The following is a 66,044-nucleotide window of genomic DNA, read 5'->3' on the forward strand; positions in this document are numbered from 1 at the left end:
TTGGCTTAATTAGTAGCTAAACAGACAAAAGTCGTCTCAAATGCAAGCACACGTTCAGTCTTTAACATACTGTAGTTTTATCTAAAATGTGTTGAATAGAACAGGAATGATGACAAGCATGATATGAAACATAGATCTATTTTTTTTGATTGACACACATTAATCCAGAGAAGAGAAACTCATCATGGAAATCACTCGACCTTGTGACTGATTATAATGAAAACTTGCAGACATTCAGCACCTCGTGGCATGTGTGTCTCCCTGTTACATAAAGACTGTACGAAGTGGCGTCTACTGTAGTACGTGCTGTTGCTCTATAACAGTCATGAACGATCTGGCTGGTCATCAAAATGATACTAAATTAAATCATCATTTTTGTCCCCATTTCCACTTTTATGAGATCATTCAACACTACAGTAAATAAGGCTTGATGACATTTTATTTGGATAATCAAATGTTTCTGAACTGAATTATGAAATGACAGAACATCTCTATGAATAGACCTCTGGTCACCCAAACACTGACTCATCACCTTTAAAACCTAAATCCAAACCCACATTGATCAGCATAGAACTGTCTGAAAGAAGAGTGTCCAAATGTCCACTCTGTTTCTTCACCCAAACAAGGAGAAGAGAGGGTTTCTAGAGATTAAACTCAAAAACTAAGAATGCTTGAAGGCAGAATGCTACTGAATGGTATCGAGCTATCCTAATAATAATGTTTCTTATTAAGAATTATATTTTAGGTTCATTGAATCCTTGATAAAATGTCCTTTCAATACATTCATTTAAATTGCATTGTCACAAATCCACAACTAAAAGTCATACAGATGGTTGAACTTGGATTACATTTTTGCAGGATACTGATTAATGATACTGATCCATAGATACACAAATTAATGAGGGAAGTAATGAGGTACCTTCACTCAAACCCAATAAATGCAGACAATTTTGAGGCACTGCTACTTTGAGTTTTTTCCATTTTGGGAGATTTTTCCATTTTAGAAGAAAATGCTGAACTTTTTAGTCAATTATAGACTGTTATCTGATTGTTGCAGCACTTTGTAGAATTGGATTTTTATACTTAGACTGTACCTTGACTGGCTGTTACTTTGGACAAAAAATACATTTGAAGATGTCAATTTGGGCTGTGGGAGATATTCAGTCATTTTATAGACAAAATGATTCATTTATTAACTGAGAAAATAATCAGCAGATTAACTGATAATGAAATTAATCGTTACTTGCAACCCTACCTGGTTCTGGTTCCTACTGAATATGAATGCACTTATTTTACTTAGTATCTGCCACATTAATTTAATGAATGTAATGAAATAACATGAGTGAGCAACAGGATGTTTAAACTAACCAAAACCATATAAATTAGACTGACTAAAAATATTTGATTACTTTAAGTTAAATAAAATTTGACTGCAGGTCTTTTACTTTTAAATTAGTGCATTACATGGCCAAAAGAATGTGGACAAACGGTCACCTGTTAACTACTTTTGTACTTTTGTTGGTCAGAGGCTGTTTTTCCTGGTTTGGTCTACAGGTACGTTACTTCCAGTAAAGAGAGATCTTAATGCTACAGCATAGAGGTAAATTTTAGACAATGTTGTGCTTCCAACTTTGTGTCACAGTTTGGTCCCTGTGCACAAAGTCAGCTCCATTAAGAAATGGTTTTCCCAGTCTGGTGTGGAAGACTGGCCTGCACAAAGCTCTGACCTCAACCCCTTCTGCAGCTTTGGGATGTACAACATCAGTGTTTGGACCTGACTACAACAGGCTCAGGAGGCACAGCGGGTCGTCCTCTAATTGGAAGATTGGTGGTTTGATTCCTGTCTCTTCCAGTCCGCCTGTTGAAGTGTCCTTGGGCAAGATATTGAACCCCAAAATTGCTCCCGAAAGGCTGCGCCATCGTTGTGTGAATGATTAGAACTCCTCCTGATGAGCAGGTTGGCGCCTTGCATGGCAGCTTCTAGTGCACACATGTGGCTTGTAGTGCACTTTGAGTGGTCGGAAGACTAAAAAGGTGCTATATAAGTGCATTTACTATTTACTAATGCTTCTGTGGCTGTATGAGAGCAAATCCCTGCAGCCAGGTTCCAAAATCTGGTGAAAAGCCTGAAACCAGGAGAGCTCCAGCTGTTACAGCAGCAGATTAATGCCCCTGATTTTGGAATGAGATGCTCAACAATCACATGAGTGTAATTTGGGTGTCCACATACATTTGGCCATGTGTTTTTTCTATATTGGTGTTGCTGCCTTTATTCAAGACTTAGTTTGGTATCTTTAAATTACAGTGAGAGTTCCTGTGTATGAGTGTGTGGTGCTGAACGGACAGCTCCAAAAACCTCACTTTATTATAATGGATCCTAAAAAGACTGACTGTGTTTGTTTTAGTATGTCAGTAACTGATGAGACTTTTCAGCCCCCTCCTCCCCACCCCCCACCAACCGTGTCTGTCTTTATTACCTGCTCTGGTCCCAGTTGGCTGCGAACAGGACCAGAATTTTCCTGCCGTATCTGTCCAGATTGGAGAGCACGCCGGGGAAGCCGTCCTTCAGGGCCTGCTTGATGCCCGGGTCCGTGGCTTTCAGGTTCTTGAACATGTCCAGGTTCTGCTGTCGGTACTCAAAATACTGTGCCAGCAGCCGGAACGCCTCGAAGTGGTTGAATTTCCTCGCCCGGAGGAATCTGAGGATAAACGCGTCGTCTGTCCTGAGGAAACCGATGTCCGGCCGAGTGATGATCATGTCCCGGACCTCCTGGATGTCCTGGTGTAAAGTCTCCGGGTTTTCTTTCAGCTCAACCTTGGCCTTCTCCAGGGTCTCTGGAGACAGGCCAGCCTGTAGGTGAGTCATCTTTTGCAACAGCTGTCCCTCCACGGGGGGCCACACCAAACCAGCTTACGATGAAACAACACAATAAAGTAAAATGTTACCTCCAGCAACAGGGTGAAGTATATTAAGTTATTATTTTGTGGTTTCCTGATCAGAAGCTGACTTCAAATGAAGGCCTGCTGCTCTGTAGACGGTAATCCACCCTGAACTGGCACAGACGCTGCTGCTATGATGCTCCTATGATGCGTTATCAACATATGGGCCATTCACTTTTACGCACAGAAACATTTAAATTCCAGCTTCGAGAATTCAACTTTATTATAATTTTTTTCCACCATGTATCTCATGAATGAGGTCCTCCAGGCTTCAGGCGGTACATCCAACCTGCTGATCCGGGCGGCCTGAGCTCAGAGCCGACAGACAGCCGCTTCCCTCCATGTCAAAGCCTCTCCTCTCCTCTCTTTCTCTCTCTCTCTGTGGCACAATGACGACGACAGCATCACCGTCTCCCCGGCGTCGCTCGCGGTGGCCAGGCAATGCGGCACGACCCTGCAGCACCTGCTATATCATCATCATCATCATCATCCCTCCGCCTTCACAACGCATCTCCAACCGCCGACCGACTGATGTTGCTGCTGCTGCTGCTGGTGGTGCTGCTGCTGGTGCCGCCTCCGACCGCTCCGTCAGTTGAGGCAGATTTGGACGCTCGTTTTCGCGTCTACATCCCCCGTCTTAATCATCACCGCTTCATCATCATCACCACAATTTGGGTGTGATTGAAATCTTAAATCATGTTTCACAAAGCCCCCAAAAAAGGAGGTATCCAGCAGCACAGGTGTCCCGCGAGGTTTTGTTCCCCTCCTGCCTCCGGTTTCTGGGTTTTGGAGAGGGGTGGGGTGGACGGGGGGGGGATTACCGTCTCCGCTCCTCCTGCTGCCACTGCTGCTGCTGCTGCTGCTGCTGCCGTCTGTTCGCTGGGAAAGTGACTGACATCAATAGAGTCTGTGCTCCGGTCGGTGTATGGACGCCACCGGCGGGGGGGAAGGGAGGGAGGGAGGGAGGGAGGGAAGAGAGGGTGGGAGGGAGGGAGAAGTGGGTGGAGTGTTAAGATGAAAAGGCAACAGATATAAAAAGCGATGCAGGGAGAGAGGGCAAGGTGGCAGAGAGATGGAGAGATGGAGGATGGCTGTAAAGGCCAAAAATGAAAGAGGAGGAGGGAAGAATGGGTGGATGAAGGAAGGATGCTGAAGGGAGGAGAGAGAACAGAGATGAAAGGAGGATGGGGTGAGAAGGGCTATTAGCTGTAGGCAATAAAAAGGTTGAAGGGATGAAGATGGGGGCAGACTTTGTGTGTTTTAGGAGCCTGAGGCAAAATGAGTGGCCTCTATGTCACCAGTTCCTATCCTTACTTTTCTTAAAGGACCAGATGTTAGCAGGTTTTTATCTCCTTATGGCCACATATAATGTGTAGCTACATTTTTGTGGTCTTTTTTTAAATGTGTTATGTGCAGTTTTGTGTATATTTTGGTTATTTGCTCCTTCTGTTCCAGGCAGCCATTGTTTTCCATTAACTTACTGAGTCTTAAAACTTGTGTAATTCATCTTATTGAACATTAAAACTGTGTTCATTGTTACTTGATAGTTGCGTGCACTGCGAGTGAAAAATGTGCACCTCAATAGTTCAAAAATTTTGACAAAACTTCGTATGCAAACTTGATGTTTTAATGAGTTACGCAACTCAAGTAAGTTTTAAGAGTCTCATAATTAATCGTCAATCACAAATGAATGGACGTCAATCAGCCTGGAACAATATAACAAACACATTCAAACGTTTAAAATACAACAACATATGGTTTGCAAGATGGTTAATGATGCAAAGGATTTATCATTTATAGCAAATGGACTCAAACATGCAAACCCACCAATATGTTCCTTTAACAATCACACTCCTCCATGTTCAACATCATATGTATCACCAAGGAGCTGCTGCAAAGGTTTCTGCAGTTTGTTTTTCAACTGCAAGAAATATGAACTCAATTAAGGAAACATAATGAAGAAATTGTTCACTCTAAACCCTTAAAGCCATAAACTTTAAAGTTTATCTGTCTCATACTATGCATGCAAACATTTCCCCTCCCTGCAAGCATTGCTTTAGTGATTTGCGGGTCAAAAGACATCTAGATATGTAGATTAAAACCTTTTTTTTTTACATGTATGTTACTCATAACCATTTCAGCAGTACAGACTTTATTTCAACCTGCTTCATGTTACAGTAAGACAGGGCTGTAGATTTTTAATAGTAAGGTTATAAGACTAATTATCACATCACAAATCTATAACCTAATATATCTTTGTCTCACCATCAAATAAATTATATATTAATTTAAATTTGCTGTATGTTCAGTCGTATTTTCTGTCATTTTTATCTTCATACATGAGAGTCCAAATGCTGCTTCAAACCCTCATACTTCACTCTGCCAGAATATAAATATGATGGTAAAATACAATATTGCTTTATTATATTTCAATTTAATTTCAAATGTTTGGCCTTAAAACAAGAAAACTTAAATATATTTTGTCTAATAAATATAAGAATCAGAATTCAAACTCTGCAACTACAATTTATGTTTAACTTAATTCCTCCTTTGTCGTTAAAATCCACAAAGTCTCAGACACAATACGAAGGAAATAACCTACTTTTTAAAATTTAAATAATGTTGAAACAATATAAACATACATGTAACCTAAAAGTCTAAAAAACTTTTAAAAATTTGTTAACATAGACATCAAGATATCGTTTGACCTGCAAATGACCAAATCATTGCCTACTGGGTGAAAAGAATGATGTTGGATTAAGTTTAAAATCACTCTGCTGCTATCACACATCATCATCATCATCATCATCATCATCATAAATGCTAAAACATATTAAACAGTTAAGTAGCAACATGAGTGCAAACAACAAACAGCAGAATCAACTAGAGAAAAAAGATGCTGTTGTATATTTATGAGTTTAGCAGTTTGCTTCCTCTTTTTTTTTCTCTGCTCGACTCCCACAGTAAATGTTTATAATTTCTGTTCACTTTTATAAGAACGTCTACTATCAGCTGCCTCGTCCTTGAACTGTCTATTGCAATAAGATTCACGATCATCATGTCTGTTGAGGGCCTCAGATGGCAGATTTGCCTGAGAGTAAAGCCTGCATTTAGATGGAGACGGATGGATAAAGTGACCGAGGAGAACAGAGCTGGAGGAGGGAAACGGTTGCACCTACACAGTAACCTGTTCACAGCTTCACTCGGGATCTCTGCTTCTCTCTTTCTTTCCGTATGAAAGAAAGACATTACTGCTTTTGTTAGCAAGACAGCTGTTACAGATTAATTAGAAGTCCAGAAAATCCACCCTCTCATTCTTGTTGGATTATAGACATTCTTTTTTTTCCCTTAAATTGGAAAAAATAGACTCACATTAAAGAGCTCATCCAGTATGTTTTGGAAGGTTTTACTCCCTTTTTTTCCAACTTGTCAGAGAGGATAACTTTCCATATAACTCAGATTAAGAGATTCACGAGCTGCTCTTTTCTCTAGTCGCTAAAATGTGATTTGAGTGATTGTACAATTGTGCACGAACCGTGTGCTGCAGATATTTCCCACTCTTCTTTCTTTTTTTTCATGATTTTTTGTCATTATTATTATTTTTTTTATCATTTCTATTGCTTCTCTTTACTTTTTAAGTGTCTTCAGTGTTTGTTCTGTTTTGTAACTAGATCATAACTGCATATTGATAGTTACAACTGCTTTATCATTGTAATTGTTTGTTGTAAAACCGTTAAACAAAGAGGTAAATGTGCTGGTTGTCACATATGATGGTAAGGTGGATGGATAGCCAATCAGGTAAGTGCATTTCTCCCCTCAGTTAGATCATAATTCATAGAGTAAAATAGGACATCCTTTATATGAGGTTTTGTTGCTGAGATGCTGACGGCTGGGCTTCAGATGAAATGGAGGGGTGTATGGATGAATGGGTGTAGAGTGGGGGAAGGGGGAGGAGGTGGCACCTGCTCAGTGGTGACCAGACAGCTGCACTCTACTAACATGCTGAATTAATTCCTATTGTATCCGCCTACTTCTCTCTCTTCTGGTTTTACCGTGTCTTTACACATGGTTAAGCTTTGCATGTGTCGTTCAGCTCACTTAATGTTCACTTTGGCCACCAAATCAATGTGCTCACATGACAAAGTAGCACAAGCAAGAGAAATAGGAAGAATACTGAGAGTTAGACAGAAGAAGAAGAAAATAACCTGTAAGCAGACAGACTTCTTCTTTTCCTGCATTGTTGCTACTCATGATTTTCTTTCATTGTCATATTTGTCATAATTGTTTGTTGATGACTGCAGGATTCAGAAAGATGTTTCATTATTGTAATACATTACATTTACATTGTATTACATTTGTGTATTTTAATGGTATTTATGAATATAATTAGAAAAAGAAGAGGAGCAAGAACAGTCTTTTTCATTTTTAATCATCATGTTTCCTTTTTTAAAATAGCTGTTATGTATATGATGAGATACAGTATGTTCTTAACCATTCGTAATATGACTACTTTTCCTTGTAAAGTTATTTGTCTCAATAAAGAAAGTCAAAATACAGAAGAAGAAGAAGAAGAAGAAGAAGAAGAAGAAGAAGAAGAAGAAGAGGAAATAGAAACTGTGAGGCTAAACCTATTGCCAGACAAGAGCCAATATTAACATAACTCTAGGCTGGAAAAGCACTTTTTAAAAACAAAAGTTAACGTACTGTGCAGTTAGTAAAAACTTTAAAAATGGACATAATAAAGGTCAGATAAATTAATTTCTGACTTTAAGAGCCACAGCTGCAAAAGCACAATCTTCTTAAGGGTGTGGTTAGAGCAACAGCTAAAACACCTTGATCAGATGATCACACACACACACACACACACACACACACACACACACACACACACACACACACACCGTGAAGTGACCCTAATGATGTTGAAGCTAACTTGTCCAGCACTCCTCTAATCACAGTAGGTAGTATTCACCGGTGGGAGGCCAGTGAGGGATCACCAGTCTGTCTCTGGACTTGAAATTCTTTGTGGTTTCTCTGATTTGGTTTAATTCAGCTGGTTTAGAGCCTAATATACGTTCATGTTGGTTTGGTTTTTTTTAGTTTTTTTTTTTTTACACCATTTTAAGGTTCAAACAAAATACAAATTATTACATTATAGTCCTACAGAGAATTCCTAATGGTTCTTTAAAATACCATAATGTCTGATCTACAGTACAAACTCAAAGAGCTATTTGTTGTTACCATATAAAACTCTACATGTTACAGGGGAGCTCTGCCAATTTTCCACATCAATGTGTGTTTAGAGGTCAAAAAAAAAAGTTCCAGTGGGAGCTGTGTGAAATTGGAAAAATTGTCTCAAGTGATGTTATTTGAGTCAGTGTCGGCTGGTTCTGAAGACTACAAGAGTAAGAAAAGTAATAAAATCTGTTGGTGTGAGTTGGAAAGGAATTTAGCTCCTCGTCTCTGCTGGAGGCTAGCAGCTCCAGGCTACATTAGCTGCTACTGGCATAACACACCTGAATCTGTACAGTTGAGTTGAGTTGCATTGTGGGTAATGTAGGCACCGGGTTTTGACGAGAAAGAAGAATGCATGGAATAAAAAAAGACAATATCTGTCTTATCTTTGGTTCTGCTGTATCATAATTTATATCCTTTTTCTTTTAAAACGTCCATCGTGAATCCGACAACATTATGAGTGCAATATTAGATTGGTTGAGTTTCCTACCAGTTTCTCCCTTAAGTTAACAAGCAACACCACCAGCTAGAAATGTATTCTTTAATGTGACAGGAAGTGCCTTGTCACGTTGTTAAAGTTGGCATTTTATGTTCTGATCCACCTCCTTTTATTTAAGAGAACCAATTCAAAGATCTGCCACCACGAGAAGAAAGGCATCTTAAAAACCTTATTTCATTTAGGGATGCAAATGTTTTAAAGCCTTTAAATGAGGAATTCATTTTTCAGTAAGCACATTAAACACAAAACAAATGACCTCCCACTCACAGCAGAATAGATCCAAACATGTTATGATGCTCTGGTGCTATTTTGGTGACTTTTTTTCAGAGGAACACCAGCCCTCCATACCCTAACCCTCAAAATATACAGTATCTATGCAGGTTATGCTGCTTTGGTGCTGCAAGACATTTCTAAATCACATGCCTCTTTTTTCTTAACAAATGATTGCTCATGACGTGTTCTGTCATGCTGCCCATACGCCTTAAGTCTCGAGCATGCACTGGGCAGTGGATAAAGACCGGGGGTTGGAGAATATCCTGGCAGTGGGGGGTGGTAAAAGGGGCAAAGTCTGAATGGAGGGGGGTACTAGAGCGTCCCAGGGGAGGCAGGGGGTCGCCATAATTGTCCTCAGCTCTGATGAGCCTGTGTTGGAGTGAATTAAATAAATTGTGGACATGCATTAGAAATTACCTCTGGTTTTTCAATGGCACAGCTGTCATTTTCTGAAGTGCTTCTGTCATTTGCCTTCTTGTCTCTGAAGAATGAATGGAAGATTAACAAATGACAACTAGACTTAAAAAACTTAAAGTGAGGGCGTCAAGAACAGCTGAACATATTCAATATTGTTATTTTCTCTAAAATGTGTCATAATGTTTCATTTTATCAGTAATTTATTGTCAGCTGCTCGTTGCAAATACAGTAAAAATGCATTCTTATATATAAGAAAAGGTCTGTGCCACCATGCAAGGGGTACTTATTTCAGCAAGTCATAAGTAATATAAATTCCAGTCAAATTTGTTTCAATTTAGACTAGAACCAGAATCAGGTTTATTGCCAAGTAGGTTTGCACATACAAGGAATCTGCCCTGATGTTGTGGTGCATTACAGTCAAAAATATACACACTGAAGAGAATAAAATGAAATATACAAAATATCGACCAGGAATGTGCAAATGTTCGTAGTGTAAACAGTATAAGCAGTGTGAAATTATTAATAATAATAATAATGATAATACAAATTGCGTTAATGAAACATGCCACGTTAGATCAAAGTCACAGATGAGCAAATATGAGATTATGGGGGTTTTATGTTAATATTATGCGTTATGTTCATGGGGGAGGTAGAGTCTGTGTCAGTGGGAGTCTTGGGCCTTGTTGATGAGGTGGCTGCAGACGGAAAGAAACTGTTCTTGCGGTGTGAGGTTTTGGTCTTGACAGACCTCAGCCTCTTGCCGGAGGGGAGCACCAGAGATGAGCCCAGTGAGGGTGGTGTCATCCACCAACCCCAAGAGCTTTACGGACTGATAACTGGAGGTGCGGCTGTTGGTGTACAGGGAGAAGGAGACTGGAGAAAGGATGCAGCCTTGAGGGGAACCGGCTCTGATGGTCTGGGAGTCAGAGATGTGCTTCCCCGGCTTCACATGCTGCTTCCTGTCAGACAGAAAGTCTGTGATCCACCTGCAGGTGGAGTCGGGTACATTCAGCGGGGAGAGCTGGTCCTGCAGGAAAACCAGGAGGATGAATGTTTTAATGGTGAAGCTGAAGTCCACAAACAGGATCCTGGCGTAGGTTTCTGAAGAGTCCAGGTGCTGGAGGATGAAGTGGAGGGCCATGTTGACTGTGTCTTCTACCCACTCGTTGGCTCTGGATGTGAGGTGGGACAGCGCAAGAACTTCATGACCACAGAGGTCAGGGCGATGGGTCTGTAGTCATTGGTCATTTCTGGTATACAGACAGTAAGCACTGGTGCTCCCCATGGATGTGCCCTCTCTGCACTGCTCTTCTCCCTCTACACCAACAACTGCACCTCCAACGACCCAGCTGTTAAACTCCTGAAGTTTGCAGACGACACTACGGTCATCGGACTCATCCAAGATGGTGATGAGTCTGCATATCGGCGGGAGGTTGAACGGCTGGTGCTCTGGTACAGTCAGAACAACTTGGAGATGGAGATGACAGTGGACGTTAGGAGATACCTCTCAGCACTGCTCCCCCTCACAATAACCAACAGCCCTATGTCAACCGTGGAGACCTTCAAGTTTCTGGGAACTACCATTTCTCAGGACCTGAAGTGGGAGACAAACATCAATTCCATCCTCAAAAACTCCCAGCAGAGGATGTACTTTCTGCAGCAACTGAGGAAGTATGGCCAGTTCAAAACCATAGTCAGTGAATATGTCCTGTGCACATTCATCATGGTCTGGTTCGGAGCAGCCTCAAAACAGGATAGGAACAAGCTGCAGTGAACAGAAAGGATAAAATAATTGGTACTCCCTTGCCCACTCTCCAGGACGTGTATTCTTCAAGAACCAGGAAATTGGCAGGGAAAAGCATTACAGATCCTCACACCCTGGACACAACCTTTTTCAACTCCTCCCCTCCAGCAGGCCCTACAGAACCCTGTATACCAAAACTACCAGACATAAGAGCAGTTTCTCTCCTTGTGCCGTCACCCTCATTACTAGCTGACCAGTATCATCTGCTGTACCATAGATATTCTCAGTTCTTCAGATAGTTATTACACCCTGCTTCACATCTATAAATACTGTATTGTGCAAATACTCATACATCACAATTTAATTCCCATAGGTGATGCACATTATTGTTGTTTGCAATACCACACACACTTGCATGTATGTATATTATACTGTTTGTCTTTTACATAATCTGTGTATTTCTTGTATATTGTGAATTGTCTGTAAATAATATGTACATTGTCTGTACTGTATATTGTCTGTATTGCTTGAGAGACACCAACGGCCATAACCAAATTCCTTGTGTGTGTTAACATGGCCAGTAAACCTGATTCTGATTAAGTCCTGTGGTCCTTGGTTTTTTGGAGAACGGCAAGCAGGCTGGCGCGTGGCATGTAAATACATCATGTTAAAGTTAATATAATTGATAATTGATTCTTAAAACATGATTGATCCTAATTGCTCCACAGAATTCTTATATAAGGAGTCATATAATAAAACTGTTAATTGTTTGATTACACTTTATACATCAATCAACTCTTTCATATATTGGGATGCCCCAGTGGTCTGATAAGGGAGTTTTGTTGCAAAGGAAAGGAAAGGAAAATTAGATTCAATTCCACTTAACTGTGAATGAGACAAAGAGAGCAGAACATGAACATGCCTCATAGAAGAAACCAGGAGATGAACCTGTAACCTTGTGTTTGTCTGAGGTACAATGACACCATCTGCTGGTGAAAATGAAGAAATGCTGTAGAAGCACTGGCATGGAAATGTAATTTTGTATTGATGTAAATACTGAGAAAAAGAAGAGAGGAGTCACAGCCAGGTCTGCTCAGGTAACAAGTGCATTAATAAAATGTTCAAACTTTTGTCCAGCTCTACATTTCTTTCAAAGATTGTGACAGACTGGACATGAACAGTAGAGCTCATGGGGGAATTGTTGGGTCTTAATTAAATAGGACAGTCTTGACTTGCTCTGTGTGAAAAGTGTCCTGAGATCACTTTTGTCTTGTTGTTCAGAAAAAGTGTGTGTGTGTGTGTGTGTGTGTGTGTGTGTGTGTGTGTGTGTGTGTAGCGGTAGATAGACCAGAGACTCACTAAATTTTTGCAGAATAACTATAGCTTGCTTTCACCACAGGGTGGCAGTATAATTCCAAACACAAAGCGGCTAACTAACGCTTGTGGGATTAGATACAAGCTTGTTTGTTCAATTACCTGAAACTACGAGTTTACAGGACAGCAACACGACAGCAGCTGAGTAACAGCAAGCAGTCAAGAGGAATGTTAAAGTTGTCCTGGTGTTGTAAGCAGCTATGCCCCAAGTCCATATTTAACAATCTGGCCTGTGTGAGAAGATTAAACATTTTGCATAGTGTTTAATGTATCTGTAGTCTTCTTCAACTTCTGTGCCTTTACACAGCCTCTGACTAGTGACCACTCAATAAATCAACTGACCACTTAAATGTTCTTTTTGAATATGATCAGAGTGCAGCAAATAAACAGAACACAGACAGGAAGCTCTCTGCTGCAAACTAAATGATATGCAGCATTAGGTTTATACATTGGGACAGACACTTCCTCCCAAGTCTAAAATTGCATCATTCATTTTCTATGAAACTCTTGTTCCTGTTAAGAGTTTGAATGTCAGTCAAATATAGAACACAGTTATTAACAACTTGAACTTCCACAGAATAAATGCATGATGACACTGACAGATGACCAAATATAGTAGAGTGTTTCTGACACAGCAGCCACAGCCTGAGTTCTGTCTGTTGACAGGAAATGTTTACACAGAGTATCTGATTATGTCATTGACAGGTTTGTGTGGTTTTCTCCATGTTGTCAAATTGCATCAGATAAGACCCTAGCTAAGGTTAGTTCAGCCAGCTAACTGAATGGCTCAAACAGACTTAAACCATGTAACACACAGCTTTGAAACTATTTTATTGGTTGCAATGTACACTGTCTGCATTCGATTTGTGTGACAATGTCCTCTTTGATTGGATTAAAATGTAAATATTCTTCCCACTTTATGTTTGCCTGCTTGATTTTACTTAATGTCTTATATTGGACAGTAATGATCGAAACGTCTTTTTACCGTAAGTGTTGCAATATAGGGGCATTTGCGGGGGATACAGTGATTCGTGACTTAAAAAGAATGTGGAAGGAGGGTAAAATGGTTGGCCCCTTGAACTCCCTACTCCTGGTGCCCTGAGCTGAGTGTTTGGTTATTCTGGTGTTGTTACTGAATGAAGGAATATTTTTTGTCAGGAAGGAGAGAAAAGAAAAGAATATTTATTGGATCTTAAAAGCTTTTGTGTTTTTTTGATTAAGGATTGTGACATGAGTAAGTATTTGGTCTAAAATAAAGATTCCTCAAAAGGTAAAGAGCATGTTGACATGAAGGTCACTGTGAAGGTTCATGGTCCTAAAAAGAAGAATCCACACAACAGACAGAATAAGAACAATCATAACAATAACAACAACAGCAGCAATAGCCGGGGAAGGACGTCAACAGGACTGTGAAGGACCGCGAAGGCTCGGCCTGCAACCCAGGGTTTCCTGTGAGATGAGAAAGCACAAAAAACTCCGGGAAAGAAGCCAAATTAGTAACATGCATTAATGGTACATGAATGCATACTGTTTCCCTTTTGTTTCCTAGGTTCGTGGTGATGGTGATGATGAAGGTGTTGCAGTGACCTACAGCAAGCTTCCTCCTCTCCTGCTGGAGCCTCCACTGATCCCAGCAACCTCTACGCTACCGTTAACAAACCCAACAAATAACAGATCACAGTGTTCATATCGTTACATTTAATTTATAACCGATTAGTTAAAGCTTTCTGATGAGAATGATGAGAACAATTAGCCTTTACTTCATAATAGAGACTTTATCTCTGTGGGGAATTTGTCTATGCAATCTAAACCCTAAAAAGAAATGTACTGTCTATTTTATCCTAACATTCAACTATTTACAGTGTGCAGAACAGACTGTGCTTGACACATGAAGAGAAAGACATTTCAGCTCAGTGATGGTTGTTCTAGTGTTGAGTTAAAGTTAAAATCTTAGTTTTCACTGCTATTTTATTTCTTCTTATATTTTTTTCTCTTTAAGCATGTCTGTTATTTTTTAGGGTGTAATAATTTAAACATTTATGTGTCTGTTCAGTTTTGCTTTGTTATGGTACAAAAGTGTCAAAAGGCAAACTGAGCAGAGGTGGGATGTGATCATGTGACATCCCCACTTGGTGTCATCCTTGAGAGTCATATATTAAACAGCTGAATATGGAAAGTGGAAACTATAAGAAATCAAAAGAGGTTGTAGATCTATTGTACAGTTTCACAGTTTAAAATAAAATTCAATTTATGTTACAAGCTTCTTTCAGATTTTCTTAGAAATTTATATTTGTGTTTGGTGCATTATTTTAGAGAGAGATTAAACAGGACCTATTATGCTTCTTTCAGCTCTAAATTTTTATTTTTGGACTCCACTAGAGCAGCTCTGCATGATTCACAGTTCAAAAAAACTCATTTATCTTATACTGGCCCTTTATGCAGCCCCTCAATATACACAGTTTCTCTTTACACTCAGTATAACAGTATAACTTTACTGTCAGTGCAAACCAAACATTTCCTGCTTTATTGCATCAAATTAAAAGCTTTCAAATGACTATATAACTTTTATTGTGAATAACTTACAGGAATTAAACATGTTCCTCACTGAATTAGCAGAGCTTCGTTAGCGGCGCTAAAAACCGGTGGAAACAACAACACATGGAGCTATTTGTTCAGCGGATCAGTTAGAAATAATGCAGGGAGGAATAGTACAAGCAGAAACAACCACAGTGATGATGATGTTTGATGAAGAACTGCAGACAACCAGCACACCTCCAACAGGTAAACTACTTATTTTACTTTGCTGTGCTGTGTAATGACGTCATGGCTTGGAGTAACTACTCCCGGAGCAGAGCAGCCAAGTCGCGCGCTGTGCACGTAGCAGATGTCCATATAAAGAAATCCATCACGACCTGACGTCAGCTCGAGCTGAAAGTAGGAAAAAACAGAAAGTGAACATTCAGTCTGAAGCTGCAGCTTTCTGCTCACAGGGATTACTGCTACATACGTTTACCTCGTTATTTGACACATCGGCCACTTTTAACATGAACATCCCACATTGTGACATTATATATATATGTCTGAAAATAAGGAAAAGCAAAACACATCCCCTTTAAAGCAAATACATCACACACTCTTCTTGCTTCGTCTGACAACACACCAGTGGCACTGAATCACAGCTTCCTCCTCTGCTGCTGTTTTTTTTAGAACATCTTGGTACCACTTTCCTCTATGGTGCCTGTAATTACTGTAAAATTCAACAAATATGATGAAATGTGAAAATGTACAATACTGTGCAAAAGTTTTAGGCACCCTAGATGTTTATATTCTTATCCATTATGCAATACCATCAGGGAGGTGACTGATCGGTCCCAAATATATTCATGACATGACAATGACCCCAAGCATACAGCTAGAGACATAAAGAACTATTTCCAGCAACAAGAAGAATGATGAGTCCTGCAACAGATGGTCTCTGATCTCAACATCATGGAGTCAATCTGAGATTACATGAAGAAGCACCTGAGACGGCCTAAATAATAAATCCACAGAAGAGGAGAACTGCTGCTGTTTTAAAGGCAAAGCTGCTCACAGCAGATATTGATTTCATTTAGGTTTCTGCTGTTTACTCAACTTTGTAAGAAGTTAATTGATAAATTAAAACAATTTATAGCAATATTTTTGTAAGCATTCTCACTTTATTTTTAGTGCCTAAAACTTTTGAACAGTAATGTACATTTCCGCGAAACTTATAAGGGAAGTCACTATGAGGAAGTGACACGTTTCTCTTCAACACGCACCTGTTCAGAGACTCTGACACTTAAGAAAGAAGGAGCAGAAAAAGCAGACAGAGAGGCACGATGGCTGAATTCAAATGGATTAAAATGTTTTTATTTCTTATACTGGAGCTTCAGATTACAGGTAAGGACACATAGAACATACCAGAAACATTTTATTTGATTAAAACAGACAACAGCTGTTTGTTTTTAACCTGATTAGTTTAGTAGACTCCTACAACCTGCAAACTTCTCTTGAATCTAAAATTTTCTTCATGCTATCTGTCAGAATAAAAGCCATGTTTATATTTCAGTTTATTATTCATGTTTCTATCACCTCTTTATCACAGCAGTGACTGGACAGTTTTCCTCCGTCATTGTCAGAGACGGAGATGATGCGACTTTGCCTTGTGAAAATGTGTCAGCCAATCAGGATAAATGTGACAAAACTAACTGGATCTTCAGTAGTTCAAACCCAGTGGATCTGGTCAAACGTGGACAGATTCATGAAAATACCAAAGTTAAATCAGACAGACTGAGTGTTACAGCGGACTGTTCTCTGGTTATAAAGAAGATCACACAAGAGGATGTTGGTCGTTACCACTGTCAACAGCACAGATCAGGACAAGACTCCCAGCTTTATCTGTCTGTTATTAACAGTGAGTATTTACATTATTAAGTTTTCAGCTCAAACTGTTAGAACAATAAACTGAAACATTACAATAATTGATGAAGCAATTTTGTCTTTATGTTCTTCACCAGTGAATAAACATGAAGACAGTGACTATGTGACGCTGTCCTGCTTTGTGAGGACACATGATCGATGTAGACACAGAGTGAAGTGGCTGAATGAGGGTCATGATGCGGATGAAGACATGATAATACCACAGGATAGCTGCTATGTTACAGTGAGATTTCCTGCTTCTCATCTCAAGCTGAAGTCAGCATCTCATGAGATATTTCAGTGTAAAGTGACAGATGGTTACACTAACAAAGAACATCTGTTTACCTTCAGCCCTCCGTCCTCAGGTGAGAATATGAATTATCACAAACTACAGTTCAGTAATGAGGGATCAATATTCAATAACCTCTAACCCTTCTTTCCAAACTAAGTGTTGTTGTATAACTAACAGGAGACCATTGATGTGTGAAGTGATTCTGGGGACACTATAAGAGTGAAGTCATTGAATATTGTTTTAAGTGTCTCTTTTCGGTCTCTGCACCTTCGTCTCACAGTCAGCTGTACATAGAGAACAATGTTATTAGTCCGGCTCAGAGGACGGCTCACTGAAAATAAGGTTGTAGCTTGTTGTCTACCTTACTACGGTAGGAAAGAGGCCTCGTTTGTGTTTTAACAATGTTTCTCTTATGAATTATTGACGTGTTCATCACTCTTAAGTGTCCTCTGGAAACACTTCCCTTGTTGTTTCTGTAATGTGTTGTGTTGTGGTATTTGCAGTGTGTTTTCTAAATGCTGCACATGTGTTGTCAAATTGATGAAGATGTTTTCTTATTTTGCTGGTGTTTTGTCCATTTGCATGAGTTATCTTAAGTTGCAGCGTGTTTGCCCTCGTCAGCCACCATATAAACCATTTCCACAGAAACATACGATTGCTAATACTTGAACCAAGCCAGTCAGACGCTGGCTGAAGTGAAGCATCATACTGACTTAAAAAAACCAAAAACATGCAAAATTCACAAGAGGTTGATGTCACTCACGTTGTTACACACGACTCAAAACCAGCAGAGGATGAACTTAGACCATATTATCAGAAACTGAGCCGATTCTTTCAGACTTTCATCCAACAATTAAAACATGATATTCCATAAACTAATGTTGCAACATAGTTGAATACAAAAGACAACAACAATAATGATAAAAATAAATCACAACCAAATATATATATGATAATAATAATAATGCTGATTTCTCCTGGGAGGGTCATATTCCTGGATGGGTGGACGTGCTCATAAAGCCAGATCTGTTTTTATCTTGTCATTGTTAGAGAGTAAAACCTCCAGAGCTCTGCTGCTGTTGTTACCACATTCTCACCAAAACACTTCCCCTTCAGTTCTTAGAAATATTTACTTCAAAGATACAAATAGGAACTAACAGGTCTCAGACCACTAAAATATCTTATCTGTTCTTTCCCAGCTGCTGCAGTATCACCATGTTGCATCATGTTGAGCATCAAGAGTCAAAGTTTGACTCTTCACCTGTCTGTTCATGTGTGCTGTCAATCATCACCATGAATCCTGTCTGTTGTTAAACATGATAAAAAAAATGTCATTTTGTTGTAAAGCAGAAACATACTTCTGCTTCACAATCAGTTTATTTGCTTTAAAATCACTTGTATGTAACTGTTATTTAACCAGGCAGATGTCTCTGCTCCACAGCAGATTAGTGTGAAATTTGTACCATCTTACATCCATGTTTTCACATTTTAAAAGCATTACATGATGAGATCATGATCATAAACATGAGGTAGTTATAAATACAGCAGTGGAAAGGAAGTGGTGTTGGTGGTGAGTGGGTGGAGACAATCACCCTTAACTTATTGAAGGGTATTTCCTCACCACAGTTTGTTGGTGTTTGAAGATTTTATTTGTCCAGGTGAGGATGTAAAAACCACAACATCAACACCAACATGAATAAGTGGATAAAGCGAATAAGTCGAGCCAAAACAACTTTCTTTTGTCTTCTGGTTCATCTCTCTGTCTGTCTCTTGTTCTTCTTTCATGTTCAGGTGATGCAACACCAACAACCAATGATACTCCAACAAAACAACAAGGTAGTGATTTAACAACTTGTATCTCTCTGAGTGTAAAGTATGAATGTCAGACTGAGTCTTGGCTGTGGGTGGAGATATTCTCTTATTCAGTTCATCTCAGTCAGTGTGTTCACACACATGTCTGAGTCTCAAACCTTGTTGTTGTTCACTGTTCTCTCTCTTTCTGTCTCTCAGCCTTTGACGCGTAAAGTACAAAACAGATAGAAGAGAAATATTTCTTAATGTCATGTGTAGATTTGTATTTTTGGTGCTTTCTATCCAGTGGTGTTTTTATATGTAAAAAATTGGTGGGACACCAACTACTTCAATAGATAAGCTGCATACCAGGAACACTACAGTACTTGCTCTTGCTACTGATGTGTTTTTTTTATCATGTTATGGGTCCATGCATGGCTCCACAAAACACTTTCAACAACAAAGTGGCTGCTTCTAGCAGTGTGTATGTGAGTGACTCAGAGAGGCAGAGAGAGAGAGAGAGAGAAAGAGAGAGAGAAATTACACAAGTTACATCACCACTGTCACAAGCCTAAATTATACAACACATAGTTCTGACCAAGCAATCTGATTGGTCAACTAGACATTTAGAATGTGCTCAAATCAGCATGACAGCACACCTAGCTGTGCTCAAATGAAAAAAGCTAAAATTATTACTCTGCCATTCATTAGAATTACAGACCGTGACATCGCGCTCACAACAACAGTCCTTTCTGGGTAGACGACTGGAGGTTGATTTGAATTGCGGAGATATGTGAACTTGGCAAACTTGTTTTTTTCTGTTGTCATTTTCAGCCGTAACTGTAACGTTTCAAGATATATAGTTAAACACGGTGGTCCGACGTGGGGGGGGGGGGGGGGGGTGTCTGCGGTGTTGTCTTCCTTTTATATTTGTAAAACTGGATTAAACTGAACTGATTAGGGGTTGTGGGGAAAACAAAACAGACCCTTTACCAAGTGGGTTGAACTCTGAGACTGTGAGACGAGTTACACACACACACAGTCACACACATACGAAACCCGAACCCTTCTCCCCTCTTCATCATTACCTGGCGCCCCGAAACACAGCAAAACGTAGCCATTTTCCCTTCAGTTGAGAGTTTATCTCAGCTCCCACTCCAGCATCCTCCATCAGCTGTGCCGGTGACACGGCGCAGCTAGCTTAAAAATATATGTTATATGTATATCTTTTAACTACAGGAGTCTAAACAGTGAAAAATGTTTTTAATGTTTTAATTCTCTTTGCAGTTTGGTTGAGGTTCATCATCGTGTCTGTGGGTTTAACTGCACACATAATAATCGTTGTATCAGTCAACATATGGACTAGAACTAAAGGTGAGAACATTCACAGAACGTTTATGAACAAGAAGTTTTGATGAACTCAGATTTTTACTGATGAAGCTAAACTCTTTTTTTGTGTTTCCAGTGAACAAATCACAGATGGATGACAATGCTGTGAGTTTAAAAACTGAATATTCAAATGTTTATGTTTGTGGTAGTTCACTATTTACTGTGATTCTATAAAGACAATAAGAATAAACAGTGTTGACTGTATTAGTCTGAAACAAAGGTTGTTTATTTGTTCTATTTAATCTCAGAATCTCAGGTGTGTTGTGTTGTTTTTCACAGGTGCATAATGATGAAGATGAAGATGAAGGTACGGTGACCTATGAAAACGATGGAGAACCTTCTGCTACTGTCAGACTCCACTGATCAACAACTTTCACACCAACATCAACTCACCAGAGTCCACCGCAGTTAAATAACATTTCATCAGATTTTATATGAGAAGTTAAAGCCTTTGTTTGTGTTTTGGTGGGTTTAGGTGGCTGATTCTTTTTTTAACTGCAGCACTGTTTTGTCAAACTTTTCACCCATTTTAAGAATTTAAACAAATGTTTAAAGTTTGCTTTTTACACTGTAGCTTCTTCTCAGTTCTTTCATTATTTGTACAGAAAAACACATTTTTAAGTAACTTTCATTTTGGATTGTTTTTAACATGTTTGTTTTAAATTGTGTAGAATAGACTTTACTGAGCTGGGAGCTCTAATAGAGTCAGTAACTGTCTTCTCTTTATTATAACTGATATTATATTACTGGCCAGTATTTCTCTGTGTTTCCTTGCTGAGCTGCAGTGGACGGATAATAAAACAAAGACGGAAATAAAAAGACTAACTTTAGGAGATTCCCACTTGATTTGATTAACTCTGAGTGCTGAAGCCTCATATTAACTTCAGATAAACTTTGGAATATATTTTTGTACAGAATGAGGATTTTGTTCCTCATCTCTGACACTGGAAGCATGTTAGAAAGGGATCTTTGATTACAGCGATCAAAACCTGTTTCAATGTTAATATGAGCACCTGACTGTTGTTTAAAGACAGACTTGAATAATGTGAACCTGTCCTTTAAACTGCCTCACTTCAAACTGTACATTACTGTTGTATTAATTTGATTTTTCTGGCAATAAAAAGCTGTTTCTAAACTGTAAGAATTTGTGAACTCAAATGGTTTGATAATCTTAATTATGATCGTGTGAGGGTATAGGTCTTTGAAGGTTAAGTGACTGAGATGCAAACACAGGAAAACACCAACAAGTTCACTTTTAGTTACGCACATTTATTACTAAACATTACAGTTACAACAGATTACAAACAAACACACAAGAGGACATTATGAAACTGGTGCACAAGGCTATGGCTAGTGAATGATTGAAGTGAATGACGCAGTTATCTATTGTGTAGTTGGTATAACTGACCTGATAGATGAGATGTTTTGGTTTGCCTGCCCAGAAGATGCATCCTGGCCAATTACATGATGATGGATTCGTGTTAGTGTTAAACTTAATGGCTTAAAGGCAGCAGAATACAAGTATATCTACAGCAGACACATGTTATCGTATACACACACATATTAAAATACTGTATTCATTTTCCTTCGACAAATTTTAAAACCATGTGTTTTCCACTTAAATGTTCTTTTTGAATATGATCAGAGTGCAGCAATTAAACAGAGCACAGACAGGAAGCTTTCTGCTGCAAACTAAATGATATGCAGTGTTAGGTTTATACACTGGGACTGACACTTCCTTCCAAGTCTGAAATTGCATCATTCATTTTCTATGAAACTCTTGTTCCTCTTTAGAGATTGAATATCAGTCAAATATAGAACACAGTTATTGACTTGAAGTTCCCCAGAATAAATGCACGATGACGCTGACAGATGACCAAATATAGTAAAGCGTTACTGACACAGCAGCCACAGCCTGCGTTCTGTCTGTCTGACCATAGAATGGAGGGTTGAGGGACGATGATGGATGTATGGTATGTAGGTAGGAGGGAACGGGGGTGGGGGGGGGGGGGTTGAGACTCTGAGTGGGAGAACTGTCTCTCCAGTCCATTGCCTGGATAGAGCCCCCAAAAAGAACGTCATGCAGAGATGTGTTCAAGAATGTGGCTGGAGTATGGTTCTGGGGAAATCGCCGACTTGTGTGAAACTTGCAGGTTTGCAACCAGGAACATGTAGCAACTCGCCTGGTTTGGCAGTGGAGAGCGGGTCTTGTGGATATGCGTGGTGGGCTAGCCTCTGGTTTATGTAGGTTTGAATTGTTCTGAAGGCTCGAATAAGAATTTACGTGAAGAGAAATGTGGGGTGAGAGAAGACGAGCTGGTCGGTTTGCTTGCTTAAGGTTAAATACGAGGGTGTCTGGGAGTGGCGTCTTTGTCTCCGAAGAATGAATGGGAGTATCAGACGTTGTCGCGTGCCGTAGAACGTCTGTAGAGACATGGATTCTACAACTTTGTCAGGGAAGGGGGTAGGTGGCCTGTACGGGGAATTCTGGAGTAGTAGGCCAGGATGATGATGATGATGATGAAGTCGGGGGCTTAAGGCTGGGTCCGGCCTTACTGACCTTTGGATAACATGCCAAAGTGTGGAGCGAGGCTGGATATGATGTCCTTGAGGATTTCTTGTTTATAATGGTTGGCGACGATATAGCGTGGGAACGAGGATGACTAAGACCCTTCTTGCCCCCAAAGAAGGGGTTCGATGATGACTTGGTATGGTTCATCGAGCAGAGTGGGGGGGGCATGCAGGCAGTTGAAGTGGCCGATTGGAGGTGAACCACCTACAACTGCTGTAACCCCGGAAACGGAAGGAGACACTAACTCAGTGCAGCTGTACGTTGCGAGAACGGGCAATGTGGTTGTCTCCAGAGGGGTCGAGTGTCACGACTTGGTGGAAACTGTGGGACAATCACGTACGAAAAATGGATGGTCTGGCGGTTGAGATGGTTCTTCAGAGTTAATGGCAATTAGCGCTTTAAAATATAGTGGTGTCATGGACCATGCTTGGTGGGCTTCTGAGGGCCGCTGAAGGAGGGATACTGTACGTGGGTATCGACAGGCATGATGCACCTGGATGGGGTACGATGGCCGTCGGAAGCGAGAAGAGAAGTGCATGGCCTGTGATGAGCTTTAGCTGTCGAGACTTTAGCAGCCTGTAATGGGGCTTGAGACTGTCAGGAGCTGCAAAGCCTGCTGCATGAAGGGAGTCAAAGAAAGGAGGAACAAAGGGGGAGATGGTTGAGTGTGGGGGCTGAGTGCGAACTGTGGGATGACCATGTACGGGAAAACTGATGGTCTGGATGGCTCTCTGGAGTTGACCGAATGGAGTGGGTCGGAAGAAGGAAGCTCCGTGGCCCATTGATGTCATGAACTAGTGGTGAGGGAATAGAAGCTGACTGAAGTGCTGAATTGATGATGAATGGTTGTACTGAAGATGATTCGTTGTGTTGAAACATTTTATAGTCGGTTGACAGCAATGAAAGAGTGAGGGCGCACCCTCCATGATGCCTTGAGATTCAGACGAAGGTAGAGTGGATGAAAAGAAAACTGACGGATTACAGTGAGCCATATCGGCTGTGGCTAGAAAGCGAAGAACGAAGATGCTGTTTCATGGATAATATGGGAGGATGAAAGCTGAGGTGATATAGGAGGAGAGGATGGAAAGTCTGGAGGGAGGCACGGGGGATGAAGGGGTGAGGGTTGGAGGGATGAAGGGTGGGGAATTCAATTCATTTCTGCACCACAGCACCAAATGACGACAAGGTCGTCACGTGGCACTTTAACGTGAAGCAGGTCTAGACCATTCTCTTTAATTTACGGAGACCCAACAATTCCCCCGTGAGCAAGCACTTGGCGACGGCGGTGAGGAAAAACTCCCCTTTAACGGGAAGAAACCTCAATCAGAACCTGGCTTTGACCGGTTGGGTTAGAAAAAACAAAAAGGGGGGGTGAAGGAGGTAAAGGATGAAAAATGAAAGGGTGAGGGTAAAAGTAGGGTGGAAAAGGAGGAAGAATAGAGTTAGAGGGATGAGGGGAGGGGGAGGGGATGGAGGGAGAAGGGAGAGTGTCGGGGGGTGTGAGAATGAGGGGGTGAGGGTCGAGGTCGTGGGATGTGGGATGAAGCGATGAGGGATGAAGGAAATACTTAGCATACTGGTTGAGAGAGAAAGGGAGTAAAAGAAGAGAGAGAGAGGGAGGAAAGGAAGGGAAAGGGGTGAGAGATGATAGTGGTGAGGTTTGAAGGATGAAGGGTCGAGGGATGAAGGATGAAGGGATGCATGTATGGCTGCGGGCATGAGGTCGCTCAACCTGGCCTTCGGCAAATGTGGGCTGTAGTGGGCGGTGTGGTGTTGTGGGTGTGCCACGTGTAAGAGACGTTGGGCAGGGAACCCGGAGGTGAGCAGCTGGATACATCGGTGATGAACTGGAGGCTGTGTGGAGCGGGAAAGGTGACGCCTGAGTCGGGTAGAATGCATGTATGATTCGCTGGGGATGACCGATGGTCCGTTGTTTGGAGGGAAGAGGATGAGAGTTCCTGAGGAGGAATAGAAGCGTTAACGAAGAAACATAATAACAGAAAGGTGAGTTAGTATTTACCATGGAATTACACAAGCACTTCATAAATAAGCAGGGAAATGGGACGAATGGTTAATTCGGAAAATAAATTAAAAAAAGGGGAAAGAAAAGAAAAGTGGAGTGTGCTGGAGAGTCAGGGCTCCATTGTAGCGGGCAGCGTGGTGACGTCATCGGTGTGCGGCGTGCGTCAGGTTGGCGTTAGGCTGTGAACCCAGAAGAGTGGGTTCACAGGGATTACTGCTACATACGTTTACCTCATTATTTAACACGTCGGCCACTTTTTAACATGAACATCCGACATTGAGACATTATATATATGTCTGAAAATAAGGATGTCTGATTGGTCCCAAATTTATTCATGACATGACAATGACCCCAAGCATACAGCTAGAGACATAAAGAACTATTTCCAGCAACAAGAAGAATGATGAGTCCTGCAACAGATGGTCTCTGATCTCAACATCATGGAGTCAATCTGAGATTACATGAAGAAGCACCTGAGACGGCCTAAATAATAAATCCACAGAAGAGGAGAACTGCTGCTGTTTTAAAGGCAAAGCTGCTCACAGCAGATATTGATTTCATTTAGGTTTCTGCTGTTTACTCAACTTTGTAAGAAGTTAATTGATAAATTAAAACAATTTATAGCAATATTTTTGTAAGCATTCTCACTTTATTTTTAGTGCCTAAAACTTTTGTAGAGTAATGTACACTTCCGCGAAACTTATAAGGGAAGTCACTATGAGGAAGTGACACGTTTCTCTTCAACACGCACCCGTTCAGAGACTCTGACACTTAAGAAAGAAGGAGCAGAAAAAGCAGACAGAGAGGCACGATGGCTGAATTCAGATGGATTCAAATGTTTTTATTTCTTATACTGGAGCTTCAGATTACAGGTAAGGATACATAGAACATACCAGAAACATTTTATTGGATTAAAACAGACAACAGCTGTTTGTTTTTAACCTGATTAGTTTAGTAGACTCCTACAACCTGCAAACTTCTGTTGAATCTAAAGTTTTCTTCATGCTATCTGTCAGAATAAAAGCCATGTTTATATTTCAGTTTATTATTCATGTTTCTATCACCTCTTTATCACAGCAGTGACTGGACAGTATTCCTCCGTCTTTGTCAGAGATGGAGATGATGTGACTTTGCCTTGTGAAAGTGTGACAGCCAATCAGGATAAATGTGACAATACTAAATGGTTCTTCAGCAGTTCAAACCCAGTGGATCTGGTCAAACATGGACAGAATCATGAAAATACCAAAGTTAAATCAGACAGACTGAGTGTTACAGCGAACTGTTCTCTGGTTATAAAGAAGATCACACCAGAGGATGCTGGTGTTTATTACTGTCAGCAGCACATATCAGGACCAGACACTCAGGTTCTTCTGTCTGTTATTAGCAGTGAGTATTTACATTATTAAGTTTTCAACTGAAACTGTCTATTAGAACAATATACTGAAACATTCAGTACACTCAAACAATTTTGTATTTATGTTCTTCACCAGTGAATAAACATGAAGACAGTGACAATGTGACGCTGTCCTGCTCTGTGTCGACATATGATTCATGTAGACACAGAGTGAAGTGGCTGTATGAGGGTCATGATGTGGATGAAAACGTGACAATATCACAGTATGGCTGCTATGGTAGAGTGAGATTTCCTACTTCTCATCTCAAGCTGAAGTCAACATCTCATGAGATATTTCAGTGTAAAGTGACAGATGGTTACACTAACAAAGAACATCTGTTTACCTTCAGCCCTCCGTCCTCAGGTGAGAATATGAATTATCACAAACTACAGTTCAGTAATGAGAGATCAATATTCAATAACCTCTAACCCTTCTTTCCAAACTAAGTGTTGTTGTATAACTAACAGGAGACCATTGATGTGTGAAGTGATTCTGGGGACACTATAAGAGTGAAGTTATTGAATATTGTTTGAAGTGTCTCTTTTCAGTCTCTGCACCTTCGTCTCACAGTCAGCTGTACATAGAGAACAATGTTATTAGTCTGGCTCAGAAGAAGGCTCACTGAAAATAAGGTTGTAGCTTGTTGTCTACCTTACTACGGTAGGAAAGAGGCCTTGTTTGTGTTTTAACAATGTTTCTCTTATGAATTATTGACATGTTCATCACTCTTAAGTGTCCTCTGGAAACACTTCCCTTGTTGTTTCTGTAATGTGTTGTGTTGTGGTATTTGCAGAATGTTTCCTAAATGCTGCACATGTGTTGTCAAATTGATGAAGATGTTTTCTTATTTTGCTGGTGTATTTGCATGAGTTATCTTAAGTTGCAGCGTGTTTGCCCTTGTCAGCCACCATATAAACCATTTCCACAGAGAAATACGATCGCTAATACTTGAACCAAGCCGGTCAGACGCTGGCTGAAGTGAAGCATCATACTGACTTAAAAAAACCAAAAACATGCAAAATTCACAAGAGGTTGATGTCACTCACGTTGTTACACACGACTCAAAACCAGCAGAGGATGAACTTAGACCATATTATCAGAAACTGAGACGATTCTTTCAGACTTTCATCCAACAATTAAAACATGATATTCCATAAACTAATGTTGCAACATAGTTGAATACAAAAGACAACAACAATAATGATAAAAATAAATCACAACCAAATATATATATGATAGTAATAATAATGCTGATTTCTCCTGGGAGGGTCATATTCCTGGATGGGTGGACGTGCTCATAAAGCCAGATCTGTTTTTATCTCGTCATTGTTAGAGAGTAAAACCTCCAGAGCTCTGCTGCTGTTGTTACCACATTCTCACCAAAACACTTCCCCTTCAGTTCTGAGAAATATTTACTTCAAAGATACAAATAGGAACTAACAGGTCTCAGACCACTAAAATATCTTATCTGTTCTTTCCCAGCTGTTGCAGTATCACCATGTTGCATCATGTTGAGCATCAAGAGTCAAACTTTTACTCTTCACCTGTCTGTTCATGTGTGCTGTCAATCATCAACATGAATCCTGTCTGTTGTTAAACATGATAAAAAAAATGTCATTTTGTTGTAAAGCAGAAACATACTTCTGCTTCACAATCAGTTAATTTGTTTTAAAATCACTTGTATGTAACTGTTATTTAACCAGGCAGATGTCTCTGCTCCACAGCAGATTAGTGTGAAATTTGTACCATCTTACATCCATGTTTTCACTTTTTAAAAGCATTACATGATGAGATCATGATCATAATCATGAGGTAGTTATAAATACAGCAGTGGAAAGGAAGTGGTGTTGGTGGTGAATCACCCTTAACTTATTGAAGGGTATTTCCTCACCACAGTTTGTTGGTATTTTGGGATTTAAATTTTCCATGTGAGGATGTAAAAACCACAACATCAACACCAACAGGTATAAGTGGAAAAAGCGAATAAGTCGAGCCAAAACAACTTTCTTTTGTCTTCTGGTTCATCTCTCTGTCTGTCTCTTGTTCTTTTTTCATGTTCAGGTGAGGACATTATAAGAGCTGCAGCAACAAAATCAACACCTATAAGTTCAACAAAAACAACTACATCAACACCAACAACCAATGATACTCCAACAAAACAACAAGGTAGTGATTTAACAACTTGTATCTCTCTGAGTGTAAAGTATGAATGTCAGACTGAGTCTTGGCTGTGGGTGGAGATATTCTCTTATTCAGTTCATCTCAGTCAGTGTGTTCACACACATGTCTGAGTCTCAAACCTTGTTGTTGTTCACTGTTCTCTCTCTTTCTGTCTCTCAGCCTTTGACGTGTAAAGTACAAAACAGAGAGAAGAGAAATATTTCTTAATGTCATGTGTAGATTTGTATTTTTGGTGCTTTCTATCCAGTGGTGTTTTTATATGTAAAAAATTGGTGGGACACCAACTACTTCAATAGATAAGTTGCATACCAGGAACACTACAGTACTTGCTCTTGCTACTGATGTGTTTTTATCATGTTATGGGTCCATGCATGGCTCCACAAAACACTTTCAACAACAAAGTGGCTGCTTCTAGCAGTGTGTATGTGAGTGACTCAGAGAGGCAGAGAGAGAGAGAGAGAGAGAGAAATTACACAAGTTACATCACCACTGTCACAAGCCTAAATTATACAACGTGTAGTTCTGACCAAGCAATCTGATTGGTCAACTAGACATTTAGAATGTGCTCAAATCAGCATGACAGCACAAATTGACAGCATGAATTGCGGAGATATGTGAACTTGGCAAACTTGTTTTTCTCTGTTGTCATTTTCAGCCGTAACTGTAACGTTTAAAGTTATATAGTTAAACACGGTGGTCCAACCTATCTGATGTTTCTGCTGGCTCTGGGGGGTGGAGGGGGGGTGTCATACATTTGTAAAACTGGATTAAACTGAACTGATTAGTGGTTGTGGGGAAAACAAAACAGACCCTTTACCAAGTGGATTGAACTCTGAGACTGTGAGACGAGTTACACACTCACACAGTCACACACATACAAAACCCGAACCCTTCTCCCCTCTTCATCATTACCTGGCGCCCCCATACACAGCAAAACGTAGCCATTTTCCCTTCAGTTGAGAGTTTATCTCAGCTCCCACTCCAGCATCCTCCATCAGCTGTGCTGGTGACACGACGCAGCTAGCTTAAAAATATATGTTATATGTATATCTTTTAACTACAGGAGTCTAAACAGTGAAAAATGTTTTTGATGTTTTAATTCTCTTCACAGTTTGGTTGAGGTTCATCATTGTGTCTGTGGGTTTAACTGCACACATAATAATCGTTGTGTCAGTCAACATATGGACTAGAACTAAAGGTGAGAACATTCACAGAACGTTTATGAACAAGAAGTTTTGATGAACTCAGATTTTTACTGATGAAGCTAAACTCTTTTTTGTGTTTCCAGTGAACAAATCACAGATGGATGACAATGCTGTAAGTTTAAAAACTGAATATTCAAATGTTTATGTTTGTGGTAGTTCACTATTTACTGTGATTGTGTAAAGACAATAAGAATAAACAGTGTTGACTGTATTAGTCTGAAACAAAGGTTGTTTATTTGTTCTATTTAATCTCAGAATCTCAGGTGTGTTGTGTTGTTTTTCACAGGTGCATAATGATGAAGATGAAGATGAAGGTACAGTGGACTATGAAAACGATGGAGAACCTTCTGCTACTGTCAGACTCCACTGATCAACAACTTTCACACCAACATCAACTCACCAGAGTCCACCGCAGTTAAATAACATTTCATCAGATTTTATATGAGAAGCCTTTGTTTGTGTTTTGGTGGGTTTAGGTGGCTGATTCTTTTTTTAACTGCAGCTGTCACATCTTGCCTGGACTTTGGGTGTTTTTTGGTCTTATGTTGTGTTCTTTGGGGTCTCCTGATTTGCACTTCTGTTTAGTCCTTCGGTTCATAAGGGTTTTCTTGTATGATTTGGGTGGTGGGTTTAGAGGACTGCATCATTAGTTTGTTGGGTTGTGTGTTTGGGTTTGTGTTCGTGGTTGGTTTTGGATAGGTTAGCGTAGGTGGCGTTGAGTTTGTTTTCTGGGTTTTTGCTCTCTGTTTCCCTTGTGTGTTCATGTACTCCTCCACACCTGCCCTGCATTTGGACTCGTTAGCCCTGCCCTGCTCCCTGTGTTTCCTCAGCCAATCAGCTCCCTGTATGTTCACTCCCCTCTCTTGAGTTCTCCACCCATCTCCCCACCTGCACCTCATATCCTCGTTAGTTAAGTTTCTTTTTAAGTTCTGGTTTTCTGTTCAGTCCTTGTTGGATCGTTTTGTGTTGTTTCATCTGCTAGTTCTTTTCAGCTCTGTTTGCCTGTTCATGACCATCCACGATTAAATGAGATTTTTTCATCATATCTGCATTCTGGCCTCTGCGTTTGGGTCCACTCCTGCTTCCCCTCCTGACATGCAGCACTGTTTTGTCAAACTTTTCACCCATTTTAAGAATTTAAACAAATGTTTAAATTTTACTTTTTACACTGTAGCTTCTTCTCAGTTCTTTCATTATTTGTACAGAAAAACACATTTTTAAGTAACTTTCATTTTGTGTTGTTTTTAACATGTTTGCTGAGAGTGAGATATGTTTTAAATTGTGTAGAATAGACTTAACTGAGCTGGGAGCTCTAATAGAGTCAGTAACTGTCTTCTCTGTATTATAACTGATATTATATTACTGGCCAGTATTTCTCTGTGTTTCCTTGCTGAGCTGCAGTGGACGGATAATAACACAAAGACGGAAATAAAAAGACTGTAACTAACAAACTAACTAACTAATAACTTTGGCAAACTTGATTTGATTAACTCTGAGTGCTGAAGCCTCATATTAACTTAAACTTTGGAATGTATTTTTGTACAGAATGAGGATTTTGTTCCTCATCTCTGACACTGGAAGCATGTTAGAAAGGGATCTTTGATTACAGCGAACAAAACCTGTTTCAATGTTCATATGGGCACCTGAATAATGTGAACCTGTCCTTTAAACTGCCTCACTTCAAACTGTACATTGCTGTTGTATTAATTTGATGTTTCTGGCAATAAAAAGCTGTTTCTAAACTGTAAGAATTTGTGAACTCATAAATGTCTGAATCTGCTTCTCTGGACATTGTCTGGAGTTCATATGTGAAAGTTCTTGAGGTGGGAAATTGGTGGTACAGATTTCCCTGAATATTGATCCCTGCTCCCATTCACATGTGACCCCATGATTGCTTGTGCTGCTGTAGTCTTTACATTAATGTGATGGCATCTAATTCCAATTTGAGCACATTTATGTGTTGAAGTGCATGTTTGCACACTACTATAATATTGTTAGAGAATCGTTTATGAGACCAAGATGACATGATAAATAGTAATAATAGCAAGTTGCAATAGTAAAAAGTAATTTATTATTTTGGCTGGTAAAAAATCAGTCTGGCCATTAAATTTTTCGTCTACCAGCCAACTTGGCTGGCAAGTGGCAAAAGTTAATTTTGGACTCTGCAGCTCACACTGGGGTGTGAATTGGTCTTTCTATGTTGCTGCTCTTGAAGGGTTTGAAGCATCAAAGGTGGCAGGGTCAGTGGTCGTAATGGTCTTTAGTGGCCAAGCAGGAGATGAGTTTCTTATCTTGATCTTGTTTGCAGGATGTTGTGATAGTTTGGTCAGTAAGAAGAATGGAAATCTCACTAATGTGTTGTTGGTGGGCATTCCTGGGGGGTTGAAGAAGGTTCTGTTGCTTGAGGGTTTGTACCGTCTGCATTCGAGACATGAGGGGACTTTCCCCTACATCAAACATCTGAATGATCAGAAACTGTAAGAAATCCAAAGAGGCTGTAAATTTATTGTACAGTTTTACAGCTTAAAATAAATTCTAGTTAATGTTTCATGCATGTTTCAAACTTTTTCATGTGTTTGGTGCATTATTTTAGTGCATTAGAGTGAAAGATTAATGCAAACAAACACATTCATCCCAAGATCTTGTTGCTGTTTTTTCATGTTAGAGGCAGACGCAGCTTTGCATGTGCAGAAACCCATTTCTGTTTACAGAGCTTAGCTAGCTTTTTGTGCTACATATCACAACCTGTTGACTTTGTGCTGAAGTGTTTTGAGAAATTTACAGTGTAGTACAAAGTCAAGTAGCACAACAAGCTAGCAAAGCTAGCTGGAAAGTGAACTGTGTTTCTGTGCATGCTCAATGGCGTCTGCCTTACAGAGAACTACTGGAGACAAAATCTAAGTAACCATAAAGTAGGTTATTAGACTTTCAGAGATGAAAGTAGTGTCTTTATCTTGTGCATTAATAAAGTGTCGCCTGTCTGTTACTGTGAGTCTCATGTGGTTGTGGTGTTTATCTCAAGAAGTCCTCCAAATTAAACGACCACATAGGTTGTTTGTACCTCCACTCAAGAACGACCCATTGGAGCGTAATATGCTGCTTTCCAAAACCGTTACAAATCACTGTTACAAAATACTGATGTTTTATGATGCGACAATGTTTTGGTTAAGGTCTGGTTAGGTTTAGACACAAAAGCCACTTGGTTATAGTTGGGGAAAGATCATGGTTTGGGTTGAAGTGTTGTAGCAACCTTGGTTGTCATGGCAACAGTATACATACGGTTTTTTTTAAAAATGTCCCAACTCATATTTGGAAACAGGAAGTGAACAGCGGCCAAAAAGAATAGTTTTAAGGAAAAATATTCATGTATTTTTCCTGCTCAACACTAGAATTCTATATAGAAGACATATTTAAGCTTTGAAAAAGCAACAAGAAACAATTAACTGATCTCAACTTATCCTTTCTTAAAACAGCTGGCTGAAGCCAATCCCAGCATGCAGTTGGTAGAATGAGTCAAAGGAGCCACTTTGCACAATTGACATAAAAGGAAAAATAGATTCATTTCCACTTGACTGTGAATGAGACAAAGAGAGCAGAACATGAACATGCCTCATAGAAGAAACCAGGAGATGAACCTGTAACCTTGTGTTTATCTGAGGTACAATGACACCATCTGCTGGTGAAATTGAAGAAATGCTGGGAAAGCACTGGCATGGTGATGTGATTTTGTATTAATGTAATACTGAGAAAAAGAAGAAAGGAGTCACAGCCAGGTCTGCTCACGTAACAAGTACATTAACAAAATGTTTATGATTTCTGTGAATGTTCAAACTTTTGTCCATCTCTACATTTCTTTCAAAGACTGTGACAGAGTGGACATGAACAGTAGAGCTCAAAGAGTACAGTCTTGACTTGCCATATGTAAAAGTGCCCTGAGATCACCTTTGTTCTGATTTGGCGCTATATAAATAAAACTGAACTGAACTGAATTGAATTGAAGTGAATAGAGGGTCTGATGTCCCGGCTGGAGGTGTCAGGCTGCCTCTATACATACAATACAATCACATGTGTATATTAATTGTATATAGATCAGTTTGAGCTCAGTGTAACTATATGTGACCACAGAAATACAAAAGATAACTAACTTTCCTCCTTTGTTTTGTATGATTATTATTGTCACTTCACAATGATTGTTCTTCACGCTGAACAGACGCTTCATGGCTGTTTGTCCTTTGACTGCCTAGTTTACATGTTAATTACAAAGCTTTTCAAGAACTATGGCTGGTTGATAATTTTAATATTTACAATTTTGTGGGTTAAATACTTATTGAGTACGGTCTTGTCAACTCAAAATATAATTTATAAACAAATAACTGTTGCCCTACCAGGCTGTGAGTTTTACAGCATTGAAAGGTCTTTTTACCATAAGTATTTGGGGCTTTTGCAGGGGATACAGTGATTCGTGACTTAAAAATAATGTGGAAGGAGGGTAAAGTAGGGGGCCAATGGCCCCTTGGACCCCCTACTTCTGGCGCCTTTGACCAACAGTAAAGCCCGGGTAACCTGAGTGTTTGGTTATTCTGGCGTTGTTGATGAAGGAAAATGTTTTGTCAGGAAGAAGAGAAAAGAATATTTATTTTATCTTAAAAGCCTTTGTATTTTTGTAATTAAGGATTGTGACATTAGTAAGTATTTGGTCTAAAATAAAGATTCCTCAAAAGCTAAAGAGCATATTAATATGAAGGTCACTGTGAAGGTTCATGGTCCTAAAAGAAGAATCCACAAGATTTGTCAGTGGTCTCCTCACTTTTTCTCTAGAAAACCATCAGACCAACATGTCAGCTTCACACACAAGATATCTCACAATCTAATCAGCAAATAAAAGCTGCAGCAAAGTGAATATTTCAGTTGTTAAATAGAAGCAAAATGATGATGTTATGTTGTTATGCATTTTCATGTAATAATTTGTAATTTATATGTGATGCTGTTTCCCTTTTGTTTCCCAGGTTTGTGGTGATGGTGATGATGAAGGTGATGCAGTGACCTACAGGACTGTGAAAGCTTCCTCCTCTTCTGCTGGAGCCTCCACTGATCCCAGCAACCTCTACACTACCATCAACAAACCCAACAAATAACAGATCACAGTGTTCATATCATTACATTTAATTTATAACTGGTTAGTTAAAGCTTTCTGATGAGAAAACTAGTTTTTTATTCCCAGAATCTCAGACAATTAGCCTTTACTTCATAATAGAGACTGTATCTCTGTGGGGAATTTGTCTATGCAATCTAAACCCTAAAAAGAAATGTACTGTCTATTTTATCCTAACATTCAACTATTTACAGTGTGCAGAACAGACTGTGCTTGACACATGAAGAGAGAGACTGTTTTATTTCTTCTTATATTTTTTTCTCTTTAAGCATGTCTGTTATTTTTTAGGGTGTAATAATTGAAACATTTATGTCTCTGTTCAGTTTTGCTTTGTTATGGTACAAAAGTGTCAAAAGGCAAAACTGAGCAGAGGTGGGATGTGATCATGTGACATCCCCACTTGGTGTCATCCTTGACAGTCATATATTAAAAAGCTGAATGTGGAAAGTGGAAACTATAAGAAATCCAAAGAGGTTGTAGATCTATTGTACAGTTTCACAGCTGAAAGTAAAATTCAATTTATGTTACAAGCTTCTTTCAGATGTTCTTAGAAATTTATATTTGTGTTTGGTGCATTATTTTAGAGAGAGATTAAACAGGACCTATTATGCTTCTTTCAGCTCTAAATTTTTATTTTTGTGCTCCACTAGAGCAGCTCTGCATGATTCACAGTTCAAAAAAACTCATTTATCTTATACTGGCCCTTTATGCAGCCCCTCAATATACACAGTTTCTCTTTACGCTCCGTTTTAGCTCCTGTCTCTTTAAGGACCGCCTCCCGATGAGCCCACTCTGTTCTGATTGGCCAGCTCTACATAGTATAACTTTACTGTCACTGCAAACCAAAGATTTCCTGCTTTATTGCTTTAAATTAAAAGCTTTCAAATGACTATATAACAAGAGACTTTTATTGTGAATAACTTACAGGAAATCAAACGTGTTCCTCACTGAATTAGCAGAGCTTCATTAGCTCTAAAAACCGGTCAAAACAACAACACATGGAGCTGTTTGTTCAGTGGATTAGTTAGAAATAATGCAGGGAGGAATAGTACAAGCAGAAACAACCACAGTGATGATGATGTTTGATGAAGAACTGCAGACAACCAGCACACCTCCAACAGGTAAACTGTTTATTTTACTTTGCTGTGCTGTGTAATGACGTCATGGCTTGGAGTAAGTCGCGCGCTGTGCACGTAGCAGATGTCCATATAAAGAAATCCATCACAACCTGACGTCAGCTCGGGCTGAAAGTAGGAAAAAACAGAAAGTGAACATTCAGTCTGAAGCTGCAGCTTTCTGCTCACAGGGATTACTGCTACATACGTTTACCTCGTTATTTGACACTTCGGCCACTTTTTAACATGAACATCCGACACTGAGACACTATATATATCTCTGAAAATAAGGATGTCTGATTGGTCCCAAATTTATTCATGACATGACAATGACCCCAAGCATACAGCTAGAGACATAAAGAACTATTTCCAGCAACAAGAAGAATGATGAGTCCTGCAACAGATGGTCTCTGATCTCAACATCATGAAGTCAATCTGAGATTACATGAAGAAGCACCTGAGACGGCCTAAATAATAAATCCACAGAAGAGGAGAACTGCTGCTGTTTTAAAGACAAAGCTGCTCACAGCAGATATTGATTTCATTTAGGTTTCTGCTGTTTACTCAACTTTGTAAGAAGTTAATTGATAAATTAAAACAATGTATAGCAATATTTTTGTAAGCATTCTCACTTTATTTTTAGTGCCTAAAACTTTTGCAGAGTAATGTACACTTCCGCGAAACTTATAAGGGAAGTCACTATGAGGAAGTGAACACATTTCTCTTCAACACGCACCCGTTCAGAGACTCTGACACTTAAGAAAGAAGGAGCAGAAAAAGCAGACAGAGAGGCACGATGGCTGAATTCAGATGGATTACAATGTTTTTATTTCTTATACTGGAGCTTCAGATTACAGGTAAGGATACATAGAACATACCAGAAACATTTTATTGGATTAAAACAGACAATAGCTGTTTGTTTTTAACATGATTAGTTTAGTAGACTCCTACAACCTGCAAACTTCTGTTGAATCTAAAATTTTCTTCATGCTATCTGTCAGAATAAAAGACATGTTTATATTTCAGTTTATTATTCATGTTTCTATCACCTCTTCATCACAGCAGTGACTGGACAGTTTTCCTCCGTCATTGTCAGAGATGGAGATGATGTGACTTTGCCTTGTGAAAGTGTGACAGCCAATCAGGATAAATGTGACAATATTAACTGGTTCTTCAGTAGTTCAAACCCAGTGGATCTGGTCAAACGTGGACGGATTCATGAAAATACCAAAGTTAAATCAGACAGACTGAGTGTTACAGCGAACTGTTCTCTGGTTATAAAGAAGATCACACAAGAGGATGCTGATATTTATTTCTGTCGACAGCACAGATCACAACAAGACTCCCAGCTTTATCTGTCTGTTATTAGCAGTGAGTATTTACACCATTAAGTTTTCAGCTCAAACTGTCTGTTAGAACAATATACTGAAACATTACAATAACTGATGAAGCAATTTTGTATTTATGTTCTTCACCAGTGATTAAACATGAAGACAGTGACTATGTGACGCTGTTCTGCTTTGTGAGGACACATGATTCATGTATACACACAGTGAAGTGGCTGTATGAGGGTCATGATGTGGATGAAAACGTGACAATATTACAGATTGGCTGCTATGGTTTAGTGGGATTTCCTGCTTCTCATCACAAGCTGAAGTCAACATCTCATGAGATATTTCAGTGTAAAGTGACAGATGGTTACACTAACAAAGAACATCTGTTTACCTTCAGCCCTCCGTCCTCAGGTGAGAATATGAATTATCACAAACTACAGTTCAATAATGAGAGATCAATATTCAATAACCTCTAACCCTTCTTTCCAAACTAAGTGTTGTTGTATAACTAACAGGAGACCATTGATGTGTGAAGTGATTCTGGGGACACTATAAGAGTGAAGTTATTGAATATTGTTTGAAGTGTCTCTTTTCGGTCTCTGCACCTTCGTCTCACAGTCAGCTGTACATAGAGAACAATGTTATTAGTCCGGCTCAGAGGACGGCTCACTGAAAATAAGGTTGTAGCTTGTTGTCTACCTTACTACGGTAGGAAAGAAGGCTCGTTTGTGTTTTAACAATGTTTCTCTTATGAATTATTGACATGTTCATCACTCTTAAGTGTCCTCTGGAAACACTTCCCTTGTTGTTTCTGTAATGTGTTGTGTTGTGGTATTTGCAGTGTGTTTTCTAAATGCTGCACATGTGTTGTCAAATTGATGAAGATGTTTTCTTATTTTGCTGGTGTTTTGTCTATTTGCATGAGTTATCTTAAGTCGCAGCGTGTTTGCCCTCGTCAGCCACCGTATAAACCATTTCCACAGAAACATACGATTGCTAATACTTGAACCAAGCTGGTCAGACGCTGGCTGAAGTGAAGCATCATACTGACTTAAAAAAGAAGGAAACATGCAAAATTCACAAGAGGTTGAATAGTTGAATACAAAAGAAACATTTGGATAAAGCACATATATATATATACAATAACAACAATGATGATGAAAATAAATCACAACCAAATATATATCTGATAATAACAATAATGCTGATTTCTCCTGGGAGGGTCATATTCCTGGATGGGTGGACGTGCTCATAAAGCCAGATCTGTTTTTATCTCGTCATTGTTAGAGAGTAAAACCTCCAGAGCTCTGCTGCTGTTGTGACCACATTCTCACTAAAACACTTCCCCTTCAGTTCTCAGGAACATTTACTTAAAAGATACAAATAGGAACTAACAGGTCTCAGACCACTAAAATATCTTATCTGTTTTTCCCAGCTGCTGCAGTATCACCATGTTGCACCATGTTGAGCATCAAGAGTCAAAGTTTGACTCTTCACCTGTCTGTTCATGTGTGCTGTCAATCATCACCATGAATCCTGTCTGTTGTTAAACATGATTAAAAAAAATGTAATTCTGTTTTAAAGCAGAAACATACTTCTGCTTCATAACCAATGAATTTGCTTTAAAATCACTTGTATGTAACTGTTATTTAACCAGACAGATGTCTCTGCTCCACAGCAGATTAGTGTGAAATTTGTACCATCTTACATCCATGTTTTCACTTTTTAAAAGCATTACATGATGAGATCATGATCATAAACATGATGTAGTTTAAAATACAGCAGTGGAAAGGAAGTGGTGTTGGTGGTGAGTGGGTGGAGACAATCACCCTTAACTTATTGAAGGGTATTTCCTCACCACAGTTTGTTGGTGTTTTGGGATTTAAATTGTCCAGGTGAGGATGTAAAAACCACAACAGCAACACCAACAGGTATAAGTGGAAAAATGTTCTTTTGTCTTCTGGTTCATCTCTCTGTCTGTCTCTTGTTCTTTTTTCATGTTCAGGTGATGCAACACCAACAACCAATGATACTCCAACAAAACAACAAGGTAGTGATTTAACAACTTGTATCTCTCTGAGTGTAAAGTATGAATGTCAGACTGAGTCTTGGCTGTGGGTGGAGATATTCTCTTATTCAGTTCATCTCAGTCAGTGTGTTCACACACATGTCTGAGTCTCAAACCTTGTTGTTGTTCACTGTTCTCTCTCTTTCTGTCTCTCAGCCTTTGACGTGTAAAGTACAAAAAGATAGAAGAGACATATTTCTAAATGTCATGTGTAGATTTGTATTTTTGGTGCTTTCTATCCAGTGGTGTTTTTATATGTAAAAAATTGGTGGGACACCAACTACTTCAATAGATAAGCTGCATACCAGGAACACTACAGTACTTGCTCTTGCTACTGATGTGTTTTTTATCATGTTATGGGTCCATGCATGGCTCCACAAAACACTTTCAACAACAAAGTGGCTGCTTCTAGCAGTGTGTATGTGAGTGACTCAGAGAGGCAGAGAGAGAGAGAGAGAGAGAGAGAGAGAAATTACACAAGTTACATCACCATTGTCACAAGCCTAAATTATACAACATGTAGTTCTGACCAAGCAATCTGATTGGTCAACTAGACATTTAGAATGTGCTCAAATCAGCATGACAGCACACCTAGCTGTGCTCAAATGAAAAAAGCTAAAAATATTACTCCGCCATTCATTAGAATTACAGACCGTGACGTCGCGCTCACAACAACAGTCCTTTCTGGGTAGACGACTGGAGGTTGATTTGAATTGCGGAGATATGTGAACTTAGCAAACTTGTTTTTCTCTTTTGTCATTTTCAGCCGTAACTGTAACGTTTAAAGTTATATAGTTAAACACGGTGGTCCAAACTACCTGACGTTTCTGTTGGCTCTGGGGGGTGGGGGGGTCATACATTTGTGAAACTGGATTAAACTGAACTGATTAGGGGTTGTGGGGAAAACAAAACAGACCCTTTACCAAGTGGATTGAACTCTGAGACTGTGAGACGAGTTACACACTCACACAGTCACACACATACAAAACCCGAACCCTTCTCCCCTCTTCATCATTACCTGGCGCCCCCATACACAGCAAAACGTAGCCATTTTCCCTTCAGTTGAGAGTTTATCTCAGCTCCCACTCCAGCATCCTTCATCAGCTGTGCCGGTGACACGACGCAGCTAGCTTAAAAATATATGCTATATGTATATCTTTTAACTACAGGAGTCTAAACAGTGAAAAATGTTTTTAATGTTTTAATTCTCTTTGCAGTTTGGTTGAGGTTCATCATCGTGTCTGTGGGTTTAACTGCACTCATAATAATCTTTGTGTCAGTCAACATATGGACTAGAACTAAAGGTGAGAACATTCACAGAACATTTATGAACAAGAAGTTTTGATGAACTCAGATTTTTACTGATGAAGCTAAACTCTTTTTTTTGTGTTTCCAGTGAACAAATCACAGATGGATGACAATGCTGTGAGTTTAAAAACTGAATATTCAAATGTTTATGTTTGTGGTAGTTCACTATTTACTGTGATTCTATAAAGACAATAAGAATAAACAGTGTTGACTGTATTAGTCTGAAACAAAGGTTGTTTATTTGTTCTATTTAATCTCAGAATCTCAGGTGTGTTGTGTTGTTTTTTACAGGTGCATAATGATGAAGATGAAGATGAAGGTACGGTGACCTATGAAAACGATGGAGAACCTTCTGCTACTGTCAGACTCCACTGATCAACAACTTTCACTCCAACATCAACTCACCAGAGTCCACCGCAGTTAAATAACATTTCATCAGATTTTATATGAGAAGTTAAAGCCTTTGTTTGTGTTTTGGTGGGTTTAGGTGGCTGATTCTTTTTTTAACTGCAGCACTGTTTTGTCAAACTTTTCAGCCTCTTTAAGAAGTTAAGCCAAATTTTTTAATGTTACTTTTTACACTGTAGCTTCTTCTCAGTTCTTTCATTATTTGTACAGAAACTTCTACCGCTCATCTATCTCTAGGACATCTATCAGTTACATGCTGATGTTATGTGACTTTACTCAAAATAGTGACCTTTTCTTTAACTGTCACTTACACCACACCCTGTGGAAATTTTGAACTTCTCCTTATTTATGTTTGAGGTTAACATTTAGGGATGTCTGCTAGGTGCAGATAACCATAGCTTCTCCTTTGGCCTCAGGTTATCTGACGGTTGTCTAGGTCCTTGTTGTTTGTTTGTGTTTGTTTAGTCATTCTTGACAGTTCAGATCTAGTTCAGTACAAATTGTACAAACTGTGCAAGTTCCTCACAAATGGTGTAAGACATCAGACTTTGTTTTATTTGTCACCAATTAAAATTAAATAATTTAGTCAGAAGTAGGCATGAGTGGAGTTTGTCTTGGCCACTTATAGTGGAGCTTTCAACACAACTAAGACTACAGAACAGATGGCTGTTTGTGGGCATGTATGAACAATCTGACATCAGTCAGTTTGATGGGGAAGTAGAGGTCACTTTGCAAATGAAACATTCAGAGCAGGCTGAAGTCCTGACTTTTGACTTACAGGGAGCATTTTTACAGACGTTCACCTCAAGTTTTGGAACTTTGACCATGTTTAGTATTGACATCCGACATTATAACATATGGAGATGTTCGGAGCCATTTGTTCAGCGGATCAGTTAGAAATCACGCAGAGAGGAATAGTACAAGCAGAAACAGTCACAGTGATGATGATGTTTGATGAAGAGCTGCAGACGACCAGCACACCTCCAACAGGTAAACTACTTATTTTACTTAGCTGTGCTGTGTAATGGAGTTGTGGCTTGGTGTAACTACTCCCAGAGTGGAGCAGCGAAGTCGCGCGCTGTTCACGTAGCAGATGTCCATATAAAGAAATCCATCACGACCTGACGTCAGCTCGGGCTGAAAGTAGACAAGAATGTTGTAAACTGAATGTTCAGAGCAGTCTGAAGCTGCTGCTTTTTGCTCACAGGGATTACTGCTACATACGTTTACCTCGTTATTTGACACATCGGCCACTTTTAACATGAACATGTGACATTGTGACATTATATATATCTCTGAATCACAGCTTCCTCCTCTGCTGCTGTTTTTTTTAGAACATCATCTTGGTACCACTTTCCTCTATGGTGCCTGTAGTTACTGTATAATTCAACAAATATGATGAAATGTAAGTTCCAGGGAACTTATTAGGGAAGTCACTATGAGGAAGTGACAAATTTTTCTTCAACATGCACTCGTTCAGAGACTCTGACTGTTAAGAAAGGAGCAGAAAAAACAGACAGAGAGGCACGATGGCTGAATTCAGATGGATTAAAATGTTTTTATTTCTTATACTGGAGCTTCAGATTACAGGTAAGGACACATAGAACATACCAGAAACATTTTATTGGATTAAAACAGCCAACAGCTGTTTGTTTTTAACCTGATTAGTTTAGTAGACTCCTACAACCTGCAAACTGCTCTTGAATCTAAAGTTTTCTTCATGCTATCTGTCAGCATTAAAGCCATGTTCACATTTTGGTTTATTATTCATGTTTCTGTTTCACCTCTTCATCACAGCAGTGACTGGACAGTTTTCCTCCGTCATTGTCAGAGATGGAGATGATGCTACTTGCTTTATGAAAGTGTGACAGCCAGGATAGGATCAGGATAAATGTGACAATACTAACTGGCTCTACAGTAGTTCAGGAAACATAGTGGATCTGGTCAAACGTGGACAGATTCATATACTCAATAACAGCTAACCCTTTTTGCCAAACTAAGTGTTGTAGCATAACTAACAGGAGATTGACATTGACATTGACATTGATGTGTGAAGTGATTCTGGGGACACTATAAGAGTGAAGTTATTGAATATTGTTTGAAGTGTCTCTTTTCGGTCTCTGCACCTTCGTCTCACAGTCAGCTGTACATAGAGAACAATGTTATTAGTCCGGCTCAGAGGACGGCTCACTGAAAACAAGGTTGTAGCTTGTTGTCTACCTTACTATGGTAGGAAAGAGGCCTCGTTTGTGCTTTAACAATGTTTCTCTTATGAATTATTGACGTGTTCATCACTCTTAAGTGCCTCTGGAAACACTTCTGTTGTCGTATCTGTAATGTGTTGTGTTATTTGCAGCGCATTTCCTAAATGCTGCGCATGTGTTGTCAAATTGATGAAGATGTTTTCTTCATTTGTTTTCATTTTGTATATTTGTATGTGTTTTCTTAGGCTGCAGCATGTTTTGCCCTTGTAGGCCACCGTATAAACCACTTTCTATGTCCATTTCTTATCAGAAATTCTTTCAGACTCTCATCCTACAATAAAAACATTATATTGCATAAACTAATGTTGCAAGATAGTTGAATACAAAAGAAACATTTGGATAAAGCACACACATATATATATATATATATATATATATATATATATATATATATATATACACATATATATATCCAATAACAACAATAATGATACTAATAAATCACAATCAGATCTGTTTTTGTCTCGTCATTGTTAGAGAGTAAAACCTCCAGAGCTCTGCTGCTGTTGTTACCACATTCTCACTAAAACACTTCCCCTTCAGTTCTCAGGAACATTTACTTAAAAGATACAATGACGAACTAACAGGTCTCAGACCACTAAAACATCTTATCTGTTCTTTCCCAGCTGTTGCAGTATCACCATGTTGCATCATGTTGAGCATCAACAGTCAAAGTTTGACTCTTCACCTGTCTGTTCATGTGTGCTGTCAATCATCACCATGAATCCTGTCTGTCGTTAAACATGATAAAAAAATGTCATTTTGTTTTAAAGCAGAAACATACTTCTGCTCCATAATCAGTTAATTTGCTTTAAAATCAGTCATATAGAAGTGTTATTTAACCAGGCAGATGTCTCTGCCCGTCAGCAGATTAGTGTGAAATTTGTTTTACATCCATATTTTCACTTTTTAAAAGCATTACATGATGACATCATGACCATAAACATGATGTAGTTTAAAATACAGCAGTGGAAAGGAAGTGGTGTTGGTGGTGAGTGGGTGGAGACAATCACCCTTAACTTCTATAATATCTAATCCCTATATAATGATAACAATATGCTCCGCCTACAAAAAATCGATAATTTAGAAGTGAGGAAAACACACTGAAAACACAATGTGGAGGAAACACTTTAGTCATGATAGGAAGTGTATTTCAGTGTATTTCTCTGTATGAAGCACTAATAAGGACATTTTGAGAGCTAAGAGCGATAGAAGAAGACAGAGAGAAAGACAGAAGCACGATGGTTGAACTCAGATGGATTAAAATATCTTTATTTCTGATACTGGGGCTTCCGTTTACAAGTAAAGTACAATAATTTGCACTATTACCTTATTGTACTTTATTGAATAACTTTCACTTTACTGAGACAGTCCAATATGCTGTTTGTTTTTAACATTCACACTACAGTCATATTATTATTTCAGTTCATTTATCACATTTCTCTCTCAAATTCTCAACAGCAGTAACTGGACAAACTTCCCTCAATATCACTGTCAGAGATGGAGATGAAGTCACTTTGTCTTGTGAAAATGTGATGACTGATCAGGATAAATGTGACAGTACTACCTGGACCTTTGTTTCAAGAAACACAGCAGCAGTAGAGCTGATTAAACTTGGGCAGATTGGTGAAAAAGCCAAAGCTAAATCAGACAGACTGAGTGTTACAGCGGACTGTTCTCTGGTTGTAAAGAAGGTCACAGTTGAGGATGTTGGTCATTACACCTGCAGACAGTACAACAAATCAGGACAACAACAATATCAAGACTCTCATGTTTATCTGTCTGTTGTTACCAGTGAGTATTTACATCATAATGTTTTCAGCTCAAACTGTCTTGTTAGAACAATATATTGAAACATTACAATAATTATGATTACAGTGATGAAGTTAATCTGACTCTTGTTGTCTTTCTCTCACAATATCTCCATCTTCACCAGTGACTGAACATAAGGGCACTGATAATGTGATGTTAATCTGCTCTGTGTCGACACGTCGACGGTGTAGACAGACAGTGAAGTGGGTGTATGAGGGTAATGATTGGGATGTGAACATTCAGCACATGAAGGAGATTCTTTGCTTTGCCACTGTGACATTTACAACTTCCCATCTTGCTGAAACGTCAAAGTATTCTGAGATATTCAAGTGTAACGTGACAGATAAAAACACTGGAAAAGTGCAGCTGTTTGCCTTCAGCCCTCAGTCTTCAGGTGAGTAAACTGCCTCATTTAGTTTCTCATTTTTTCGATGGATGCAAAACCCACAACATCAACACCAAAAGGAATAAGTGGAAAAAGCGAATAAGTCGATCCAAACAACTTTCTTTTGTCTTCCAGTTCATCTCTCTGTCTCTCTTTTGTTCTTTTTTCATGTCCAGGTGAGGACACTAAAAGAACTGCAACAAAAAAATCAACACCAACAACCAGTGGTACTCCAACAAAACAACAAGGTAGTGATTTAACAACTTGTATCTCTCTGAGTGTAAAGTATGAATGTCAGACTGAGTCTTGGCTGTGGGTGGAGATATTCTCTTATTCAGTTCATCTCAGTCAGTGTGTTCACACACATGTCTGAGTCTCAAACCTTGTTGTTGTTCACTGTTCTCTCTCTTTCTGTCTCTAAGCCTTTGACGTGTAAAGTACAAAACAGATAGAAGAGAAATATTTCTAAATGTCATGTGTAGATTTGTATTTTTGGTGCTTCCTATCTGTAGCAACATACACTTAATTCACAGTTCAGTTCAAATATTGAACTATATTGTACTAATATTGTAATGAAGCAGTGATAAATGCAACATTTTTCAGGTTATAAAAAGCACACATGCTGTATATACTGTATTTCTCTCATCTTTTAACTACAGGAGTCTAAACAGTGAAAAATGTTTTTAATGTTTTAATTCTCTTTGCAGTTTGGTTGAGGTTCATCATCGTGTCTGTGGGTTTAACTGCACTCATAATAATTGTTGTGTCAGTCAACATATGGACTAGAATTATAGGTGAGAACATTCACAGAACGTTTATGAACAAGAAGTTTTGATGAACACAGATTTTTACTGATGAAGCTAAACTCTTTTTTTGTGTTTCCAGTGAACAAATCACAGATGGATGACAATGCTGTGAGTTTAAAAACTGAATATTCAAATGTTTATGTTTGTGGTAGTTCACTATTTACTGTGATTCTATAAAGACAATAAGAATAAACAGTGTTGACTGTATTAGCCTGAAACAAAGGTTGTTTATTTGTTCTATTTAATCTCAGAATCTCAGGTGTGTTGTGTTGTTTTTCACAGGTGCATAATGATGAAGATGAAGATGAAGGTACGGTGACTTATGCAAACATTGGAGAACCTTCTGCTACTGTCAGACTCCACTGATCAACAACTTTCCCTCCAACATCAACTCACCAGAGTCCACCGCAGTTAAATAACATTTCATCAGATTTTATATGAGAAGTTAAAGCCTTTGTTTGTGTTTTGGTGGGTTTAGGTGGCTGATTCTTTTTTTAACTGCAGCACTGTTTTGTCAAACTTTTCACCCATTTTAAGAATTTAAACAAATGTTTAAATTTTACTTTTTACACTGTAGCTTCTTCTCAGTTCTTTCATTATTTGTACAGAAAAACACATTTTTAAGTAACTTTCATTTTGTGTTGTTTTTAACATGTTTGCTGAGAGTGAGATATGTTTTAAATTGTGTAGAATAGACTTAACTGAGCTGGGAGCTCTAATAGAGTCAGTAACTGTCTTCTCTTTATTATAACTGATATTATATTACTGGCCAGTATTTCTCTGTGTTTCCTTGCTGAGCTGCAGTGGATGGATAATAACACAAATACAGAAATAAATTATAAATAAAACTGAACTGAACTGAATTGAACTGAAGTGAATAGAGGGTCTGATGTCCAGGCTGGAGGTGTCAGGCTGCCTCTATAAATACAATACAATCACATGTGTATATTAATTGTATATAGATCAGTTTGAGCTCAGTGTAAGTATATGTGACCACAGAAATACAAAAGATAACTAACTTTCCTCCTTTGTTTTGTATGATTATTATTATTGTCACTTCACAATGATTGTTCTTCACGCTGAACAGACGCTTCATGGCTGTTTGTCCTTTGACTGCCTAGTTTACATGTTAATTACAAAGCTTTTCAAGAACTATGGCTGGTTGATAATTTTAATATTTACATTAATATACAATTTTGTGGGTTAAATACTTATTGAGTACGGTCTTGTTGACTCAAAATATAATTTATAAATAAATAACTGTTGCCCTACCAGGCTGTGAGTTTTACAGTAGGCTAAGGTTAGCTAGCTAGCTAACACAGGTTAGCTGATGACAATTATAGACTTACCGAAGGAAAAGCAAAGATGACCCCTCAGTATGTGTAAGAACAGGCAACAGCAGCTCCATGCCGGTTTAAAAATGCTGGTAGTGAATCACAAATGTAGACGTATATTAGAGTCCTCCTTCAGAAACTGCTGCGGTCACTCAGCTCTTCTACCGCTCATCTATCTCTAGGACATCTATCAGTTACATGCTGATGTTATGTGACTTTACTCAAAATAGTGACCTTTTCTTTAACTGTCACTTACACCACACCCTGTGGAACTTTTGAACTTCTCCTTATTTATGTTTGAGGTTAACATTTAGGGATGTCTGCTAGGTGCAGATAACCATAGCTTCTCCTTTGGCTTCAGGTTATCTGACGGTTGTCTAGGTCCTTGTTGTTTGTTTGTGTTTGTTTAGTCATTCTTGACAGTTCAGATCTAGTTCAGTACAAATTGCAGAAATGGTGCAAGTTCCTCACAAATGGTGTAAAACACAAAAAGCATGTTATGTTCCTTTTAAGTATTCACTGCTGTCAATAGAAAACTGTAACTAGACTGTTATTTGTCCAGGGACTGAGCTTAAACCCTGCTGTGACTCCTGAAAGCAATCAGGACACAGTGAGATTACACACTACACCTGGTATAAAGTTACACTTATTTCCATCTGGGAGAGAGAATAAAGTAAAATTAGAAGGGTGAGTCGGTATAAATCCATCTGGGGGGCAAAAAGTGTGGGTGTGTGTGTGTGTCTGTGTCAAGAACGCCAGAAGTAGGGGGTCCAAGGGGCCATTTTACCCTCCTCCCAAATTCTTTTTAAGCTGTGAATCACACACAAGCCTATGTCACTGGCACAATCTGATATTTTGTGTAAACTTTTCCTGTCAACAGACAGAACGCAGACTGTGGCTGATGTGTCAGTAATGCTTCACTATATTTGTTCATCTGTCAGCTTCATCATGCATTTATTCTGTGGAAGTTCAAGTGATTAATAACCGCGTTCTATGATTGACTGATATTCAATGCTGTGTTACATTGTTCAAGCCCGTTTGAGCCGTTAACTAGCTGAACTGACCTTAGCTAGGGTCTTAGCTATAGTTACTCATCAAAAGTTTAGTGACACACACACATCAGGGGCACCGGATTAATTTCATTTCAGAAAAAGTGTGTGTGTAGCAGTAGATAGACCGGAGACTTGCTAAACTTTTGCAGAGTAACTATAGCTTGCTTTCACCACAGGGTGGCAGTGTAATTCCAAACACAAAGCAGCCAACTAGTGCTTGTGGGATTAGATACAAGCTTGTTTGTTCAATTACCTGAAAATACAAGTTTACAGGACAGCAACACGACTGCAGCTGAGTATCAGCAAGCAGGCAATAGGATTGTTAACATTGTCCTTGTGTCATCAGCAGCCATGCCCCATATCTATATTTAACAATCTGTTCTGTGTGAGGAGATTAAATGTGTTTTGTATAGTGTTTAATGTATCTGTAGTCTTCTTTGACTTCTGTGCCTTTACACAGCCTCTGACTTGTGACCACCAAAAGTGCTCAATAAATCAACTAAGCACTTTAATTTTCTTTTTGAATATGATCTGAGTGCAGTAAATAAACAGAGCACAGACAGGAAGCTTTCTGCTGCAAACTAAATGATATGCAGTGTTAGGTTTATACAGTGGGACTGACACTTCCTTCCAAGTCTAAAATTGCATCATTCATTTTCTATGAAACTCTTGTTCCTGTTAAGAGTTTGAATATCAGTCAAATATAGAACACAGTTCTAAATCATTTGAACTTCCACAGAATAAATGCATGATGACACTGACAGATGACCAAATATAGTAGAGTGTTTCTGACACAGCAGCCACAGCCTGAGTTCTGTCTGTTGACAAGAAAAGTTTACACAAAGTATCTGATTATGTCATTGACAGGCTTGTGTGGGTTTCTCCATGTTGTCAAGTTACATCTGATAACACCCTAGCTAAGGTTAGTTCAGCTAGCTCAAACAGACTTAAACCATGTAACACACAGCATTGAAACAATTTTATTGGTTGCAATGTACACTGTCTGCATTTGATTTGTGTGACAATGTCCTCTTTGATTGGATTAAAATGTAAATATTCTTCCCATTTTATGTTTGCCTGCTTGATTTTACAGAAAGTTTTAGAGTGGACGGGAATGATTGAAAGGTCTTTTTAGCATAAGTATTTGAATATAGGGGCTTTTGCGGGGGATACAGTGATTCGCGACGAAGAATGTGGAAGGAGGGTAAAGTAGGGGGCCAGTGGCCCCTTGGACCCCCTACTTCTGGCGCCCCTGACCAACAGTAATGCCCGGGTAACCTGAGGGTTTGGTTATTCTGGCGTTGTTACTGGATGAAGGAAAATGTTTTGTCAAGAAGAAGAGAAAAGAATATTTATTTTATCTTAAAAGCCTTTGTGTTTTTGTGATTAAGGATTGTGACATGAGTAAGTATTTGGTGTAAAATAAAGATTCCTCAAAAGCTGAAGAGCATATTAATATGAAGGTCACTGTGAAGGTTCATGGTTCCAAAAGGAAGAATCCACAAGATTTGTCAGTGGTCTCCTCACTTTTTCTCAAGCGCCACCATCAGACCAACATGTCAGCTTCACACACAAGATATCTCACAATCTAATCAGCAAATAAAAGCTGCAGCAAAGTGAATATTTTAGTTGTTAAATAGAAGCAAAATAATGATGTTATGTTGTTATGCATTTTCATGTAATAATTTGTAATTTATATGTGATGCTGTTTCCCTTTTGTTTCCCAGGTTTGTGGTGATGGTGATGATGAAGGTGATGCAGTGACCTACAGGACTGTGAAAGCTTCCCCCTCTCCTGCTGGAGCCTCCACTGATCCCAGCAACCTCTACACTACCATCAACAAACCCAACAAATAACAGACCACAGTGTTCATATCATTATATTTAATTTATAACTGGTTAGTTAAAGCTGTCTGATGAGAAAATCAATTTTTTCCCCCCCAGAATCTCAGCCAATTACACTTTATTTCATAATAGAGACTGTGTCTCTGTGGGGAATTTGTCTATACTGTCCAAACCCCATAGAGATTTTATCCAAATAATCAGTTATTTACAGTGTGCAGAACAGACTGTGCTTGACACATGAAGAGAAAGACATTTACGTTCAGTGATGGTTGTTCTAGTGTTGAGTTAAAGTTAAAATCTTAGTTTTCACTGCTATTTTATTTCTTCTTATATATTTTTTCTCTTTAAGCATGTATCTGTTATTTTTCAGAGTGTAATAATTTCAACATTTATGTCTGTTCAGTTTTGCTTTGTTATGGTACAAAAGTGTCAAAAGGCAAAATTGAGCAGAGGTGGGATGTGATCATGTGACATCCCCACTTGGTGTCATCCTTGACAGTCATATATTAAACAGCTGAATATGGAAAGTGGAAATTCCAAGAAATTCCAAGAGGTTGTAGATCTATTGTACAGTTTCACAATTTAAAATAAAATTCAATTTATGCTTCATTCAGTTTTTCTTAGAAATTAATATTCGTGTTTGTTGCATTGTTTTGGAGAGAGACTAAAGCAAATACATCAAACACTCTTCTCGCTTCTTCTTTGTGTCAGAGAAGTGGTCTGACCACACACCAGTGACACTGAATCACAGCTTCCTCTTCTACTGCTGTATTTTAGAACATCTTGGGAACACTTTACTTTATAGGTCCTGTAGTGACTGTATTATTCAACAAATATGGCAAAAAGTGAAAATGTAAGTATTACCAAATTATATTATTAGGGAAGTCACTATGAGGAAGTGACACATTTCTCTTCAACACGCACTGACAGGGACGTCGCAGCCATGGGTGTTACGGGTGTTGTCACACCCACACTTTCACAGAAACGTAATTCCAAATAGTCATAGACAAAGGTGAGCATTCATATTTAAGATGTGTAACATCTGTCTGTCTTATGGAAATGTGCTGACTTACTGTAAAGTCTTAACGACCAAATTAATTATTGGCATGCTAATTGCTAATCATGAGTTAAGCTAATCGCTAATTAGACTTTGGCAAGAATATGTACAAGTTACCTCTGTGTCCAGAATGTAAGCTCACACAGTTCATGCTGTTTTAAGCTAAATGTCAAAGGAATATGTTGCTTTAGAAGTCATAGTTTTACTCCTTATGTTAGGGAGTTATGTGTGTTTTGCATTTAAAATAAGTTAGAATGAGCTATAGCTTGTACTGTGTATTAAAGCTAGACCACAGTAATATTACTATTTATTATTGAGCTTGAAAAGGGTTCAGATCGTAGCTGTGGCCTGTGAGAGCTAGTTGCTCACTCTCTACACTCACTAGCCTCAAATCACCTGCTTATATGATATGATTCTCCTGTTAGCTTGGAGGTGGACTTCAGATGAAGAGGGACAGCTTGTTTCCTGTGAAAAAAAAAAAAAAAAAAAAAAATTGAAGACAGTTTAGGTTATACTAGTCCATGGATTCATTAATGACTCTTTACTGATACTGATTTGTTACCAGGGTTCAATTTGTTATGCATCTATAACTATCCATTTCATTTTAATGTGTAAAGTGTAAGTTTCCTTTAATTTCATGTCTATAAGGTATGTAAGGAAGTAGGATAAAGATACTCTGTGATTATCTTAAATATAATAAGGATAGCTATGCTCCAGTACAGCAGTTCTTACAAATAACTGGATGTAAGTAGTAAACTGCTACCAGACTCTAAATAAATTCTGCTGAGTTGTTACATTCATATGGTCTCAGTAATTATTTTATGGTAAGCTGAAGCAGTGGTTACAAGTACAGTAGTAGAAAAATTGTTTAAATGCATGGCATTCATTTTGATTTGGCTGGTTGAGACTGGAACAGGGCTCAAAGGTGGGGGGTTGCTGTGCTCATGTCCCACCTCTAGAACCCACGCACTTTTGAAATCGCTGCTCCTCCCCTGCACACTCGTTCAGAGACTCTGACAGTTAATAGCTGAGAAGGAGCAGAAAAAGCAGACAGAGAGGCACGATGGCTGAATTCAGATGGATTAAAATGTCTTTATTTCTTATACTGGAGCTTCAGATTACAGGTAAGGATACATAGAACATACCAGAAACATTTTATTTGATTAAAACAGTCAACAGCTGTTTGTTTTTCACCTGATGGATTTAGTAGACTTCTACAACCTGAAAACTTCTGTTGAATCTAAAATTTTCTTCACGCTATCCGTCAGCATAAAAGCCATGTTTATATTTCAGTTTATTATTCATGTTTCTATCACCTCTTTATCACAGCAGTGACTGGACAGTTTTCCTCCTTCATTGTCAGAGATGATGCTACTTGCTTTATGAAAGTGTGTCAGCCAATCAGGATAAATGTGACAAAACTAACTGGCTCTTCAGAGGTTCAGGAAACACTGTGGATCTGGTCAAACATGGACAGATTCATGAAAATGCCAAAGTTATATCAGACAGACTGAGTGTTACATCAAACTGTTTTCTTGTTATAAGGAAGATCACACAAGAGGATGTTGGTCGTTACTTCTGTCGACAGCACATATCAGGACCAGACGCCCAGGTTCTTCTGTCTGTTATTAACAGTGAGTATTTGCACCATAAAGTTTTCAGCTCAAACTGTTAGAACAATATAGTGAAACATTACAATAATTGATGAAGCAATTTTGTATTTATGTTCTTCACCAGTGAATAAACATGAAGACAGCGAGTATGTGACGCTGTCCTGCTTTGTGAGGACACATGATTCATGTAGACACACAGTGAAGTGGCTGAATGAGGGTCATGATGTGGATGAAAACGTGACAATATCACAGGATGGCTGCTATGGTGCAGTGAGATTTCCTGCTTCTCATCACAAGCTGAAGTCAACATCTCATGAGATATTTCAGTGTAAAGTGACAGATGGTTACACTAAGAAAGAACATCTGTTTACCTTCAGCCCTCCATCCTCAGGTTAGAATATGAATTATCACAAACTACAATCAGTAATGAGAGATCAATATTCAATAACCTCTAACCCTTCTTTCCAAACTAAGTGTTGTTGTATAACTAACAGGAGACCATTGATGTGTGAAGTGATTCTGGGGACACTATAAGAGTGAAGTTATTGAATATTGTTTGAAGTGTCTCTTTTCGGTCTCTGCACCTTCGTCTCACAGTCAGCTGTACATAGAGAACAATGTTATTAGTCCGGCTCAGAGGACGGCTCACTGAAAATAAGGTTGTAGCTTGTTGTCTACCTTACTATGGTAGGAAAGAAGCCTCGTTTGTGTTTTAACAATGTTTCTCTTATGAATTATTGACATGTTCATCACTCTTAAGTGTCCTCTGGAAACACTTCCCTTGTTGTTTCTGTAATGTGTTGTGTTGTGGTATTTGCAGTGTGTTTTCTAAATGCTGTACATGTGTTTTCAAATTGATGAAGATGTTTTCTTATTTTGCTGGTGTTTTGTCCATTTGCATGTGTTTTCTTAAGTTGCAGCGTGTTTGCCCTTGTCAGCCACCGTATAAACCATTTCCACAGAAACATACGATTGCTAATACTTGAACCAAGCTGGTCAGACGCTGGCTGAAGTGAAGCATCATACTGAGTTAAAAAAGAAAAAAACATGCAAAATTCACAAGAGGTTGACGTCACTCACGTTGTTACGCACAACTCAAAACCAGCAGAGGATGAACTTAGACCATATTATCAGAAAAGGAGCCGATTCTTTCAGACTTTAATCCCACAGTAGAAACATGATATTCCATAAACTAATGTTGCAAGATAGTTGAATACAAAAGAAACATTTGGATAAAGCACATATATATATATATCCAATAACAACAATAATGATAATAATAAATCACAATCAGATCTGTGTTTATCTCATCATTGTTAGAGAGTAAAACCTCCAGAGCTCTGCTGCTGTTGTTACCACATTCTCACTAAAACACTTCCCCTTCAGTTCTCAGGAACATTTACTTCAAAAATACAATGAGGAACTAACAGGTTTCAGACCACTAACAAAAACATCTTATCTGTTCTTTGCTAGATGTTGCAGTATCACCATGTTGCATCATGTTGAGTATCAAGAGTCAAAGTTTGACTCTTCACCTGTCTGTTCATGTGTGCTGTCAATCATCACCATGAATCCTGTCTGTTGTTAAACATGATAAAAAAATGTCACTTTGTTTTAAAACAGAAACATACTTCTGCTTCATAATCAGTTAATTTGCTTTAAAATCAGTTGTATAGAAGTATTATTTAACCAGGCAGATGTCTACCACAGATGTGTATCATCTTACATTCGTGTTTTCACATTTTAAAATCATTACATGATGAATTCATGATCATAAACATGATGTAGTTTGAAATACAGCAGTGGAAAGAAAGTGGTGTTGGTGGTGAGTGGGTGGAGACAATCACCCTTAACTTCTATAATATCTAATCCCTATATAATGATAACACTATACTCCACCTACAGAAAGTTGACACAAGTGAGGAGGAGACACTTTACTCATGATAGGAAGTAGACAGTATATTTCTCTGTATGAAACACTAATAAGGACATTTTGAGAGTTAAGAGCGAGAGAAAAAGACAGAGAGAAAGACAGAGAAACATGATGGTTGAACTCAGATGGATTAAAATGTCTTTATTTCTGATACTGGGGCTTCAGTTAACAGGTAAGATACAATAGTCTTTATTGTAGTTTATTAAATAACCTTTATTTTACTGAGACAGTCAAATGTGTTATGTGTTTTAACATTCACACTACAGTCATATTATTATTTCAGTTCATTTATCACATTTCTCTCTCAAATTCTCAACAGCAGTAACTGGACAAACTTCCCTCTACATCACTGTCAGAGATGGAGATGAAGTCACTTTGTCTTGTGAACATGTGATGACTGATCAGGATAAATGTGACAGTACTACCTGGACCTTTACTGATATAAGAAGCACAGAAACAGTAGAGCTGGTTGAACTTGGGCAAATTGGTGAAAAAGCCAAAGCCAAATCAGACAGACTGAGTGTTACAGCGAACTGTTCTCTGGTTATAAAGAAGGTCACAGTTGAGGATGCTGGTCTTTACGCCTGCCTACAGTACAACAAATCAGGACAACGACAAGATCAATACTCTCATGTTGATCTGTCTGTTGTTAACAGTGAGTATTTACATCATCATGTTTTCAGCTCAAACTGTCTTGTTAGAACAATATACTGAAACATTACAATAATTATGATCACAGTGATGAAGTTAATCTGACTCTTGTTGTCTTTCTCTCACAATATCTCCATCTTCACCAGTGACTGAACATAAGGACACTAAACAGGTGATGTTAATCTGCTCTGTGTCGACACGTCGATGGTGTAGACAGACAGTGAAGTGGGTGTATGAGGGTAATGATTGGGATCTGAACACTCAGCACATGAAGGAGTCTCTTTGCTTTGCCACTATGACATTTACAACTTCCCATCTTGCTGAAACGTCAAAGTATTCTGAGATATTCAAGTGTAACGTGACAGATATTTACACTCGAAAGGTGCAGCAGTTTGCCTTCAGCCCTCAGTCTTCAGGTGAGTAAACTGCCTCATTTAGTTGTTTTTTTTGTTTAGATGGTTATTATGGGGTATTTTCTCACCACAGTTTGTTGGTATTTTGGGATTTAATTTGTCCAGATGAGGATGCAAAATCCACAACATCAACACCAACAGGAATAAGTGGAAAAAGCAAATAAGCCGTTTTATCTTCCAGTTCATCTCTCTGTCTGTCTCTTGTTCTTTTTTAATGTCCAGGTGAGGACAATAAAAGCGCTGAAACAACAAAATCAACACCAACAACCAATGATACTCCAACAAAACAACAAGGTAGTGATTTAACAACTTGTATCTCTCTGAGTGTAAAGTATGAATGTCAGACTGAGTCTTGGCTGTGGGTGGAGATATTCTCTTATTCAGTTCATCTCAGTCGGTGTATTCACACACATGTCTGAGTCTCAAACCTTGTTGTTGATCACTGTTCTCTCTCTGTCTGTCTCTCAGCCTTTGACGTTTAAAGTTAAAAACAGATAGAAGAGAAATATTTGTAATTGTAATTTGTAGATTTGTATTTTTGGTGCTTCCTATCTGTAGCAACATACACTTAGTTCACAGTTCAGTTCAAATATTGAACTATATTGTACTAATATTGTAATGAAGCAGTGATAAATGCAACATTTTTCAGGTTATAAAAAGCACACATGCTGTATATACTGTATTTCTCTCATCTTTTAACTACAGGAGTCTAAACAGTGAAAAATGTTTTTAATGTTTTAATTCTCTTTGCAGTTTGGTTGAGGTTCATCATCGTGTCTGTGGGTTTAACTGCACTCATAATAATCGTTGTGTCAGTCAACATATGGACCAGAATTAAAGGTGAGAACATTCACAGAACGTTTATGAACAAGAAGTTTTGATGAACACAGATTTTTACTGATGAAGCTAAACTCTTTTTTTGTGTTTCCAGTGAACAAATCACAGATGGATGACAATGCTGTGAGTTTAAAAACTGAATATTCAAATGTTTATGTTTGTGGTAGTTCACTATTTACTGTGATTCTATAAAGACAATAAGAATAAACAGTGTTGACTGTATTAGCCTGAAACAAAGGTTGTTTATTTGTTCTATTTAATCTCAGAATCTCAGGTGTGTTGTGTTTTTTTCACAGGTGCATAATGATGAAGATGAAGATGAAGGTACGGTGACCTATGAAAACGATGGAGAACCTTCTGCTTATGTCAGACTCCACTGATCAACAACTTTCACACCAACATCAACTCACCAGAGTCCACCGCAGTTAAATAACATTTCATCAGATTTTATATGAGAAGTTAAAGCCTTTGTTTGTGTTTTGGTGGGTTTAGGTGGCTGATTCTTTTTTTTAACTGCAGCACTGTTTTGTCAAACTTTTCACCCATTTTAAGAATTTAAACAAATGTTTAAATTTTACTTTTTACACTGTAGCTTCTTCTCAGTTCTTTCATTATTTGTGCAGAAAAACACATTTTTAAGTAACTTTCATTTTGGATTGTTTTTAACATGTTTGTTTTAAATTGTGTAGAATAGACTTAACTGAGCTGGGAGCTCAAATAGAGTCAGTAACTGTCTTCTCTTTATTATAACTGATATTATATTACTGGCCAGTATTTCTCTGTGTTTCCTTGCTGAGCTGCAGTGGACGGATAATAACACAAAGACGGAAATAAAAAGACTAACTTTAGGAGATTCCCACTTGATTTGATTAACTCTGAGTGCTGAAGCCTCATATTAACTTCAGATAAACTTTGGAATATATTTTTGTACAGAATGAGGATTTTGTTCCTCATCTCTGACACTGGAAGCATGTTAGAAAGGGATCTTTGATTACAGCGATCAAAACCTGTTTCAATGTTAATATGAGCACCTGACTGTCGTTTAAAGACAGACTTGAATAATGTGAACCTGTCCTTGAAACTGCCTCACTTCAAACTGTACATTGCTGTTGTATTAATTTGATGTTTCTGGCAATAAAAAGCTGTTTCTAAACTGTAAGAATTTGTGAACTCAAATGGTTTGATAATCTTAATTATGATTGTGTGAAGGTATAGGTCTTTGAGGGTTAAGTGACTGAGATACAAGCACAAGAAAAGACCAACAAGTTCACTTTTAGTTACGCACATTTATTACTAAACATTACAGTTACAACAGATTACAAACAAACACACAAGAGGACATTATGAAACTGGTACTCAAGGCTATGGCTAGTGAATGATTGAAGTGAATAATGCAGTTATCTATTGTGTAGTTGGTATAACTGACCTGACAGATGAGATGTTTTGGTTTGCCTGCCCAGAAGATGCATCCTGGCCAATCACAGTGATATCAGATTTCTTGGGGGCAGGGCAGAGACAATCCCTTGCTGTCCATGGACAGGCGGGTATCAAAATTGTTAGTCTCATATCAATTGTATTATTTCTAATTTTGCCTTTTGGATAGTGGCTATAGTATATTTAGAGCGAAACAAGCAGAATGGTACTAAATATGACATGTTAGTGTCATCAAAGATGATGGATTTGTGTAAGTGTTAAACTTCCTGGCTTAAAGGCAGCAGAATACAAGTATAACTACAGCAGACACATGTTATCATATACGCACACATACTAAAATACTGTATTCATTTTACTTAGACAAAATCTAAAACTACATTTTAGAGTCCATGTGTTTTCAGTCCTTTGTTCTCCTTGGTCTGACTGCAAATGGCAAAGGTCCCAGCCATGTGCTAGATTTGTGTGTGTGTGTGTGTGTGTGTGTGTGTGTGTGTGTATCTGTCTGTCTGTCATCACTGAGGCATTACAGTAACATGTTGTGCAGCAAGTCTTGTTTCTCTGTGTTGTTGGCGGTGATGACTTGCTTGTTGTCTGGTGCTCTTATACTGGTTTGCCGGGGGATCTTCAGTTCTTTGGTTGCTTACTTGAGTATCAAAAATTTTTCACAGTAAAGCCTCTTTCACACATAGTTCCCAGTAAATTACTGGGATAATCTTTAAGGCACTGCTAGTGATTTTCACTATTCACACATTCAGCTACATTCAGGAACATTTCCATCTTGCACCTTTTCACACATCCCATAGCAGTGCAGGAGTAGATGGGGCAAGGGACAGTCCAGCAGATGGTGGTCATGCAACACTTATGGATGCCCACCACCATAAAACTCAATAGAAGAAGAAGAAGAAGAAGAAGAAGATGGGGCAAGACTGGATATACGTGTACGCGGTGGAAGACGCCAGTGCCAATGTTCTTGTAATGTATTTAATATTCAACAAGTTTGCGAGACAAATCTAATCAAATGTGGTTAAGGTCTGGTTAAGTTCATGTACAAAAATTACTTGGTTATAGTTGTAGACAGATCATGGGTTGGGTGAAAATGTTCATATGAAACATGGCAACTACTTCCTTAAAGTCAGGCAGCCTTCGTCGTTATGGCAACAGTAAACACCACATTAGGCTTTTTAAAAAAACATCCCAACTCACAGTTGGAAACAGGAAGCAAACAGTGGCCAAAAAGAATAATTTTAAGGAAAAATATTCATGTATTTTTCCTGCTCAACACTAGAAAGACCTGTTAGGTTTGATGATGAACTGGAGGACTATGAGCAGCAGTTTATTCATGGTGGAACATTTGAAATCTGACATATTTAAGTTTTGAAAAAGCAACAAGAAACAGTCAACTGATCTTATCCTTTCTAAAGAGAGCTGGCTGAAGCCAATCCCAGCATGCAGTTGGTAGAATGAGTCAAAGGAGCCACTTTGCACAATTCACATAAAAGGAAAATTACATTCAATTCCACTTGACTGTGAATGAGACAAAGAGAGCAGAACATGAACATGCCTCATAGAAGAAACCAGGAGATGAACCTGTAACCTTGTGTTTATCTGAGGTACAATGACACCATCTGCTGGTGAAAATGAAGAAATGCTGGGGAAGCACTGGCATGGTGATGTGATTGTTTATGATTTCTGTGAATGTTCAAACTTTTGTCCATCTCTACATTTCTTTCAAAGACTGTGACAGAGTGGACATGAACAGTAGAGCTCAAAGAGTACAGTCTTGACTTGCCATATGTAAAAGTGCCCTGAGATCACTTTTGTTATGATTTGGTGCTAAATAAATAAAACGGAACTGAATTGAATTGAAGTGAATAGAGGGTCTGATGTCCAGGCTGGAGATGTCAGGCTGCCTCTATAAATACAATACAATCACATGTGTATATTAATTGTATATAGATCAGTTTGAGCTCAGTGTAACTATATGTGACCACAGAAATACAAAAGATAACTAACTTTCCTCCTTCGTTTTGTATGATTATTATTGTCACTTCACAATGATTGTTCTTCACGCTGAACAGACGCTTCATGACTGTTTGTCCTTTAACTGTCTAGTTTACATGTTAATTACAAAGCTTTTCAAGAACTATGGCTGGTTGATAATTTTAATATTTACAATTTTGTGGGTTAAATACTTATTGAGTACGGTCTTGTCAACTCAAAATATAATTTATAAACAAATAACTGTTGCCCTACCAGGCTGTGAGTTTTACAGTAGGCTATGGTTAGCTAGCTAGCTAACACAGGTTAGCTGATGACAATTATAGACTTACCGAAGAAAAAGCAAAGATGATCTCTCAGTATGTGTAAGAACAGGCAACAGCAGCTCCATGCCGGTTTAAAAATGCTGGTAGTGAATCACAAATGTAGACGTATATTAGAGTCCTCCTTCAGAAACTGCTGCGGTCACTCAGCTCTTCTACCGCTCATCTATCTCTAGGACATCTATCAGTTACATGCTGATGTTACATGACTTTACTCAAAATAGTGACCTTTTCTTTAACTGTCACTTACACCACACCCTGTGGAACTTTTGAACTTCTCCTTATTTACGTTTGAGGTTAACATTTAGGGATGTCTGCTAGGTGCAGATAACCATAGCTTCTCCTTTGGCCTCAGGTTATCTGACGGTTGTCTAGGTGCTTGTTGTTTGTTTGTGTTTGTTTAGTCATTCTTGACAGTTCAGATCTAGTTCAGTACAAATTGTACAAATGGTGCAAGTTCCTCACAAATGGCGTAAAACACAAAAAGCATGTTATGTTCCTTTTAAGTATTCACTGCTGTCAGTAGAAAACTGTAACTAGACTGTTATTTGTCCAGGGACTGAGCTTAAACCCTGCTGTGACTCCTGAAAGCAGTCAGGACACAGTGAGATTACACACTACACCTGGTATAAAGTTACACTTATTTCCATCTGGGAGAGAGAATAAAGTAAAATTAGAAGGGTGAGTCGGTATAAATCCATCTGGGGGGCAAAAAGTGTGTGTGTGTGTGTGTCTGTGTCAAGAACGCCAGAAGTAGGGGGTCCAATGGGCAATTTTACCCTCCTCCCAAATTCTTTTTAAGCTGTGAATCACACACAAGCCTATGTCACTGGCACAATCTGATATTTTGTGTAAACTTTTCCTGTCAACAGACAGAACGCAGACTGTGGCTGATGTGTCAGTAATGCTTTACTATATTTGTTCATCTGTCAGCTTCATCATGCATTTATTCGGTGGAAGTTCAAGTGATTAATAACCGCGTTCTATGATTGACTGATATTCAATGCTGTGTTATATTGTTCAAGCCCGTTTGAGCCGTTAACTAGCTGAACTGACCTTAGCTAGGGTCTTAGCTATAGTTACTCATCAAAGGTTTAGTGACACACACACATCAGGGGCACCGGATTAATTTCATTTCAGAAAAAGTGTGTGTGTGTGTGTGTAAGTGTGTGTGTAGCAGTAGATAGACCGGAGACTCGCTAAACTTTTGCAGAGTAACTATAGCTTGCTTTCACCACAGGGTGGCAGTGTAATTTCAAACACAAAGCAGCCAACTAGTGCTTGTGGGATTAGATACAAGCTTGTTTGTTCAATTACCTGAAAATACAAGTTTACAGGACAGCAACACGACTGCAGCTGAGTAACAGCAAGCAGGCAATAGGATTGTTAACATTGTCCTTGTGTCATCAGCAGCCATGCCCCACATCCATATTTAACAATCTGTTCTGTGTGAGGAGATTAAATGTGTTTTGTATAGTGTTTAATGTATCTGTAGTCTTCTTTGACTTCTGTGCCTTTACACAGCCTCTGACTTGTGACCACCAAAAGTGCTCAATAAATCAACTAAGCACTTTAATTTTCTTTTTGAATATGATCTGAGTGCAGCAAATAAACAGAGCACAGACAGGAAGCTTTCTGCTGCAAACTAAATGATATGCAGCGTTAGGTTTATACAGTGGGACTGACACTTCCCTCCAAGTCTAAAATTGCATCATTCATTTTCTATGAAACTCTTGTTCCTGTTAAGAGTTTGAATATCAGTCAAATATAGAACACAGTTCTAAATCACTTGAACTTCCACAGAATAAATGCATGATGACACTGACAGATGACCAAATATAGTAGAGTGTTTCTGACACAGCAGCCACAGCCTGAGTTCTGTCTGTTGACAAGAAAAGTTTACACAAAGTATCTGATTATGTCATTGACAGGCTTGTGTGGGTTTCTCCATGTTGTCAAGTTACATCTGATAAGACCCTAGCTAAGGTTAGTTCAGCTAGCTCAAACAGACTTAAACCATGTAACACACAGCATTGAAACAATTTTATTGGTTGCAATGTACACTGTCTGCATTCGATTTGTGTGACAATGTCCTCTTTGATTGGATTAAAATGTAAATATTCTTCCCATTTTATGTTTGCCTGCTTGAATTTACAGAAAGTTTTAGAGTGGACGGGAATGATTGAAAGGTCTTTTTAGCATAAGTATTTGAATATAGGGGCTTTTGCGGGGGATACAGTGATTCGCGACGAAGAATGTGGAGGGAGGGTAAAGTAGGGGGCCAGTGGCCCCTTGGACCCCCTACTTCTGGTGCCTTTGACCAACAGTAATGCCCGGGTAACCTGAGTGTTTGGTTATTCTGGCGTTGTTACTGGATGAAGGAAAATGTTTTGTCAAGAAGAAGAGAAAAGAATATTTATTTTATCTTAAAAGCCTTTGTGTTTTTGTGATTAAGGATTGTGACATGAGTAAGTATTTGCTCTAAAATAAAGATTCCTCAAAAGCTAAAGAGCATATTAATATGAAGGTCACTGAAGGTTCATGGTCCCAAAAGGAAGAATCTACAAGATTTGTCAGTGGTCTCCTCACTTTTTCTCTAGCGCCACCATCAGACCAACATGTCAGCTTCACACACAAGATATCTCACAATCTAATCAGCAAATAACAGCTGCTGCAAAGTGAATATTTTAGTTGTTAAATAGAAGCAAAATGATCTCTCAGCTCCTGTCGACTTATGTTATTATGTATTTTCATGTCATTATGTGTAATTTATATGTGTTGCTGTTTCCCTTTTGTTTCCCAGGTTCGTGGTGATGGTGATGATGAAGGTGATGCAGTGACCTACAGGACTGTGAAAGCTTCCTCCTCTTCTGCTGGAGCCTCCACTGATCCCAGCAACTTCTACACTACCATCAACAAACCCAACAAATAACAGACCACAGTGTTCATATCATAAAAATTCATTTATAACTGAATAGTTAAAGCTTTCTGATGAGAAAATCAATTTTTTTTCCCCAGAATCTCAGCCAATTACACTTTACTTCATAATAGAGACTGTGTCTCTGTGGGGAATTTGTCTATACTGTCCAAACCTCATAGAGATTTTATCCTAATAATCAGCTATTTACAGTGTGCAGAACAGACTGTGCTTGACACATGAAGAGAAAGACATTTACGTTCAGTGATGGTTGTTCTAGTGTTGAGTTAAAGTTAAAATCTTTGTTTTCACTGCTATTTTATTTCTTCTTATATATTTTTTCTCTTTAAGCATGTATCTGTTATTTTTCAGAGTGTAATAATTTCAACATTTATGTCTATTCAGTTTTGCTTTGTTATGGTACAAAAGTGTCAAAAGGCAAAATTGAGCAGAGGTGGGATGTGATCATGTGACATCCCCACTTGGTGTCATCCTTGAGAGTCATATATTAAACAGCTGAATATGGAAAGTGGAAATTATAAGAAATTCCAAGAGGTTGTAGATCTATTGTACAGTTTCACAATTTAAAATAAAATTCAATTTATGCTTCATTCAGTTTTTCTTAGAAATTAATATTCGTGTTTGTTGCATTGTTTTGGAGAGAGACTAAAGCAAATACATCACACACTCTTCTCGCTTCTTCTTTGTGTCAGAGAAGTGGTCTGACCACACACCAGTGACACTGAATCACAGCTTCCTCTTCTACTGCTGTATTTTAGAACATCTTAGGAACACTTTACTTTATAGGTCCTGTAGTGACTGTATAATTCAACAAATATGGCAAAAAGTGAAAATGTAAGTATTACCAAATTATATTATTAGGGAAGTCACTATGAGGAAGTGACACATTTCTCTTCAACACGCACTCACAGGGACATTGCAGCCATGGGTGTTACGGGTGTTGTCACACCCACACTTTCACAGAAACGTAATTCCAAATAGTCATAGACAAAGGTGAGAATTCATATTTAAGATGTGTAACATCTGTCTGTCTTATGGAAATGTGCTGCCTTACTGTAAAGTCTTAACGACCAAATTAATTATTAGCATGCTAATTGCTAATCATGAGTTAAGCTAATCGCTAATTAGACTTTGGCAAGAATATGTACAAGTTACCTCTGTGTCCAGAATGTAAGCTCACACAGTTCATGCTGTTTTAAGCTAAATGTCAAAGGAATATGTTGCTTTAGAAGTCATAGTTTTACTCCTTATGTTAGGGAGTTATGTGTCTTTTGCATTTAAAATAAGTTAGAATGAGCTATAGCTTGTACTGTGTATTAAAGCTAGACCACAGTAATATTACTATTTATTATTGAGCTTGAAAAGGGTTCAGATTGGAGCTGTGGCCTGTGAGAGCTAGTTGCTCACTCTCTACACTCACTAGCCTCAAATCACCTGCTTATATGATATGATTCTCCTGTTAGCTTGGAGGTGGACTTCAGATGAAGAGGGACAGCTTGTTTCCTGTGGCTGTTGGAGAGGAACTGACACCTGCTGATGCAAAACCTCCTAGAGAACTTTTGGTATTTAATTTCCCAATTAAAGACAAAAAAAAAATAAAATTTGAAGACAGTTTAGGTTGTACTAATCCATGGATTCATTAATGACTCTTTACTGATACTGATTTGTTACCAGGGTTCAATTTGTTATGCATCTATAATTATCCATTTCATTTTAATGGAAGTGTAAGTTTCCTTTAATTTCATGTCTATAAGGTATGTAAGGAAGTAGGATAAAGATACTCTGTGATTATCTTAAATGTAATAAGGATAGCTATGCTCCAGTACAGCAGTTCTTACAAATAACTGGATGTAAGTAGTAAACTGCTACCAGACTCTAAATAAATTCTGCTGAGTTGTTACATTCATATGGTCTCAGTAATTATTTTATGGTAAGCTGAAGCAGTGGTTACAAGTACAGTAGTAGAAAAATTGTTTAAATGCATGGTTATTCATTTTGATTTGGCTGGTTGAGACTGGAACAGGGCTCAAAGGTGGGGGGTTGCTGTGCTCATGTCCCACCTCTAGAACCCCCACACTTTTGAAATCGCTGCTCCACCCCTGCACACTCGTTCAGAGACTCTGACAGTTAATAGCTGAGAAGGAGCAGAAAAAGCAGACAGAGAGGCACGATGGCTGAATTCAGATGGATTAAAAT

At 38.6% G+C, this 66,044-nt stretch overlaps 4 protein-coding genes across 5 annotated transcripts in view; 3 read left to right on the plus strand and 1 right to left on the minus strand.

Annotated features, from left to right (window-relative positions):
* The window catches only part of LOC137169869 (clavesin-2-like), an 18,530-nt gene extending 14,837 nt beyond the window's left edge, over window positions 1-3,693 (minus strand). Inside the window, exon 1 of the mRNA XM_067573275.1 lies at window positions 2,478-3,693. Coding sequence (XP_067429376.1) covers window positions 2,478-2,866 — 389 coding nt within the window. The 5' untranslated portion in view covers window positions 2,867-3,693. The remainder of the gene's footprint in view (window positions 1-2,477) is intronic.
* A 12,153-nt stretch (window positions 3,694-15,846) lies between these two features.
* LOC137169325 (uncharacterized) lies at window positions 15,847-21,538 on the plus strand. Its single transcript, XM_067572418.1, has 7 exons — window positions 15,847-16,403; window positions 16,609-16,917; window positions 17,021-17,287; window positions 19,006-19,050; window positions 20,293-20,379; window positions 20,471-20,499; window positions 20,674-21,538. Exons 1-7 carry the CDS (start codon window positions 16,343-16,345, stop codon window positions 20,755-20,757), a joined length of 882 nt encoding a protein of 293 aa, XP_067428519.1. The 5' UTR covers window positions 15,847-16,342; the 3' UTR covers window positions 20,758-21,538.
* Window positions 21,539-25,241: 3,703 nt separating this feature from the next.
* On the plus strand, window positions 25,242-43,717 carry LOC137169324 (uncharacterized). Of its 2 annotated transcripts, XM_067572416.1 has the most exons (9): window positions 25,242-25,861; window positions 26,067-26,375; window positions 26,480-26,746; window positions 28,445-28,549; window positions 39,376-39,420; window positions 40,656-40,742; window positions 40,835-40,863; window positions 41,038-42,744; window positions 42,952-43,717. In XM_067572416.1, exons 1-8 carry the CDS (start codon window positions 25,801-25,803, stop codon window positions 41,119-41,121), a joined length of 987 nt encoding a protein of 328 aa, XP_067428517.1. In that variant the 5' UTR covers window positions 25,242-25,800; the 3' UTR covers window positions 41,122-42,744; window positions 42,952-43,717. The 2 variants fall into 2 exon arrangements, with proteins under 2 accessions (XP_067428517.1, XP_067428518.1); XM_067572417.1 differs by lacking the exons at window positions 25,242-25,861; window positions 26,067-26,375; window positions 26,480-26,746; window positions 28,445-28,549 and adding exons at window positions 36,141-36,893; window positions 37,099-37,407; window positions 37,515-37,781.
* Window positions 43,718-43,852: 135 nt separating this feature from the next.
* Window positions 43,853-48,866, plus strand: LOC137169326 (uncharacterized). Its single transcript, XM_067572419.1, has 6 exons — window positions 43,853-45,212; window positions 45,355-45,624; window positions 45,792-45,863; window positions 46,323-46,409; window positions 46,501-46,529; window positions 46,704-48,866. The coding sequence occupies exons 1-6, from the start codon at window positions 44,954-44,956 to the stop codon at window positions 46,785-46,787; spliced, it is 801 nt and encodes a 266-aa protein (XP_067428520.1). The 5' UTR covers window positions 43,853-44,953; the 3' UTR covers window positions 46,788-48,866.
* The last annotated feature ends 17,178 nt before the right edge of the window (window positions 48,867-66,044 follow it).

The sequence above is a fragment of the Thunnus thynnus genome, chromosome 18 (assembly GCF_963924715.1).
Source record: "Thunnus thynnus chromosome 18, fThuThy2.1, whole genome shotgun sequence".
NCBI lineage: Eukaryota > Metazoa > Chordata > Actinopteri > Scombriformes > Scombridae > Thunnus > Thunnus thynnus.

Coding starts and splice junctions, on each gene's coding strand:
- LOC137169324 (XM_067572416.1), top strand. CDS start 25,801: ATGGCTGAATTCAGATGGATTCAAATGTTTTTATTTCTTATACTGGAG. Junction 26,747..28,444: donor CTTCAGCCCTCCGTCCTCAG/GTGAGAATATGA, acceptor TTTCATGTTCAG/GTGAGGACATTATAAGAGCT. Junction 40,864..41,037: donor CACAGATGGATGACAATGCT/GTGAGTTTAAAA, acceptor TGTTTTTTACAG/GTGCATAATGATGAAGATGA.
- LOC137169326 (XM_067572419.1), top strand. CDS start 44,954: ATGACTGATCAGGATAAATGTGACAGTACTACCTGGACCTTTGTTTCA. Junction 45,625..45,791: donor CTTCAGCCCTCAGTCTTCAG/GTGAGTAAACTG, acceptor TTTCATGTCCAG/GTGAGGACACTAAAAGAACT. Junction 45,864..46,322: donor TACTCCAACAAAACAACAAG/GTAGTGATTTAA, acceptor TTCTCTTTGCAG/TTTGGTTGAGGTTCATCATC.
- LOC137169325 (XM_067572418.1), top strand. CDS start 16,343: ATGGCTGAATTCAAATGGATTAAAATGTTTTTATTTCTTATACTGGAG. Junction 19,051..20,292: donor TACTCCAACAAAACAACAAG/GTAGTGATTTAA, acceptor TTCTCTTTGCAG/TTTGGTTGAGGTTCATCATC. Junction 20,500..20,673: donor CACAGATGGATGACAATGCT/GTGAGTTTAAAA, acceptor TGTTTTTCACAG/GTGCATAATGATGAAGATGA.